Source organism: Rhinatrema bivittatum, chromosome 8, assembly GCF_901001135.1.
Source record: "Rhinatrema bivittatum chromosome 8, aRhiBiv1.1, whole genome shotgun sequence".
Lineage (NCBI taxonomy): Eukaryota > Metazoa > Chordata > Amphibia > Gymnophiona > Rhinatrematidae > Rhinatrema > Rhinatrema bivittatum.
Genome location: NC_042622.1, coordinates 226,061,940 through 226,133,779, shown reverse-complemented (window position 1 = coordinate 226,133,779; position 71,840 = coordinate 226,061,940). Strand labels below are relative to the sequence as shown.

General features: G+C 47.6%; 2 protein-coding genes across 2 annotated transcripts; one reads left to right on the top strand and one right to left on the bottom strand.

Annotated features, from left to right (window-relative positions):
- Positions 1–8,574: 8,574 nt before the first annotated feature.
- TSSK6 (testis specific serine kinase 6) lies at positions 8,575–9,476 on the bottom strand. Its single transcript, XM_029613811.1, has one exon. The coding sequence runs from the start codon at positions 9,400–9,402 to the stop codon at positions 8,590–8,592; it is 813 nt and encodes a 270-aa protein (XP_029469671.1). The 5' UTR covers positions 9,403–9,476; the 3' UTR covers positions 8,575–8,589.
- A 1,706-nt stretch (positions 9,477–11,182) lies between these two features.
- On the top strand, positions 11,183–52,564 carry NDUFA13 (NADH:ubiquinone oxidoreductase subunit A13). The gene is made up of 5 exons (XM_029613813.1): positions 11,183–11,340; positions 34,807–34,885; positions 34,975–35,046; positions 42,847–42,916; positions 52,342–52,564. The coding sequence occupies exons 1-5, from the start codon at positions 11,247–11,249 to the stop codon at positions 52,459–52,461; spliced, it is 435 nt and encodes a 144-aa protein (XP_029469673.1). The 5' UTR covers positions 11,183–11,246; the 3' UTR covers positions 52,462–52,564.
- Positions 52,565–71,840: the final 19,276 nt, after the last annotated feature.

Here is a 71,840-nt window from a genome sequence, read left to right as displayed (position 1 = left end):
CCTAAAATCCACTACCCCCACCCCCACACACACAAAATGAGGTCCTGAGATCAGTATTCCAGAAACATGCAGTGACTTGATTCCTCTTAGCCAAACTTGGTCATTTCAGGTCCTACTGTGGCTCCCAGCTCAATTTTCTTTCATAGCCAGCAAGGAAGCTAAATTGGCTTTGGTTCTCCATGCAGGAAAGATGGTGCCAGTCACCTTGCTGCCCATTCAAGGTTGCCAACCTCTCCTTTCATGCAGTATGTGCTGCTTTAGGCCCTGCTAGTTTGCTGCAGCTTATGACATCATAAGGACAGTAAGCTGAGAGGCCTCTGTGTGGTTGCCCCAAATTATGTCATCCTGATGTCATAGTGTGGCTGGGCCTCAAGCTCTGCGGGTGACTTTCTTTCACAGGATTTGAGACACACATCCCCAATGGCAAAGTGAGACATGACATCTATGAAGCCATCTCTATGCTGGTAAGTCTGAATTCCCTCTTTTATTTTGCTTTTACAAGTGATTTATGATGTCACTATCATTCATAATATTAATTGCACTATGTTTATACATGAAAACCATGGAATGATGCATAGTCAAGTAGTGGACTAGCCTGGCTGAACCTTCCATGCCAGATAAGCCATTCCGAGTTCAAACGCATGGGCCTGATCCGGAATCCTATTGAGAAATCGACACTAGAGCGTTGTCATGACATGGAAATTGACACCAGAGGCCTGACTCCTACCTCCATGGCCTGGGCCATCCTGTTGTCCCCACCAGTTATTGCTGTTCAGGGCTGAAGCGGTACGAGTTCCGCATCAAATGGAACCCAGCCTAGCAGCTACTCCCTCCAGAAAGCTGCCCGCATTCCCCCAGCAATCACTGCCTCCAGCACCCGCGACTGTGGGCAGAGTCTGTAATGAAGGCAGCTCACACTGGCCGACCATCTCTGTCCTCTCCTGTAGGAGTCAGCAGCCCACGCAGGCTGGCCCTCTCTCTCTCTCCACCTCACTGGCTGTTTCTGGAAGAGAGTGGTTTACCTGTGGGAAGCAGAGCTGAGTTCAGCCAATCAAGGCATGAGCCTCCGGACTGGCAGGGTGCAGAAGTGGACAGGGCATTCTGAAAGCGGGCCCTGCTGATTAGGTGCGGCTGAAGAAAACAAAAGAGGGAAAATATCTTGAGATTAATAGGTAGTTGCCCTGAAGCTGTCAGTGTGATACTCTAGGGGACTGCTTCCCGTCTCTGCCTCCTGCAGCACCACCCCTACCTTCTTTCTGTAGACCAGAACTGCTGCTATTCCGGTGAGGGACACTTTGATTTAGCTGGGTCACACCATCCTACCAGTGTCCCATGTTGCAGATTAGCTCTGAAAACATAAACAGCATCACACACCCAGCACCTGTGCCACCACTCCCAGTTTAAAGCATGTTGAATTAGAATTTTACAATGAAATATTCCATGCATGCAGGAGGGATTCAAACTAAGTACCTGCCACATGGACTTTGGAAATTTTGCATAGAGGCCTGGTGGCAGCTATTGAACTGTTGTTTAACATTCACATTTTCTTTGTTTTCAAGTAGAAAAAAAACTGACTTGGTAGCAGCAACTACAACAATAGGAGTTGGAGGCAAAAATAAAATCCTTAAAAAAAAAAAAAACAGAACGGATAGCGCACAATATGACAACATTGTCCTCGGTACCAAAAGGAAACTCTGAAGAAGCTGTCCAGTTTCACTACTCAGCAGCCTGTGATGCAATATTATCACAGTTGATGACATCATAGCTTGATGTTTGTACGGGGCTGGTGTGTGTACTCTCAGACCAATACATTTCAAAATGAAAATCTGGTACGCACGGGAAAAGTAGATAGAAATATGTTTGGTGAAGACAGTGGTTGTTCGCTTTCAGTGATTAAGAATACCTTAGTTGCTGGGGAAAGAATATAATTTGCCTGTGAATTTAGACCATGCAGAACTCCAATAACTAATTGCTCCTGGGATGTAGTTGAGGTTGTTACTATCCTTGTGTCAAGTTATACTCAAAAGATCTTTCCTTGCCTAACCTAAATCCAGGTTCGCTCCTTGTTCATTCAATTGAATAAATATAATAAAGACTCCTCCATTATCAAATGTACTGTGCCCTATCCTAATCCCCAGGTGCCATCCCTGGACGGTGGTGGAAGGCTCTCTGCTTACTAGTTCTGCTTGGGTACTTTGTGGACAGATCCTGTAAACAGTATTAGACAAGATTCAACTTTATTTTCGGATTATATTAAAATAATTAAGCCCCACCCCTTCAAAAAGTGACTCCATCTTTGCTCTTTATATGTTGATCTCCCAGACAGTACACTAATGACCCCCTATAAAGGCTTTGGAAGCAGGTACCCTTCTAAAAACATGGCGGAGGAGGGCGCAGAGGGAGGCGACAGCAAAACACTGCAGACAAGCTGGAAGGCTTCTGGAATTGACAAGAACTGCAGGTCATTAAACTGTAGGTGAAATTGTTTTCATTGGACTAACTGGATAGTTTCTGACTTGCTTTCCAGAGCTCTGCTTCCTCCACAAAATAAAAGCAAATTCAGCCCTACTTAGGGAAGAAAAGAGACTCTCCAAAGTGAGTAAAATTGTCATTCAGTTAGTCCGATAAAAGGTCTGATCTACAGCTACTTTGCTGGCCACATGTCTACATAACATAAAAACTGCAATACTGGGTCAGAACCGGAGGCCATCAAGCCCAGTATCCTGTTTCCAACAGTGGTCAATCCAGGTCACAAATACCTAGCAGGATCCCAAGGGGTAGAGAGATTCCATGCTGCTGCTCCCAGGGATAAGCAGTGGTGTTCCCCAATTCTGCCTGGTTACGCGCACAAATCTTTTTTAAACCCAGCTACACTAACTGCCTTTCCGATAGCCTCTAACAATCAATTCCAGAGCTTAATTGTGCTTTGAATAATATTCTGATTTGTTTTAAATGTGCTACTTATTAACTTGATGGAGTGTCCTCAAATCTTTGTATTTTTTTTAGAGCACTTACCTGTTCTATTCCACTCTTGATTTTATAGACCTCTATAATATCCCCCCTCAGCCATCGCTTCTCCAAGCTGAAGACCACTAAGCTCTTTAATTTCAAATCTTTTTTTTAATTTTTAACTTACAACTGACCAACACTAGCTGATACTGGTGTTTCCTTCTCAGTGTCTAACCTCTTTAGCCTTTCCTCATAGAGGAGTTCCATTCCCTTTATCATTTTGGTCACCCTTCTCTGTATCTCTTCCAGTTCAGCTAAATATTTTTTGAGATGTGACCAGAACTGTATACAGTACTCTAGGTGCAGTCTCACCATGGAGTAATACGGAGATATTACAACATTCTCCATTTTTCTCCATCCCTTTCCCAATTCCTAACATTTTGTTTGCTTTTTTTTGACCATCACCGCACAATCACACACAGGAGACAGGGATTTAAAAGTACTGTCTAAGATCCTTTTCCTAAGAACATAAGACTTGCCATACTGGGTCAGACCAAGGGTTCATCAAGCCCAGTTTCCTTTTTCCAACAGTGGCCAAGCTAGGTCACAAGTACCTGGCAGGATCCCCAAGGGGCAGACAGATTCCAAGCTGCTTATCCCAAAAATAAGCACAGGATTTCTGCAACTCCATCTTAATAATGGTTAATGGACTTTTCTTCCAGGAGCTTGTCCAAACCTTTTTTAAACGCAGCTATACTAATAGCTTTCACCACATCCTATGGCAACGAATTCCAGAGCTTAATTATGCGTTGAGTAAAAAAAAAAAAAAAAATTCTCTTATTAGTTTTAAATGTATTACCCAGTAACTTCATTGTGTGTCCCCTGGTCTTTGTACTTTTCAAAAGAGTAAACAACTGATTTTTTCAGTATTTTATAGACCTCTATCATATCTCCCCTTTGTCGTAGAGTCCTAACCTCTTTAGCCTTTCTTCATAGGGGAACTGTTCCATTCCCTTTATCATCTTAGTCGCCCCTCTCTATCTTTTCTAATTCTGCTCTATCTTTTTTGAGATGTGGTGACCAGAACTGCACATAATGCTCAAGATGAGGTCACACCATGGAGAGATACAGAGGCATTATGATTTTCGCTGTTTTATTCTCCGTTCCTTTCCTAATAATTCCTAGCATTCTATTTGCTTCCATGGCTGCTGCTGCACACTGAGCAGAAGATTTCAACGTTATTTTCAATGATGACACCTAGATCCTTTTCCTGAGTGGTGACTCTTAATGTGGAACCTTGCATTTTGTAGCTCTAATTTGGGTTACTCTTCCCTAAGTGCATCACTTTGCACTTGTCTACATTAAATTTAATTTGCCATTTGCATGCCCAGTTTTGCAATGTCCTCTTGCAATTTCTCACAATCCTCTTGTGATTTGACAACTTTGAGTAATTTTGTGTCATTGGCAAATTTGATCACCTCACTTGTTCCCATTTCCAGGTCATTTATAAATATACAAGCCGTAAAGCCCGTTAAAACGGGCTACATCCCTCTGTCTCTCACCTCCCCCTCATTCTCTCTCCCCTCACTCTTCACCACCCCCCTCCCCCACCCACTCCTCTCCACCCTCCCTCTCCTCTCACTCAGTCCCCCCTCTCCCTCACTCCCTCCTCTCCCTCACTCCCTCCCACTCAGTCCCCCCTCTCCCTCCCACTCACTCAGTCCCTCCCTTCACCCACCTCCATTTCCTCCCGGCGCCGTAAGCGCGACTTCCCGCAACCCTCACCCGGCTCCATTAACTCCTCCCGCTCCTGCCGGCAGATCTCGGGGGGGGTGTCACTCCCGCGCGCGCGGCAGTGACCCCCCCGAGATCTGCCGGCAGGAGCGGGAGGAGAAGTAGCGGCACCGCGCGCGCGCGGCGCCGCTGCTTCTCCTCCCGCTCCTGCCGGCAGATCTCGGGGGGGGCGCGGGAGTGACACCCTCCCCCCCACCGAGATCTGCCGGCAGATCTGGGGAGGAGAAGCAGCGGCACCGCGCGCGCGCGCGGCACCGCTGCTTGTCCTCCCGCTCCTGCGGCCCCACCGCCATTTTTTTTTTCTGACCGACGTCCTTGCCCGCACATGCGCAGTAGAGCTGCGCTCTACTGCGCATTTGCGGGCCGTCGGTCACAGGCCATTTATAAGGTAGATTAAAAAGCATCGGTCCCAGAACAGATCCCTGGGGCACTCCACTATTCACCTTTCTCCATTGGGAAAATTTACCCTTTAGCCCTACTCTCTGTTTTCTCTCTTTTAACCAGGTCCCAAGTCCACAATAGGACACTGCCACCTATCCCATGACTTTCTAATTTCCTAGGAAGTCTCTCATTAGGGACTTTGTCAAATGCTTTTTCGAAATCCAGATACACTATATTAACTGGCTCACCTTTATCCATGTTTATTTATGCCTTCAAAAAAATATAGCAAGTTTGTAAGGCAAGACTTCATTTGGCTAAATCCATGTTGGCTTTGTCCCATTAAACTATGCTTATCAATATGTTCAGCAATTTTGTTCTTCATGAAAGTTTCTACCATTTTGCCTGGCCCCGACATCAGACTCACTAGTCTGTAACCCCTGGATCACCCCTTGATCCCTTCTTAAATATTGGTGTTACATTGGCAACCTTCCATTCTTCAAGTACCATAGATATTGTATATATTGTATATTGTATATATTGATAGTTTACAAATTTCCAATAATAGGTCTGCAATTTCATATCTCAGTTCTTTCAGCACTCTAGGATGTATACCATCTGGTCCAGGTGATTTCCTACTTTTTAGTTTGTCAGTTTGCCCTAGTACATCTTCCAGGTTCACTGAGATTTGTTTCAGTTCCTCTGAATCATCACCTTTGAATATAATTTCTGGCATGGGTGTATCGCTTACATTTTCCTCAGTGAATACTGAAGTAAAGAATTCACTTAGTCTCTCTGCTATGGCTTTGTCATCCCTAAGTGCCCCTTTTACCCTTGATCATTTAATAGTCCAGCTGACTCTCTCGCAGGTGTTTTACCTCTAATGTACTTGAAAACGTTTTTATTATGAGTTTTTGCTTCCAAGCCATACTTCTTTTCAAATTCTCTCTTTGCCTTCCTTATCAATGTTTTGCATCTGACTTGCTAGTGCTTATGCTGTTTCCTGTTTTCTTTATTTGGATCCATTTTCTATTTCTTGAAAGATATTCTTTTAGATATTATAGCCTCTCACCTCACCTTTCCACCATGCTAGTAGGCGTTTATCCTTATCACCTTTTCTAGTGCATGGAATACATCTTTTCTGGGCTTCCACTGGGCCAGTGGATTGAGCTAAACTCTGTTGCTCTTTTCAGTTTTTCCTTACCCTTTTACTTCATTTTATCATAGTCACATTTTTTGAAAGTTAAATGCTGTTATAGTAATTTACTGTTTGCACTTCCTCCAGTTAGTAAGTCAAATTTGAATATGTGTGATCACTATTGCCAAGTGGCTCCAACACTGTTACCTCTCACACCAAAGCCTGTGTTCTAGTAAGGATTATGTCTAAAACAGTTTTCCCTCTTGTTGGTTCTTGTACCATCTGCTCCATGAAGCAGTCATTTATTTCATCTAGGAACTTTACCTCTCTAGAATGTCCTGATGTAACATTCACCCAGTCAATAGTGGGGTAGTTGAAATCACCCATTATTACTGTGCTGCTGATTTTGTTAGCTTCCCTAATGTATTTTAGCATTTCATTGTCTGTTAGTTCATTCTGGCCCAGTGGATGGTAATACACCCCCCATTACTATTTTATTCCCTTTTTTTATCTGGAATTTCTATCCCTAAAGATTCAATAGTGCATTTTGTTTCCTGCAGAACTTTTATCCTGTTTAACTCAATGCTCTCTTTAACATATAGTGCCACCCCTCCACAAATTTAATCCATCCTATTGTTTCGATATAATTTGTACCCTGGTATCACAGTGTCCCACTGCTTATCCTCTTTCCATCTGGTCTCCGAGAAGCCAATTATATCTACCTCTTCATTCAGTGCTATACACTCAAACTCTCCCATCCTATTTTTTTAGACTTCTAGCATTTGTATATAGACATTTCAAAGTATGTTTCTTGTTTGTATTAATAACCTGCTCATCAGTGCCTGAGTGATGACTCCTAACAATGGAACCTAACATCCTGTAACTACAGTTTGGGTTACTTTTCCCTATGTGCATCACTTTACACTCCTCCATATTAAATTTCATTTGCCATTTGGATGCTCAGTCTTCCACATCTTCCTGAAATTTCTCAGCTCTGGCGCTCATATGGATTTACGAATAGGTAGAGGCACCTTCCCTTGCAGCTTGGGCATTGAGGGCAGGACAGGAATGTAACCTTTCCCATTTTGGCTATTAAATTACAACTTGGAATTCTGGGTATTAAAATGTATGAGAGAGAACCCAAATTACACTGCCCTACCTATTGACAGTAGAACAACAACTAGCAGAAAAAATGGAAGAGACAGAAACTTGCTCTGTACTGGCTAAACCTCTGTGCTGCTGTATCTATGTTTTGAAATGAATATAGTGTTACATCATGGTTCTATACCATTTATACCTGAGACATTTATTCCTATGCCCTGGAAGAATGATAAGGCCCAACACTACCACAGCGTTCTTTATAGGAGGATGATCCAACCCTCATATCTTGTAAAAAGGGAAGACATAATCCCTGTGACTGATTAAGGCTCCGATCTGCCAGCACTGGTGAAAAGGTGCAATTCAAACCCTGTAGAATGATTTTTAAGGATCGTGGTTTATTAACAAGCCAATGCTGTATTTCTAGGTTGTTTCATTAAACACAAACATACTGACATTCAACAAACTAGAAACCCCTTTCCATGTATCTATCCCAGAAAGCTCAAACAGAACGCTGTGCTAGGAAGGTTTGGTCTGCAATGTTTCCAACTTTGTATCAGGTTCACGCATAGAATTGGGAAGGAGGAACACGTTTACAACTCCACTATAGGACGTGAAGACGCCTTCGAAGTTTTCGAGAACAGTTTTGCTAACCTGATGCAGTTTTTTGGTTTTGGTTTTTTTTTTTTTTTTACAAGCTGCAGATTAAAACCTTTACAGAATGTGCCTGCTTTCAGAATTAGGATAAAATAGAATCATGGTTTTTCCACATCCTTCAATTACATCTTTTTCGAATCATTCAGATTCTTTTTAAATGAAATCAAACTCTCTCCCAGCCCCAAGTTCTTTTAGTTTCCTTCCAGCCGTTTAAACAAAGACAAGGCTCATTCGTCCCTCTGCACTTTTGTAGTTCTGTGGGAAGAATTACATTTATCTCCCTGACCACCTACATCTAGAAATCACCCGTTTCCATTTTTCCCAGTGAGTGACTCAGTGATGGAACTGACGAAAGGGGCGCTGATAGCATAACACCCACTGAGAGCCCTTGCAAGGAAAAAGTAGCAGGAAGCGAAAAGACAGAATGAAACGACATAAGTTTCACCGAATCTGAAGGGGGTTTATTGCTTTTTGGCTTTCTTTGGATTTTCTCTCTTTTTTTTTGCTTTGCAGCGGATTAATGCCCCCTTCCCTTCCCCTCCGCCCCCTCCCCTCCCCTCCTCCCGTCCCCTCGCCTAGCTCTCTCGCATCCACACGTGCTTGGCCACCAGGGCCACGTCGGGGCGAGCGGGCGGGCTGAACTGCAGCAGCTGGCCCACCAGGGCCTGGCACCTCTCCTCCACCGGCGTGCTGTCCGGGTACACCACCCCCTTCTGCTGGATTTTGGGCATCTTGCTGACGTTGGAGTCATCGAAGGGCATGCAGCCGGTCACCATCACGTACAGGATGACGCCCAGGCTCCATATGTCGTACTTCTTGGGGTCGTAGGGGATGCCTAGCAGCACTTCGGGGGGCGCGTAGGCGGCCGAGCCGCAGTAGGTGCTGCACAGCTCGGGGTAGCCTTGCGACTTGCGCCCGAAACCGAAGTCGGTGAGCTTGACCTGCAGCTGCTCGCTCAGCAGCACGTTCTCGCACTTGAGGTCACGGTGCACCACGTGGTGCTCGTGCAGGTAGCGCACGGCGCTGAGCAGCTGCGCGAACATCTGGCGCGCCTGCGCCGGCGCGATGTGGCCGCTCTTCTGCACCAGCTGCAGCAGGTCGGTGCTGGCCAGCTCCATGACGATGTAGTGCTTGCCGTTGTTCACCTCGATGAACTCGAAGACTTGCACCACGTGCGGATGGCGGATGGCCCGCAGGATGGCCAGCTCGCGCGGCAGGAACTTGGTCACGAAGTCTGGGGGGGCCTTGCGCCGGTCCAGCACCTTGATCGCCACGTTGCCCTTGTACTTCTTGGACGTGGCCACCTTCACCTTGGAGTAGGAGCCCTCACCGATCGTCTTCCCCACTTTGTAACCCAGGTCCATTAAAAGTGTGTCGGTTGAAGACATGATGGCTTAAGCCATAGCGCTAGCAAAGACATAATCTCACCCTCCGGGCACCCCATCATCCTCTGGGGGGGAGGTCACGCAGCGCCCGGGGCTGCCTTTATACAACTCGGTAATAATTTGGGCGCTTGTGAAGTTGTAAGGGGCGTCATGGGGAGTAGGGGCACCTCCCCTGCAGCATATCGCTCCCCTCCAACATATCGCTCTAGATTTATAGTATAGAGCCCATTTCCCATGAAAATGTTTTACAGGGAAAAATAAGATTTTGGAAGGCAATTGCTTATACGTTTTTTGAAGGTTTCTGCTCACTTTTGTTTTGGAATCTACTGATTTTGGTGTTAGATGGTAGACCTCACTCGTATAAGATACTGCATCCGCTTACAGTAATAACGGAAATGGAGAACCAGAAAAGATAATAACTCCTTCCAAGCGGTGAGATACAGTTTTTAATTTCCTCACTTATTAATTTACCTTCTCTCCCCCCCCCTTTCCTCCCGCAAGAATGATTTAGCAAGGAAATTAATCTAAAATGTGATGCACACTTATTTTTACAGACATCTGGAAATAGATTTATTTATTTTACAGTATTTATATCCCACTACTTCCTAGATTGGATAATGGCTAATCTGTATTTGCTTTTTATAGTTTGTTATATCCAACCAAATAAAAAAAAAACTGTGTTGATTTTGGTGAAATATCAATCTGAAATAAGTTAATTAATCATTGCCTCTCTAGGAGCAATAGCAGAAAATAGGTGCTTCCGTATGTGGTATCTAGCAGGTGCACTTTGTTTCGGATGTCTTTGACCAGAATTTAATTACCAAATGTGTCTTTTCATTAGAAACGAGAAATTTAGCTTTGAGTTTTACGGAAACAAAGACTTTTCAGACTTCAAGTTTCTGTGCTGCTGAACGCCTGTATCGGTACTGGAGAATTTATTTCAGCAAACAGTTAAGACAATTATGCCTTTGTTTATAATCAAACTCACAAACGGATATCGTATAGAACTTTTTCCTACCTAACCTGTTCTTTTTCATTGTAAGGCAGGTGTTGTTGGGGATCTGCGGCAATCCTTTGGGCGCAGTGCCGTCTAGTGGAGATCAGCGGCAAGGATGAAACCAGCCGAACAGGAAAATCCCCGAGACTGTTCTAGCACCTAAAGGACCATGGGTGCAAAGAGTTTTTTGATATTTGTAGAATTGATTGTGCCACAGCACCACGAGAGCATTTATTTGGTTAGAAGTAAAGATTAGTAGAGCTCCATTTACCATGCAACTGGCAGCAAAAGCAGAACTCGCCGTGTAAGGACAGAGAATTTTAATTCAAAATGTTATTCCCATCAGCTTTTCGAGGATCCTCCCGGCTCTTGGCTTGTTGGGCAAAAGTGTCAGCGCTGACATCACAGCCTCTGTGATATATGATTTCAGAGTGTGGGTCACCGATGATACTCCCTGGCAGCCTTCAAGGGCGTGAGAATTAGAAAGCACTCTGATGAACTTAAACTTAAATAATAACGCGAGAATAAAGACAACTCAGGTTTATTTAGCTCGACTTTGTCCTGTTTCCAGCATGATTAACTGTTTGCATATACCTGCCAACTCATCCCAGGTCACCGATGAGAGATTTTTCTGCGTGTGTTCAAATAATTATTAATTCCACTTAAGGGTATCATAGGAATTGTAGTCCAATTTTCTAGGGAACGCTACAGACTGGCCCCATAGTGCCACTCTCCCAACCTGTAGCCATTCTTAACATGGCGAACGCACGGCACCAGGTTACGTCCTGATTTACGTCACACGCCAGGCAACGTCCTGCCGGCCGGGGAGGAAAGCAGAGGGGGAGGCAAGATGGCGGCGACCAAGGTGATACAGGACATGCCGCCGGCTGGGGGCTACGGACCCATCGACTACAAACGGAACCTGCCCCGACGAGGACTGTCCGGTGAGAGTTTTAGTGTGTGTGTATAACGCGGAATGTGTCACCTCCTCCATATTACACGGGAGGGGTGTGTGTAACACGGTGTGGCCCTTGATATTACACAGGAGGGGGTATGTGACCCAGTGTGTCCCCTGATATTGAACGCTCTGTAATGTAGTGTGGCCCTTGAAATTACACGGGAGGTAGGGTGTAATGCGTCGTATTCCCTGCTATTGGACAGGAGAGGCTGTGTAACGTAATATGTTCTCGTACAGTAAAACATTGAGTGTAAATGATAACCACAAAAAAATCAATACAAAATTCATAGAATGGTGTTATCGATACAAATAAGGACTTATTAAAACAAAAAACAAACAGTTTATCGTGTCTATGAGATCTCATATAAATGCTCAGTGCGCCCCAATCACTGGAACCTATCTGGGGACCAGTCCATAGTGCACAGGACCCAGGAACCAAGAAGGCCATATTGTTCCATTTTATAACTTGTAGTGTTTCCCTCACCACAAACACTTTTATAGTACAAACGCAGTATGTACGAGCTGCTGGATTGGTAGCCTGGCCCTCAGTAGGGAGAGCTGATTGGTCTGGGACTGCTTGAGTCTGTTGATATTTTGTGTTTTATTGATATGTCATGCATTTTATTCATATATTATTTGTATTTTATTGAGGTATTTGATTATAATTTATTAAGTTGTATTTGATTACTGTATTATTTTTAGGGCCCTTTGCTTTCAGTTTAAACTGATGTTCACAGATACATTCCTGGATTTTTGCAAAGGTCAAAATCGGTTAAAAAAACAACATTGCTGTAGGCTTGCAATGCTTTCCAGCATTTCCTTCCTCAAGGCTGATAGTGGGGCATGCACAGGAACTGGGCCTAGATTGTACCTGCAAGAAAAAAAAATGTGGGAGCACACCTCAGGATGAAGTTGCTAGAGGAGGTTGAGTTCGGACCTACATGCCAGAGTCGCCACTGGAGCTGCTGCCCCTACAGCTGTTGTGGAGGAAGACTGGAGTAACCACTGGAGCTGTGCTGGAGGGAGTCCCAGAGTTGCTGTTGAGAAGGAAGGCCAAAGCTGCCATTGGAGCTGCCACTGAGAAAAGAGGGACAGGTAACTAACTGTCTTTCAGGGAGAAGGGCACACTGGAAGGGATGATGGAAAAATGGAGATGCTGGGGAAAAGAATGAAGGAAGAGGTAAGACGGTGAGGGGGGGGGGGGAGGAAGGGGAAAGCTGGAAAAAGATGCTGGAAAAAGGGAAAGAGAGGAGATTTTGGAAGATGAGGAGAGAAAAGAGGCTGGGAGAAGAGGCCATTAAAATTTTCATTTAGGGTAGTATTGATGGAGGAACCAAGATGGTGTTTTAAGAGCAGTTCACGGCTGGAGCTTTAACATGGGAGATTTTGTTTTCCTTAATCCTGATATGGTTAAACAGAAAGATAGGCCTAGGGTCTTCCCTGAAGATCCACAAACCCCTCCTTCCTCTGTTCCTATGGTCTCCTTTGTGAAGCTTGCATGGACTCTTGTGCAATTGTTAGAAGGAACATCTGTGAAAAGTTAGCTGGCGTACCCCCAATCTAAATGTCTCTCAGTATAGATTCCTTAGTTAATGAAAAAAAGAAGCAAGATGACAATAGTAGCCAAAAAAATTGACACACAAGTGTTAAAAGTATCAGAAATTATACACTTAAATATATCTAACTAATCAGTTAATTACGGACTTGGTATCAGCTTTAAGCAATGCTCAAAATATAATCTGTAATCTTTTACCCGCAATGGGCCCCAAACTGTTGTCATGTAGAGCAGGTCTTCCCAAACCTGACCTGGGAACCCCACAGCCAATTGGGTTTTCAGGATATCCATAGTAAATAGGCATGCGATAAATTTGCATATACAGAGTCTCCACACTGATATTTTAGATATATTTAAGTGTAAATTCTTGATACCTTTGACTCCTTTAGGTTTACATTTTTTTTTGGCTTAGCATAAAGTCATGGATACCTATGGGGCTGTCGACCATGGGAGGATCACTCGGAAGGTTTAAGGGCCTGGTGCTATCTGATGTTTTTTGGGGCAGTGCCAGTAGAGGTGAGGAAGGCCAAAGAAGCGGTAGTGTCTCTTTGAGAGGCAGCGTCACCGCCCCAGGAGCCAGAGGATCAGGTTGAGGAGCAGAGCAGTGACCTTGGAAGGAGGAAGGCGGCAAGATCAGGGTCAAGGGCTTTCTTCTTTTCAGCCAACTCTGGTAAGAACAGCAAGTTTTAAACTGGAAAGCATTTGGGAAGCTATTGCTGGTCTTGAAAAGTTTTTCTTTCACAAGAAAATAACCAAACTGCAAGAATATTCTGGGAAAACCAAAACTCTTGAAATAAATCTTTCTAAAGATCATCTGGATGTTTATTTAAAATCTGATATTAAGCATACTCAGTGATGTGATCAAATCATTCTTAAGAAAATTTATAAATTACAGTGTCTAACCCCTCACAATTTTTTCCAAATTTCTCAGCATCTAGTTAGATGAATCCAGAACCAGTGGATTATGTACCTCTACCAGCAGATGGAGACAGAGCAAAGGTGACATCACAGTATATACTCCTGCAGTAACATCAGCTTCCTAATTTTCTCCGTCTCCAGCAGATGGTAGACGTGCATCCCCCTACTGGGGATTACTTCAAGTTTTGGAAGGAGAAAGAAATAAGGAAATTTAATTTGCCCCGCTCTCCGGTGATTCCAAATGCCCTTCTCCCAGTTCAGAATTCCTGAGATGATTTCCATGGTCCCTCAAGTGCCTTGGTCCGGCAGTTGGCCTTTGAGCTGGCATGGACTTGGCTGTAAAACAAAAACCAGCTGAAAGGCAAGCGGCGGTGATGGTATTTACTCTCTTCCTCCACAGCGGGGTGCGTGCTTGTACTCAGCCAGGATGGACTGGGCTCAGGTAAAGATTTGTAAAATTGTTTGAGAAGAGAAGGAGAGCTGATTAGGGATTCTTCTCCTCCTCCTGTTTCTGGTCTTCTTGCGTGGTGTGTGGGGGCAGCCTGGCGGGTTGAGCAGCCCTTGAGGCTTGGCCCCGCTCTAAGGCTCGGCTAGTTCACCGCATGGTAGGCCGCAGTGGTGCCTTCTCATGCTTTTTGTGTGCCATATACTGCCTCCTTTAGTTCCGTCAGATCATAACTTGTGTGCCCGACTGTGTGGCCTGTTGTGTGTTTTGGTTGTGCACCTAGTTAAGACCGTAGGAGCGCCTACTAGGGCGCCCAATTTGTGCCCGCATGCACTTTTTTTACGCTCATTCACACATGTGATTGTTTTTTATACGCATTCCCTGAGTGTCCTATCAGAGCTCAAGTTGTGCACTTATTTCAGCACAGTGTTGTGAGCCTTATCTGATGGTGCCTGTAGCGAAGAAACTTGAGCTTTCTCAGCTCTGCCACCACCATCATAACCTTGGAAAAAGTTCTTGGTGTGGTGGCCAGACCTAAAAGATAGCGCCTGAAACTGATAATGGCGTCCCAAAACCGCAAAGCGCAGAAAACGTTGATGTGGTTCTCATAATTTGTGAACTGGGTATGCACTGAAACTGTTGATTTCTTTTATGATTTTTTTCTTGTATATTCTTTTTCCTCTGTTTCTCTGCTGTTTTCTGTACAAGATTGATTTCTTGGGTTCTTGTGGAAAAATTTATACTTTGAAACAGAAATTCTTTTGGACCTGTCTGATTTATTGTGTAGCCCTGTTCACAAAAAGTTTGGGAAACCCTGCTCTAGGATCCTAATCTGTTTTATATCTATTTGTTCTGGCTTCTGTACATCAAAATCAACTCCAGTATTTCCCCGGAACAATGTATCTTTTTTTTTCCACACTGATTTCCTCCTGGTTTTGTTCTTGTTGTAGTAAACATTGATAAATTCCCAGGGGTGGGAAATAAAATAAAAAATGAAGATCCCTAATTATTTGCGCCGCTTTGGGTTGAACGTTTGTTCAAGGAAGGTGATCTGCAAGTCTAGAATAGCATCATCTATTCTCCATAAATACTTCATCTGTGCCTTTCCTTCTAAATCCACATCCAGCCATGCCAGAGGTCTCAGGATGCGCAGATCCTTACGTTCATCCCCAAGATGAGCCGTGTTTCTCCATAATTGAGCTGGAGTTTTGGTAGTCTGGTTCTAGCTTCATCGGAAAACTTTAGTGGTGATGATAAGTTATAAAAGGAAAACGTACGGGTCCTTGGTGTCAGATTTTTGGACCTTGACTCTTGTACACTACCGATTGGTTCCCTGATGGATCCCAGTGATGTGAAGCACCGAGCATTTCTAAGAAGCATCTCACAGGCAGGTTCAAATGTTTTGTTTTTTTTAATTTCTATTCATAGCGTTCCCACAGCATGAAGTGTGTAATGTGCTGTGTAACATAGTGTTCCTCCCCCAGTATCACATGGGAAGTAGGTAACATGGTGTGTTCTCCAGTGTTATGCAGAAGGGTGCACACTATGGAAGAATGTATAGAATAACCATCCTACAGTGCTGTCGGGATTACCTAACTGTTATAACTGATATATGACAGGATGCAGGGATTCTAAACTTCGCTCCCCTGGAGCAAATGCATTTTCTTTGCTGGCAGGCAGAGAGAAGCAGGCGTTGTCATCTTCAGCGCAGGAGGAAGAAGCATCTTCATCTTCACCCCAATCAGAGCTTGGAAGGAAGAAGTGGCCACCCCCATCTTCGGCACTGATCAGAGCAGGAGGCAGTGGCTTTTGGCCCCAGTTGGGGTCCTGGAAGCGTGTGCATGTGTGGTGATGGTGTGTGTGTGTGTGGGGGGGGGGGTGATATGAGTCCCTTTCCAGGCTTGGGAGGAGAGTGAGACAGCGGAAGAGGGCTAGAGAGTTGAGAGAGAGGGCAGAGAAGATGAGGCTGCTGGGATGACTGGAGGAGGAAACTAAGTGCATGAGCGAGGGGGGAGGTAGTCTTTTTCAGCCCCCTTCAGATCTGGGAGGGAGGGAGAGTTTGGGGCTGAGGGGAGAAGGAGAGAGTGAAAGGTTTGCAGATGAGAAGAGAGCACTATAGCTGAATGGGGTGAAGCAAGGGCTGCACTAGGGTAGATTGGGAGGGTGTGCACTTACCAGGGAAGAAATATACTCACCATGTACTCCTATCAGCCTCCCTCCCCTACACAAATAACTGGATGGGGAAAAGGATGTTGTGGAGGCAGAAGTATATGATGTGTAAGTCCTGAGGATTTTTAGAATATACACACACACAAAAAAGGCTTCTAAATTCTATCTCTGTACCTCTGTTCACCAGCACCACTGCAGCAGCCGCCAGGGGTCCCTTCCCTTCTCCGGCCTCCTGCACTCACTCTCGTGCCTCGTAACTGTAGTAGCATCGCTGCCAGCACTGAAGCCATCGTGAAGCCCACTGGACTGGCAGCTGTGGACCAGCCAGTTCTTTTCCCAATATTTGTAGACTGTCATAACCTTTTGAAAAATAGATTTCCTAGCGTGTAGCAGATGGACTCAGGACCAATGGGTATAGTGTATTCCTGATAGCAGTTGGGAGACAGAGTCAGATTTCAATCTGACGTCAGCCTACATATACCCATGCAGGAAGCTTAGCTCTCCAGTATTTCTCCGTCTCCTAAGCAGTTAGGGACACTACACACACTTGCACAGTGTTAGAAAGTCCAAACCAAAGAAGAAAGAAAACCTTACCTCTACAAGACGAGCTCCGCTTCTCCTGCGGTGATACCTAAGGGTCCCTCCACTTGTCGAGAATTCCTGAGGTGATTTCCGTGATCCCTCGGAGGTAAGCCTCGGTCTGGTAGCCGGTTCCCAGCATGGACTTAGCCCCTGAGTGGCTAAGAGGCAACCGGTGCGATCCTGAGTGCGGCGGTGAAGTTATTTTCCCTCTCCCCCCCCTCCCCCCCCCCCCCCCCCCCGCAGCCGGAGACCGCCCGGTACGAGACCGGGAAGCGCCGAGACGAGGTAGAAAATTTTCTTAAAGTCTCCGAGGCACAGATCGTCCTTCCGGCGTCTGTTAAATCTGGTTGAGCAGCCCCGTCTGGGCTAGACCCGATCCGGTGCGAGGGTCCTCACACGTGCAGGCCCTCCGGGGGGGGGGGGGGGGTTCGCCATCTTGCTCGCATAGTCGTTGGCACCATCCCCCCCTTGATCGCCGCATTGCCCGCTCAATTGAGCCTTGCACAGAGCGGCGAGCCGGGCGCACAAACGACTTGTGCACACAGTGGTGCACGCATCTGTGCTGGGCGCACTGCGGCACGCGCAATGGTGCTGGGCGCACGCATTCCCGCTAAGCGCACAAATAGCAGCCTGCACGCACATCTTCCGGCATCCACGTACCTCAGCGGAGCACACAACCAAGTCTCCCGGTGCGCGCACCTATGTACACAGATGAGTTTTGAGCCTCTCCATGTGCACAAATCATGGCACCACCAGCCAAGAAAGCCAAGGGACAAGCCCGCTGCGCAACCCGAAGTGGCCCCAGCCCTATGGCTGCAGTGCGAAGAGACTCTAGGGGAACCGAAGCAAGGCTCCCCTCAGCCAGTAGAGGAATCCAGCTCCACCAATGATAGTACCCCGGACCTCTGTATCTCCAGCTCGGACCCTCCACAGATGGGTACCTCGGGGGAACTCCACTGCATTCAATATGGACCCAGGGACCTTTTCCTGGGTGGAATTCTTCAAAGGGCTGCAAACCTTTGTCCAGGCGCAATTGGCACCGCCTGCGACACAGCCACAGTCTCCACCAGAAGGGTAAGACCTTCCAAGCCCCTCTCGCCCCCCCATCCCCCCGAGAAGTGCCTCAGCCAGGCAAAAGTCTCCCCCTAGGCAACACAGACATCTCGGGGGAAGAGCCTGACTCCCTGGAGGAAGGGGAAATCCCTCCAGGGATAGAACCATATCAAACCATAATGCAATTCTCCAAAGACGAGTTACCAGATCTCGTGTCTCTGAGCCTGAAGACGCTGGCCATTCCTGGCACAAGTACCACGGCGGAGCCAAAGACGAACCCAGTTTTGTCTGTCTCTGTCAGGCCTCATGCTATTTTCCAATGCTGCAGGCCTATACCCCCTGGAACCCACAGCCAAAGGACTCCTAGGGTTCCCATGGTCTGTGCTATCTCTAAGCACACTACCATCCCAGTCAAAGGAGGAGCTGCACTCAAGGATGCCCAGGACAGATGTCAGGAATCCATCCTCTAAACAATCATTTGATGTCGCAGTAATGACCCTGCAGATCACTTCCTGCTGGCTGTTGTGACACGTGCCTGCTTGCTCCTCTCCAGGGATGCAACCACTTCCGCCGAAACATTAGAACCGGCAATATCTTTCCTCATGGATGCGACCTCTGATCTGCTGCACACCTCAGCCAGGGGCGTCTCATCCATAGTGGCAGCCAGAAGGCAACTATGGCTCTGAAATTGGTCAGCCGACGCGACTTCCAAGACGAAGCTCACGAGAATGCCTTTTAAAGGGTCCCTCCTGTTCGGAAGCGAACTGTAGAAGTTAACCAACAAATGGGGCGAATCCCCAGTACCCCATTTACCGGAGGACAGGAACAAAAGAACCCAGTGCTCCTCTCCCCGAAGAACCAAGGGCAGAGGAGCCCAGCGTTTTAGACCGTACAAAAACACATACCAAGCACCTCGCCCTGCAGGCAGGGCCCAGTCCTTTCGGAGCAGACACAAGAGGGGAGCCGACTCAGTTACAGGCCCTGGCCACACCCCACAATGAGAATCAAGAGACCCATCCACAGGAAGAAGCCATAGGGGCCAGATTTACCCTCTTCTACCAAAGATGGGTCGAAATAATGTTGGATAAGTGGGTCCTAGCCATCATTCGAGAGGGATACTATATGGACTTCCACAGCATCGCTCCAGACAAATTTGTGAGATCACCGTGCCACGCCCTCTCCAAGAGGACAGCAGTGGAAACCACACTGACAAAACTACTCAGCCTAAAGGCGATAACCTCGGTGCCCATGCACCAGCAAAATACTGGTCACTATTCCATCTATTATCGTCCCCAAGAAGGAGGGAATGTTCCGGCCCATCCTGGACCTCAAGACCGTCAATCGCTACCTGAGGGTACCGCACTTCCGCATGGAAACCCTACGCTCAGTAATAAGGGTGGTACAACCGGGAGAGTTCCTGACTTCACTGGATCTATCCGAAGCCTATCTCCACATCCCGGTCCACCACGACCATCAGCACTTCCTACGCTTCACGATACTGGACCATCATTACCAGTTCTGGGCACTTCCCTTCGGACTAGCTTCTGCTCCTCGGACGTTCACCAAAATCATGGTGGTAGTGGCGGCGACGCTGAGGAAAGAAGGAATCCTTGTACATCCGTATCTGGACGATTGACTGATGGGGGCAAAATCTCCAGAGGAAAGTCACCAGGCGACCACCAGAGTCAAGAATCTATTGCAGAATCTCGGGTGGGTCATCAACACAGCCAAGAGCTGCCTGCAGCTCTCCCAATCGCTAGAGTACCTGGGAGTCCAGTTCGACACCAAACAAGCCAGGGTTGTTCTTCCCCCTACAAGGAGAAGGAAACTGATGGCACAATTGCGAAAACTGTTGGACTATGCTTGCCCCAAGGTATGGGACTACCTCCAAGTTCTCAGTCTCGTGACATCAACCCTAGAAGTCGTTCCATGGGCAAGGGCCACATGCGCCCACTACAACATTCCCTACTGTCACGATGGAACCCAATGTCCCAGAACTACTCCATTCGCTTCCGGCTACCGGCAGAGGTTCGGACCCAGCTCCAATGGTGGCTACAGGAAGACCATCTGAGCAAGGGAGTAAGACTATCGCCACCGACCAGGATCTTGCTCACCATGGATGTGAACCTGCAAAGGTGGGGAGCCCACTGCCAGGAACTGACAGCCCAGGTGCAATGGGACAAGGAAGAGTCAGGATGGAACATAAACCGACTGGAAGCCCGAGCAGTCAGACTAGCCTGCCTACAATTCAGTCACAGACCCTGGGGCGAATCTGTCAGTCATGTCGGACAATGCCACAACAGTTGCCTACATCAACTGCCAGGGAGGAACCAGAAGCCAATAGGTGTCCCTGGAAATAGATCCCCTATTGGTATGGGCGGAAGCAAACCTGCAAGGGATTGTCAGGAAAAGACAACATCACTACGGACTACCTCAGCAGAGAGAGAGTCTAGACCCAGGAGAATGGATGCTGTCGACCACAGCCTTCCAGTTGATAGTAAACCGCTGGAGAACTCTAGCCATGGATCTTCTGGCAACCCAGTCTAACGCCCAAGTTCTTCAGCCGCAGACGAGAACTGCAATCCCAGGGAATCGACGCCCTCGTCCAGACCTGGCAATACCTTTCCCCCATGGCCACTACTGGGCGGGATCATCTGCAAGATAGAACACCACAGGGGGCTAGTACTTCTAGTGGCATCGTACTGGCCAAGAAGGCCATGGTACGCAGACATGCGAAGACTTCTTGCGGGGAACCCTCTGTGCCTACCTCCACACAGGGACCTTCTCCGGCAAGGACCGATCCTCCACGAAGACCCAACTCGATTCTCTCTTACCGTCTGGCCATTGAGAGGACTCGCCTGAAGAAGAGCGGATATTCTGAGGCTGTGATTGACACCTTGCTCCGAGCATGCAATTTCTCCACGTCTCTAACTTACATACGAATATGGAGAATATTCGAAGCCTGGTATGAGGATCACGACATCCTTCCGCGAACAGTCAAAATCCCCATGATCCTGGAATTTCTGCAGGACGGCTTTAAGAGAAGGGGTTGTCTCTCAACTCCCTCAAGGTTCAGGTGACCGCGCTGGCCTGCTTCAGAGCCAAAGTGGACGGCATCAGTCTATCATCACATCCTGACGTTTCCCATTTCCTGAGAGGGGTCATGCAAATCCGACCACCACTAAAGTGGCCGGTGCCCCTATGGAATCTCAACCTAGTATTAGACTTCCTAGCGGGAACTTCCTTCAGACCTACACGCGGTCTATCACTACGGCTCCTAATCTTGAAGACTGCATTCCTAGTGGCAATATGTTCAGCCCATCGCATCTCCGAGCTTCAAGCACTATCCTGTCGGGAACCGTTCCTCAGATTCACACCGGGATCCATACAGCTTCGCACTGTCCCCTCCTTCCTACCGAAGATGGTTTCTCATTTACATCTAAACCAGGCCATCTCGCTGCCATCTCCAGATGAACATAAGACTCTGCAGACTCACACCTTCTTCGCCATCTTAACGTTAGCAGACTCCTAGTCCGATACCTGGAAAGATCGGAATCCATACGAAAGACTGACTACCTATTCGTCCTTCAAAGCGGGCAGAAACAAGGGGAAGCGGCCTTGTGGGCAACCATAGCCCGCTGGATCAAAGAAGTAATCAAGGCGGCCTACGTAGAGGCAGGGAAGCCTCCGCCTCTACAAGTCAAGGCCCATTCCACAAGGGCGCAGGCAGTGTCCTGGGCAGAAACCAAGATGCTGTCACCCGCCGAGATCTGTCGGGCGGTGACGTGGTACTCCGTTCACACCTTCTCGAGGTTCTACTGCCTGGATGTCCAGGCCCGGGAGAACACATCATTTGCAAGGGCAGTACTAAGTGGGCCACGGGCAGCCTCCCACCCGCTAGGAAATGGAGAAATTACTTACCTGATAATTTCGTTTTCTTTAGTGTAGACAGACAGACTCAGCATCCCGCCCACGGCCTCTCCAAAATCCGGAAACCTCGGGTGACAATCCCCAAGAGCAAGACAAGCATGGGTAAGCCAGGTATTACCCCTAGTTCAGGATACTCATAGTTGCCGGGTGTCTGCGTTTTTCAGTTGAGTGCTCTGGCAGTCTCCAATTGGAAATCAGTTTAGCCAGTCCAAGTTAGCCAAGTTAATCAAGTTATTTAAAATACACATATATCCACAATTGCTTTTCAAGGAGAATACTGAAGAGCTAAGCTTCCTGCACGGGTATATGTAGGCTGACGTCTCCCAACTGCTATCAGGAGTACACTATACTGATTGGTCCTGAGTCCATCTGTCTACACACACTAGGAAAACGAAATTATCAGGTAAGTGACTTCTCCATTTTTTCAGGCTGGCTGTGTTCTGCACTTTAGTAAGATATTTCAGCTATGTGTCTAAGGCAGGCAGGAGGGAGTGCCTTAACATTGCGTCCATACAGAACATATCCACCATGAGTTATGTAGATATGTGAATTACTTGTTATATTACATCTTAAGCTATAGTATGTTACATAAATGATGTTTTTGTATTATAGAGGAGATCGTTTATACTTTCTCTGCTAAAGCAAGTATTGCTTTATACAGAGAGGATTAAGTCATATCCTGATTATCACAGGGAGGTAGATAAAGGTGTTCCATGCCAACAGTGTATCTTGATCTGTTATAGCCAACTTCTCTGTACGTATCCGGATCAGTCCAGACTGCTGGGTTTTGCCTCCCTTCCAGCAGATGGAGACAGAGAAAAATCTCGAGAGCACCCTCTTTTAACCTGGTGAGACACCTCATTATTTCTCTGTCTCCAGCAGTTGGAGGTGGTGCAAACCTGCGGTTCTGATCCAAGCAAGAAAAAAAAAAGTTTGGTGATTGGTCGCAGGCATATTTCGGACGAGCAGGGGTTGGGAGCCCCGAACTTTGTTTCCACTGCGGCCGGTGCGGTGATAGCTGGGGTCCAGTTCCCTCCCCCTCACTTCGCTCCCCTACTGCCATACCAGACTCTTCAAGTAAAGTAAAGTTTAGTTAAAAAAAAAAAAAAAAAAAAAAGCTTTATTCATAGGAAGAGTGACACTGGGAGTTCCTGTTTGGGGTTTCCCCTTGGTGGCAGATAGGCATTTCTATTCTTTTCAGCCGAGAGCCGAAGTTGAATTAATTTTTTTTTTTTTTTTTTGTGGAATGATTCCCCGGGCTAGCCAGCACGTGTCGCGGTGGTTTTTTCTTTTTGATCTGGCCATTCCGTGTACGGGCTGCTGCACCCGATGCAGTGAACGGCTCCCCAGTTGAGCCGCATCCAATATTTGCAGCCGGTGCCTCTCTGGAGGAGAGGACAGCGCCGGAAGTGCAGCGACGGGGGAATCGCAGCAGCATAGCGCCGGAAGGCTGCTCGCTGATTGGTAGGCCCCGGGGGACTCGTTCCCGCTCAGCATGGGAACGGCGGCCATTTTGAACACTTCGCGCCGCTGAACTCCGAGCGCTGGGGAGAGGGGATCTCCCTCCGGTCCTCTCTCCAGCAGATTCAAGGCCCAGGGAGCGAGTGGGGGCTTTCCTGATGATTTTTCTGTCCCTTTGGAGGGTAGCTCGATGGGGCCTGTGCTGCATCAGGCCTTTCTGGCCAGTGGGGATGACAAGAGGGGCCTTTTTCCCCCTCGGTGGCCCGCCAGTCCTCCGCCCAAGGTTCCCCGAAGGGAAGACACCCGTAGCGATGCATATTCGCCGGGTTCAGGCCTCGGCCCCGAAGGATGTGGACCTGAAGCCTTCTTCGAATGCCTCGGACCAGGGGGCAGGGCCAATGGCCCCTCTCCATCCCTCGGTTGACCAAGATGTCAGCGCCATGGCGGATCAGGTCCCTCCGGTGGAGGGTGATGACCCTAAGGTGGTCCACCTGTTTCAGAAGGATGAACTGGCGCTGTTAATTCCTTATGTTTTGGCCGAACTGGGTATCGCGGACCATCCTGCCGATCCCAGTCCGGGCACAGTGGCCGGGTTACGGGGTCCGGCACATACTTTCCTCTACACGAGATGTTGCGGCAGATGATACTACGGGAGTGGGAATTCCCCAGAAATGGGTCTTAAGGTTAGCCGGGCCATGGACAAGCTGTACCCCTTGCCTGAGGACGTGTTGGAGTTACTATGGACTCCAAAAGTGGACGCTTCAGTTTCCACGATTACCAAGCGAACCATGATTCCTGAAGCGGGTGCGGCGGCCCTAAAGGATCTACAGGTTCGCAAGCTTGAATGCTACCTGGGCATTCGAGCTGCGGTTTGCAGCAACTACATACTTCGAGCAGGCTGCACTGGGTGCAGCAGTTGCAGAGTGCCAAAGATCTTGAGCCAACGGAAGCAAAGCAAGCAGAGCACTTGAAAGTGGTGGTCGCCTATGGGTCGGATGCCCTCTCTGACCACCTTCGCACGTCCTCACAAACAATGGTTTCTGCAGCGTCAGCCTGGAGACTTCTTTGGCTGAGGAATTGGTCGGCGGATGTCTCTTCCAAGTCTCAATTGGGGGGCTCTTCCCTTTAAGGGGAGGCTTCTTTTTGGGAATGATTTAGAGCAGCTGATCAAGAATTTAGGCGAAAATAAGCTACACAAGCTGCCGGAGGACAAGCCACGAGGGCAGAAAATGTTCTCTTCTTCCCGCTACCATTTTCGTGGACAACAGCATTTTCGTCAGAGCAGGGCTCAGAATGCGGCAACAGGCAGACCTCACCGAGGTTTCAGTCCTGGTCGTCAGCTTACCGTGGGCGGTGCACTCCCCGGGGCGGGTCAAGGTGCCGCAGGAAACGGCCTCACAATGAAGTGAGGCCAGCCCACTCCATGGATCCTGTAATAGGGGGGCGGCTGTCTCTCTTTTTCTCCAGGAGTGGGGCCATATCACCTCGGACCAGTGGGTTCTCAGTGTGATAGAACACAGCTGCGCGTTAGAATTTCCTATCTGGTCCACAGTCTGTTTCTAATGTCCCCGTGCGGCTCCCCAGCAAAGGAGTTGGCTGTTCGCCAGACCTTAGAGCGACTCCAAAGTCTGGGGACTATTGTACCTGTCCCTCTGGCGGAGCAGAGTAAGGGTTATTACTCCATTTATTTCGTCGTCCCCAAGAAAGAGGGAATCTTTCGCCCTATCCTGGATTTGAAGAAGGTCAACGTAGCCCTCAAGATACCTCGTTTCCGCATGGAGATGCTTTGCTCGTCATCGCAGCAGTGCGAAAGGGCGAGTTCCTGGCGTGCCTCGACCTGACAGAGGTCTATCTTCACATCGGCATCTGTCGGGACCACCAGAAGTTCCTCAGGTTTATGATCCTGGGTCAACACTTCCAGGCCTTGCCACAGCACCATGGACATTCATCAAGGTAATGGTGGTGGCGGCGTTCCTGAGGAAGGAGGGAGTTCTGGTGCATCCTTATCTGGACGACAGGCTCATTCAGGCAAAATCGGCAACCCTATGTGCACAAGCGGTGGAGATGGTCTTAGCCCGGCTCCATTCTTTGGGTTGGGTGGTCAACCTCGCCAAGAACCATCTGGTTCCCTCCCAGGTTCTGGAGTTTTTGGGAGCCCGGTTTGACACGAAAGTCGGCAAGGTTTTTCTTTCAGGGGACAGAACCATCAAATTGCATGGTCAAGTACAGTCCCTAATGTGTGCTTCCATGCCCAGAGTCTACGATTACTTGCAGGTCCTTGGCTCCATGGTTTCGACTTTGGAGTTGGTCCCATGGACTTTCGCACCTATGAGTCCTCTGCAAGCAGCCTTGTTGTCCCTTCCTTTATCGGAAGAGTTCTTCCTTTATCGGAAGAGTTCTTCCTCCCGTTACCGCTCACAGATGTGGCCCGGTCCAGTCTCTCATGGTGACTAGTGCAGCAGCATTTGGAGCGGGGTGTGGACCTGGAAATACCTTGCTGGATGGTGGTCACAACCGATTCCAGCCTCTCCGGTTAGGGTGCAGTGTGTCAGGACCGGGCAGTGCAGGGCCAGTGGTCGCCGGAAGAGGCGTCATGGTCAATCAATCGTCTCGAGACACAGGCTGTTCACTTGGCTCTGGAGAGTGTTCTTCCCATTCTGCGTCATCAGTTCTGTCGGACAATGCAACAATAGTAGCCTATATCAACTGGCAAGGCGGAACAAGAAGTCATCCGGTGGCCCTCAAAGCGAATCTCTTGATGACCTGGGCAGAACAACATCTTCAAATGTTGGCGGCCTCACACATTGCGGGGGCGTCCAACATACAGGTGGACTTCCTCAGTCACCACCAGCTAGACCTGGGAGAATAGGAGCTGTCAGACGAAGCCATGCAGCTGATATCCCGCCGGTGGGGAGAGCCTTACGTGGATCTCATGGCGACCCACGCGAATACCAAGGCACCTCACTTCTTCAGTTGCAGAAGGGATTACGGCACAGAAGGGGGTCGATGCTCTGGTGGTTCCCTGGCCGCACAACGTGCTCCTGTGTGTGTTCCCTCCGTGGCCTCTGGTGGGAAAAGTATTAAGAAGGATCGAGATTCATCCGGGCCGAGTCATTCTCGTGGCTCTGGAGTGGCCACGTCGTCCTTAGTTCGCGGATCTTGTGAATCTGTCGGTGGAGGAACCCCTGAGGTTGGGTCATCTATCGAATCGTCTCCGACAAGGTCCAATATTTTTCGATCAGGCAGCTCGCTTTTGTCTTGCGGCCTGGCTTTTGAAAGACATAGACTGCTAAAGAAAGGATATTGGGAGGAGGTAATCTCCACTCTACTGCAGGCTCAGAAGACTTCTACCTCCCTGGCCTATGTCAGTGTATGGAAGGTTTTTGAGGTCTTGGTGTGAGTCACGGAGGGTGGCTCCTCGGAATGCTTCGGTTTCTTTCATCCTTTCTTTTCTACAAGATGGTCTTCAGTCTTCAATTCCCTCAAAGCCCAGATTTCCGCGTTAGGCTGTCCATGGGGCCGGATCCAGGGATCTTCTCTGGCAGCTTATCCGGATGTCACGTGTTTTTTCTTCGCGGAATAAAGCATCTGCAGCCGCCGACCCGGCAGATATGTCCTTCCTGGAATTTGAACTTGGTTCTCCGGGTTTTGTGTGAAGCACCCCTTGAGTCTATTGGAAAAGCTACCTTGAAAGACCTTACGCTTAAGGTGGCTTTTTGGTGGCGATCTGTTTGGCCAGGAGGGTGTCGGAACTTCAGGCTCTGTCCTGTAGGGAACCTTTTCTATGTATCTCGGAGTCAGGTATTTCGCTGCGAGCGATCCCATCCTTTTTGCCAAAAGTGGTCTCCGCTTTTCACTTGAATCAGTCAGTGGAGCTTCCAGCATTTACGGATGTGGATTTGTCTGATCCTCATTCTAGGGAGTTGAAGCGTCTAGATGTTAGACGTGCTTTGCTACACTATTTAGAGGCTACCAATGGTTTCCAGGTGTCGGATCATCTTTTTGTCTTATGGCATGACCCTAAGAAAGGTCAGATGGCATCTAAGGCCACTATTGCTCGTTGGTTACAGGAAGCGATTGCATCAGCATATATATCAACACTCCTCCAGACTCCCCAGCATCCAGCAATCATCCAGTCTCTCCAGCAATCATCCAGTCTCTCCAGCAATCATCCAGTCTCTCCAGCAATCATCCAGACTCTCCAGCAATCATCCAGTCTCTCCAGCAATCATCCAGACTCTCCAGCATACAGCATCCAGCAATCATCCAGTCTCTCCAGCAATCATCCAGACTCTCCAGCATACAGCATCCAGCAATCATCCAGTCTCTCCAGCAATCACCCAGTCTCTCCAGCATACAGCATCCAGCAATCATCCAGTCTCTCCAGCAATCATCCAGTCTCTCCAGCAATCACCCAGTCTCTCCAGCATACAGCATCCAGCAATCACCCAGACTCTCCAGCAATCATCCAGTCTCTCCAGCAATCATCCAGACTCTCCAGCATACAGCATCCAGCAATCATCCAGTCTCTCCAGCAATCATCCAGACTCTACAGCATCCAGCAATCATCCAGACTCTCCAGCATCCAGCAATCATCCAGACTCTCCAGCATACAGCATCCAGCAATCATCCAGTCTCTCCAGCAATCACCCAGTCTCTCCAGCATACAGCATCCAGCAATCATCCAGTCTCTCCAGCAATCATCCAGACTCTCCAGCAATCATCCAGACTCTCCAGCATACAGCATCCAGCAATCACCCAGTCTCTCCAGCAATCATCCAGACTCTCCAGCATACAGCATCCAGCAATCACCCAGTCTCTCCAGCAATCACCCAGTCTCTCCAGCAATCACCCAGACTCTCCAGCATACAGCATCCAGCAATCATCCAGTCTCTCCAGCAATCATCCAGTCTCTCCAGCAATCATCCAGTCTCTCCAGCAATCATCCAGTCTCTCCAGCATACAGTATCCAGCAATCATCCAGTCTCTCCAGCAATCATCCAGTCTCTCCAGCAATCACCTAGTCTCTCCAGCAATCATCCAGACTCTCCAGCAATCATCCAGACTCTCCAGCAATCACCCAGTCTCTCCAGCATACAGCATCCAGCAATCATCCAGTCTCTCCAGCAATCATCCAGTCTCTCCAGCAATCACCTAGTCTCTCCAGCAATCATCCAGACTCTCCAGCAATCATCCAGACTCTCCAGCATACAGCAATCATCCAGTCTCTCCAGCATTCATCAAGTCTCCCCTATACCTATTGCAGTATCTCCAATACTGCAACATTTTCACAACCAATTAAGCCACAATAATGCACCTCTACACCATACCCAAAATTTGGCACAAACTCAGAAAGCACACAAAACCTACAATACATCACATTGCACGACAACAAAGGATTATACCAATAATGATATCTCCAATTACGCAATTCCTAGGACTCTCTCTGTTTACCTTAACCCTATTCAACGCACAGTCTCTTACCAAAAAAATGGACATCCTCAGTGACTATCTCATAGAAGTTAACCCAGATATCTGTGCTATCACAGAGACATGGCTAAAACACACAGATACTGTACTCATAAATCAGCTTCCCATGCAATCTTATGACCTATTCTCTGTCCCCAGGCCCAAAAAAAGAGGTGGAGGACTCCTCCTTGCAGCAAAAAAAGGTCTAAATATAACTTTACAACTTACGAACACCTCCACCAAAATAGAATTCTCCCTCTTTAAATCAGAACAAATCCAACTAGCATTAGTTTACGCCCCACCAGGAACCTTAGAATTGGATCCCTCACCGCTGATCGAACTTATAGCCAAACATATAATCACTGACAAACCTGCAATAATCCTCGGAGACTTTAATTTACATGTAGATGCTACTACACAATCCATCAACTGCCAAACAGTCCTCTCCTCACTCAACCATTTGGGCTTTACGCAAATCATCAACAGTCCTACCCACAAGGCAGGCCATACTTTGGACCTTATTTCATTAACGAACCCTTTACCATTCACACCAACCCCACTTGTTCTCCAGTTCCATGGTCTGACCACAGAGTCATCCACACAACCCTTAAGATCAACAACCCACCACCTCAAGTCGCTACCAAATCCACCATCCACTTCAGGAAACCATGCTCTCCAGACACACTCAGCGAAAAGATGTCCGAAGCACTAAACCAACTAGACCTTACAGACGCAATAACTGCATCCACCTCATGGATCACTATCAACAATAAAATCGCAGATCAAATCTGCCCAACTTCAACCAAAACCATACAACCCACATTAGACAATAGAAAACCCTGGTTTACCCCAGAACTTAAATCACTAAAGCAATCGCTAAGAAAAAATGAACAAAGCTGGAGAAAAAACCCAACCACTTCGACACATGCCATCTACAAAGCCCTCCTCAACACTTACAGGAATACTATCTTTAAAACAAAGAGAGAATTCTACGCAAAAAAAATCCACAACTTCATTTTCGACTCAAAGGCTCTTTTCTCATACGTCTCCTCTCTAATCAAACCATCTCCTCCCACCATCCCAGACAACCAAGCTCTCAACAAAGCAAACTAACTCGCCGACTACTTTAAGACAAAAATCACCAACCTTACACATTCAATCACAACCAACAGCTCCACCCAAATATACCAACTAACAGCCCTGCCACAACAAAACACATGCCTGGATTCATTCGAGCTCACTTCTTCACTGGAGATAGAAAATACACTCAAGAAACTCAAACCATCCTCCCACCCATCAGACCCATTACCAACAAATCTCCTCAAAGCCATACCAAACACCATCTCAAAACCAATTGCAGAAATTATTAACTCATCCCTTTCTCAAGGTCTAGTTCCCAACCAGTTAAAATTGGCAATCCTCAAACCACTACTAAAAAAACCAAACGCCTCTCCATCGGACCCAGCTAACTTTCGACCTATCGCTAACTTACCACTCATTGCCAAACTGATGGAGAAAATTGTCAACAAGCAACTGTCAGAATATCTGGAAGATCATAATATTCTATCCCCGGCTCAATATGGTTTCCGAAAACGCCTAAACACCGAATCTCTATTACTATCTCTCACTGACACCATCCTCGTTAACCTGGAGAAAAAACAATCGTACCTGCTTGTTCTTCTTGATCTTTCTGCTGCGTTTGACACGGTAAAACACACGATACTTATAGACCAACTTGCCAATATAGGGATCAAAGGCACAGCTCTAAGATGGTTCCAGTCCTTCTTAAGCAACAGATTCTACAAAGTTAGAATAAACAACAAAGAATCGCATCCAGTCCTCACAGATCTAGGAGTCCCACAAGGTTCCTCACTTTCACCCACCCTCTTCAATATCTACCTCCTCCCTCTCTGCCACCTACTCTCAAACCTCAAGCTTACACACTTCCTCTATGCAGATGACATACAAATCCTTCTCCCGATTTCAGAATCCCTTCAAAAAACCATCACATACTGGAACGAATGCCTACAGCCGATTAAAAACATTCTCTCAAACCTCAACCTAATATTGAATGACAATAAAACCGAAATGCTCATTGTCTCCCAGGATCCCCTTACAATCTCATCAAACCTCTCTCCTCCGAACTCAAATAGCAAGTTCTCACCCGACGTCAGAGACCTTGGAGCCTGGCTAGACAACCATCTAAACCTAAAAAAGTTCGTAAACACTACCACTAAGGACTGCTTTTACAAACTGCAAGTCCTCAAAAAACTTAAACCCCTCCTCTACTTCTCGGACTTCAGGCTCGTACTGCAATCCATCATACTATCAAAGCTCGACTATTGCAACTCCCTTCTGCTAGGTCTACCCTTCAACACCATCAAACCATTACAGATGGTACAGAATTCCGCTGCTAGAATCCTCACAAGTTCTAACAAAAAAGACCATATCACCCCAATCCTTCGTAACTTACATTGGCTTCCCATCAAACATAGGATACTCTATAAGATACTCACAATAGTACACAAAGCAATATACAATCTGGCTCCTATCATGCTAAGCACTCAACTTCAACCGCATACATCTTCTAGACCAATTAGAAGCGCATACAAAGGAACACTGCATGTCCCACAAGTAAAATCAGCATTGAGCAAACGAGCATTATCTTCAGCTGGACCCCACCAGTGGAACGCTCTCCCCCCAGATCTAAGACTAGAACCCAGTCATCAAGAGTTCAAAAAAAGACTGAAGACCTGGCTTTTCCAACAAGCCTTCCCAGATTCTCAATGATACTTAGTCAGGAGGACTTCCTAAATACTTGGTATCCCTAAATTATCGACACCTCACCGATTCCTACTATCAGGACTCCACAACTGCTCAATCAATTTTTGAATCCATAAGTTCACTATATTATTCTTATTGTATCTATATGGTAGATTTGACAGGTCATCTCTACTACGTTAAATAGTTAAATTGTATATACATATTATATTAGATTTATTATTACTATGTTAAATTGACATCCGGTTTTATTTTTCCTTATGTTCTACAGTTCTATGTAAAGCCCCCATCCGCTGTTGGGCAGTTCATCGTTTTATGTAAACCGGAGTGATTTGTAATTCCCACAAGAACTTCGGTATATAAAAATTAAAAATAATAATAATAATAATCTGTCGGGGTCGCTAGGTTCCAGAAGGACTGAAAGCTCATTCCACTCGAGCACAGGCGGCTTCCTGGGTGAAATGCCAATTGGTCTCCCCACAGGAAATCTGCAGGGCAGCTACCTGGAAGTCGTCTTGTACACTTTTGCTCGACACTACAGGTTAGATGTACAGCAAGCGGAGGCTTTCCATTTTGGAGTCAGTGTTGTTCGAGCTGGACTCTCGCAGTCCCACCCTGTTTAGAAGAAGCTTGGCTACATCCCAGCAGTCTGGACTGATCCGGGTACGTACAGGGAAAGAAAAATTGGTTCTTACCTGCTAATTTTCGTTCCTGTAGTACCACGAATCAGTCCAGACACCCGCCCAATAATGGGTTGAAGGGTGTAGAAGAAGTATCCGCTCGAAATGATCTATGTTATTATATATTTTTTTTTTTTTTTTAAATTTATATTTATTAATGCTTTTAAACAAACTTAAACAGCAATGTCCGCTTGTCATAGATTAGGTATTAGTGAAAATATTACAGGTAATAACATAGTTTTATAATTCGTATAATACGGCAATAATTCTTGCAAGAAAGAAAAAAATAAGAGGAAAATATTATACATTATACATTCCGTATCATATTGTCCTTATACAACCAAATTAAAGAGGCAAAACCCCCGTTATAAGGAAATTGGGGATCCAAGACAGAAATAAAATGAGCAAATTTGGTAGAAAACATTAAGCAAGAAAACTCAGTAGGTTACATAGTGCTTTCTAAATCCCTAGATAAGGTTTCAGTGATAGGTAATTTTGCATCAATAAATTTTCGTAATTCAAGCGGTTCTAAAAACACAAACCTATCATTTTGATACTTGATTACACATTTACATGGATAATATAGCATAATCTGTGCCCCGAGGTTTTTTGCCTCTTGGCTCAGTTGAAGAAATTTCTTCCTACGTGATTGTGTATACTTCGTTATGTCGGGATATGTCCATATTTTTTGACCGAGAAATAGCTTACTCCTATTTCTGAGGGACAATTTCAAAATCTTGTCCCTGTCTGTAGCATTTACAAACTTTACACACAGAGTCCCATGATGTTCAATTTGTTCAGTCATGCTTTGTTCTAAAAAAGCTGTAATATCATTTAATTCCTGTTGTTGCTGTGCACTACTTTTGTTTTGAACTTCACTTTCTGATTTCCCTTGAACAACAAGGAAAATCTTTGCAATTGCTGGTATCTCCTCAAGGGTTAGCATCAACACTTCCATCAAATATTTTTTATATAGTTCATATGATGATATTAACTTCACACTTGGGAAGTTAAGAACTCTCAAATTATTATATCTAGCTTGATTTTCCAGTACTTCGATTCTTCGTGCATTTGCTGTTTCTCCGTGTATCAAGCTAACTTGAACTTTTTCTATTTGTGTTACCCGATTTTCCAAACATTGCAATTTTTCTTTCTGCTCAGTAACAACAGGGTCAATTTGGGAAATTCGATTCTGTGTCTCTAATATTGTGGTGTTTAAGTTCTCAACTGATCCTTTAACTTCCAATAGGACAGCCCAAATATTCTCCAGTGTTACAGGCCTGTGCATATCGCTTGAAATATTTTGACTCACTGTTTCCTTCAGGCGACGTTCCTGCCTCTCACTCGAGGCCGCGGCCCGGTCCTTAGACTCCTCCGGTGTAGAAGTCTGGGGGGTTTCCCCTTCCCCGAACTTCTTATCCGCTTCCATTTCTCTCGGATTCCCCCCGATGGGGTCGCGAGGCGCCGACATCTTTGGTCGCGCTCCAAGATCCGAAACCGGAGTATGAGCGAATGAAGGAGGTAAGGGCTTCGAGGGAGCCCCGGGGCTTAGGGAGATGTTAAGGCCCTGCAGCGTCAGATTTTGCTCTGCACTGACGCCGACATCGGGCACTTCTCCCGGGGAACTCACATTAGTCGGCGAGAAGAAATTCCCGATCAATGGTTGTGAGGGTGCAAGGGCCGGGGCTGTCGGGGTCTCTACCCTGACCCTGCCCTTCCTCTTTGTGTGCGGCATTCTTCAGGAAATTCAAAAAAAATATCGGGAGCTCGTTCTCGCACCACCTACTGCTCCGACGCCATCTTGGATCCCCGATCTATGTTATTATAATATTTTTCCTGAAGAGAGGTATAGATCTGTCCTATTCGTTTACGGCCTGTTTTTTTTGGTCGTTTCTTTTTCAAAGTTCTCTGTTTTCACCCTCTGCTCGTTTGGGGGGATAGAGATTAGGTTAATTCATGAGTATTTTATCTATAAAGTGATTTATGCTTTGGTATGAACAAATACTGAGGAGCAGCAGGTGGCTCACCAGGTTAAGAGAGGGCACTCTCGAAGTTTTTCTCTGTCTCCATCTACTGGAAGGGAGGCAAAACCCAGCAGTCTGGACTGATCCGTGGTACTATAGGAATGAAAATTAGCAGGTAAGAACCAATTTTTCTATATATCGTATTAGATTGTAAAGGGAAGTTATTTCTAGGATGCTTTATACTCTGTTGTCCGGATCAGTAATATAGAATAGTCATGTGTATATAGGAAGATTTGATGTGAATGCTCTATCTCCAGTATGTTCCTGCTTGAGTTATGGGATGCTCTGGGGTGACGTTTAGGTTCGGGCTTGGTGGAGTTGGTGTATCCTGAACTCTCACTTGTTTTGGTTTTTTGTTTTTTTTTTCTCTCTCTCCCCTTTGCAGGTTACAGCATGTTTGCAATTGGTATTGGCGTGTCATTCTTTGGATACTGGAGAATATTTGCATGGAATAGGGAGCGGAGGTGTGTCATTTGAAGCTTGCAGAGTTGCCCCCACATTCCTCAGTACAAGCTCTCATTCTGACACAGCCTTTGTTCTGCTTTGCTCATAGGCGCCTCCAAATTGAGGACCTGGAGACCCGTGTTGCCCTCTTCCCTCTCTTGCAGGCGGAAAAGGATCGAAGGCAGGCTTTTCTTTTTTATAAGATATCTATAATCTGTTAAAAATTATGCAGAATGGATTACCCGGCTGCAGTGATGATAAGTCTTCCATAGTGTATTTCTGAGAGCAACATTTTAGGTCCTGCGATCCTCTTCCTTCTTATGTTTGAGGCTGTCCTCTGAGGCTGCAGTACCGCTAACCAATCACCAGAGGGCAGAGTTTGCCTACTCTGGTCTAATTAGTACCCAGACTTTTTTTCACAGGAGTTAGTGTAGCTGTGATTTCTCCCTGACTTCTCAGAATCCCAAGCCCTTACTGCACTTTAGAAAATCACATTGCTATGATTCTTAGAGTCCTGCATTAAAAATATCCCAAGGATAGTCCTAAAACTAATACAGATTTTCCTAGCGTGTAGCCAGATGGACTCAGGACCAATGGGTATTGTGCTCTCCTGATAGCAGATGGGAGACTGAGTCAGATTTCAAAGCTGACGTCAGCCTACATATACCTGTGCAACGTGCTTAACGGTCCCTCCCCCCAGTCGAGACTTTCCTGAGGTGATTCTCGATATCCCTCAGAGGTGAGCCTTGGTCCGACGGCTGAATCCCGGAGTGGACTTAGCCCCCAGGGTGGCTGAAAGGCAAGGGGTGCAGATTCGAGCGCAGCAGTGAAGGTATTTCCCTCTTCCCCCACCCCACCCCCACAGCTGGAGACTGCCTGGCACGCGACCGGTAAGCGCCGAGACCAGGTAAAGTAGAAACCTTTGCTTCTAAATCTCCGGTCTCCAAGGCTCGAATAGCCGTACCGTCCTTCTTCCGACGAGGCTTTAAAATCGGGTTGAGCAGCCCTCCTTGGGCAGACCCCGATTCGGTACGAGGATCCACACACATGGAGACCCTCCGGGGGGGGGGGGGGGGGGGTGTCGCGATCTTGCCTTTGGGGTTGTCTGCACCATTTCCCCCCCCCCTCAACCAGCGGCACACATGGGGCAGGCCGGAGGCCCGAAGCACCTAACTTAAACACTTACCTACGGGGTGTGCGCACAGTGACGCACACAGCAGCGCGCATAACTGTGCTGTGCACACAAACTCCGTTGCCCGCGCGCACAACTTGTGTGCACTTCGCGTGCATAACTTCTGCGCATCCGCTCACAACCTCCACGCACGGGCGGGTTTTAAGCCCTACACATGCACAAACAATGGCACTGCCATCCAACAAAGCCAAGGGCCCCTTCCTTTGCCCAGCCTGCCACTTAAGAGCCGCACAGCCTGGATTGAAATCCCTCCTGTGCCAACAGTGCAAACAGAATCAAGAAGAACCAAATCAAGATCCTCTACAGCCAGGAGAGGGATCCAAAACCACTGATGATGGCATCCCGGACCGAAGTATTTCCAACTCTGCGCCCCCACAGGAAAATTCCTCCGGGGCTACCACTACAACTCCTCCTGGGATCAACATGGACTCAGGAACCTTCTCCTGGGTGGAATTTTTCAAAGGGCTGCAAACCTTTGTCCAGGCACAACCAACCCCTGCTGCCCACCTGACTCAAACCCTGCCGGAAGCACAAGCCCTTCCCGGCACCTCCCAGGCTTCTCAAGACATGCCTCTCCTAACCAAGAGCCTCTCTGATGGGGATCCAGATACCTCAGAAGACGAAAAAAGACTCCCTGGAAGAAGGATAAATTCCCCTAGGGATGGAGCCATACCAGACCATGCTCAGATTCTTCCACAAGGACGAATTACCAACCCTAGTGTCCCAGACTTTGAAGACACTGGGTCTTCCAGGCACGGAGCCCACAGCGGAACCAAAGAAGAATCCCATGTTGGTCTACCTCCGTAAGGCCTCATGTTATTTTCCTATGTTGGAGCCCATTAAGGAACTGATTGACCTGGAATGGAATGCTCCAGAGGCCACTTTCAAAGGGGGGGCGGGCACTAGAAGCCCTATACCCGCTGGAACCCACGGCTAAGGAACTTCTATGTTTCCCCAAAGTGGATGCTATGATCTGTGCAGTCTCAAAACACACTACGTTCCCAGTGGAGGGAGGCGCGGCACTGAAGGACGCCCAGGATAGAAGGCTGGAAGCCATCCTTAAGCAATCCTTTGATGTATCAGCAATGACGCTACAAATTGCTTCCTGCTGCGCATTAGTGGCACGTTCCTGTTTGATCCTCGCCAGAGATGTAACCACGCCCAGAGAAGCGATAGAGCCTGCGGTCTCCTTCCTCACTGATACTACCTCGGACCTTGTGCGCACCTCATCCAGGGTTGTCGCCGCCTCAGTGGTGGCAAGAAGACAATTATGGCTCCGAAATTGGTCGGCTGACGCGACTTCCAAACCGAACACCACAAAAATGCCTTTTAAAGGATCCCTCCTGTTCGGGAGCAAACTGGAGAAATTAGCCAACAAATGGGGTGAATCTCCAGTACCCAGATTACCTGAAGACAGGAACAAAAGAACATAGCGCTCCTCCCCCAGAAGAACCAAGAGTAGAGGATTGCAGCTCTTTAAACCTTACAAGAATACACAGTCCCAAGCACGTCGTCCTTCAGGAAGGTGTCAGTCCTTTCGGAACAGGCACAGTAAGAGAGGAGCAAGCTCAGGGGCAGGCCCTGGCCTTACCCCACAATGAGAAGATGCAGACCCATCCACAGGAAGAAGACATAGGGGGCAGACTTGCCCTCTTCTACCAAAGATGGGTCGAGATAACTTCGGACAAGTGGTTCCTAACTATCATTCGAGAGGGGTACTCTCTGGAATTCCAAATCAACCCCCCAGACAAATTTGTGAGATCACCTTGCCACTCCCACTCCAAGAGGCTGGCAGTAGAAACCACACTAGCAAGACTACTCAGCCTGAAGGCAATAGCTACGGTGCCCACGTCTCAACAAAATACTGGCCGCTATTCCATCTATTTTATTGTTCGCAGGAAAGAAGAAACATTCCTGCCCATCCTGGACCTCAAGGCCATCGACCGTTACCGGAAGGTATCACATTTCCACAAGGAACTCCTACACTCCGTCACAATGGCGATACAATCAGGAGAATTCCTATCCTCCCTGGACCTATCCGAAGCCTACCTTCACATCCCAGTCCATCAGCATCACCAGCGCTTCCTGCGATTTGCGATACTGGGCCATCATTATCAATTCAGGGTGCTACCCTTCGGACTAGCCACCGCTCCCAGAACCTTCACCAAAATTATGATGGTAGTGGCGGCAGCACTGAGGAAAGGAGGAGTCCTGGTACATCCTTATTTGGACGATTGGCTGATCTGGGCATAGTCTCCAGAGGAGAGTCGCCATGCGACCACCAGAGTCAAGAATCTGCTAGAAGAGCTCAGGTGGGTCATGAACACAGCCAAGCGCTGTCTACAGCCCTCCCAGTCACTAGAATACCTGGGAGTCTGGTTCAATACCAAACAGAATAAGGCATACCTTCCCCCACCATGGAGAAGGAAGCTGATGGGTCAATTACAAAAACTGTGGACCTCGGTCCACCCCAAGGGTATGGGACTACCTTCAAGTCCTTGGCCTCATGACATCAACTGTGGAAGTTGTTCCGTGGGCAAGGGCCCATATGCAGCCGCTACGACGTTCCCTACTGTCACGATGGAACCCAGTGTCTCAGAGCTACTCAATTGCCTCCACCAACGAGAGAGGTTCGGGAGCAGCTTCAATGGTGGCTACAGGAAGAACACCTAGGCAGAGGCGTAAACCTATCTGCACCGAAGTGGATCTTGCTCGCCACGGACGCAAGCCTGCGAGGGTGGGGAGCCCACTGTCAGGAACTGACGGCCCAAGGACAATGGAACAAGGAAGAAGCGGGATGGAACATAAACTGCCTGGAAGCTCAAGCGGTCAGACTAGCCTGCCTACGATTCATCCACAGACTCCGAGACAAATCCGTCAGTCATGTCTGACAACGCAACGACCGTTGCCTACATCAACCACCAGGGAGGAACCAAGAGCCAGCAGGTGTCTCTGGAAATAGACCCCCTCATTGAGTGGGCAGAAATAAATCTACAAGGGATTTCGGCCTCCCACATCGCAGGAAAAGACAACATTTCTGCGGACTACTTCAGCAGAGAAAGTCTAGACCCTGGGAAATGGTCGCTGGCAGACAGCCTTCCAGCTGATAGTAAATCGATGGGGTCTCCCAGCCATGTACCTACTAGCAACATGTCACAATGCCCGGGTCCCCAGATTCTTCAGCCGCAGACGAGAACCACAATCTCAGGGAATCAATGCTGTCGTCCAGAACTGGTCAGAGGAAAGCCTCCTGTATGCCTTCCCACCCTGGCCACTACTGGGCAAGGTCATCCACAAGATAGAGCACCACAGGGGACTAGTCCTACTAGTCGCCCTGGATTGGCCAAGAAGACCATGGTATGCGGACATGTGAAGACTATTGACGGGGAATCCTCTACCGCCATATAAGGACCTTCTTCAGCAGGGACCGATCTCCCACGAAGACCCAGCTCGATTCTCTTATGGTATGGCCCTTGAGAGGACTAGCCTAAAGAAGCACAGCTACTCAAAAGCCGTGATTGATTGCCCTGCTTCGGGCACGCAAGTTCTCCACATCTGTCTTACATACGGATCTGGAGAGTATTCGAAGCTTGTTGTGAAGACCGCGGTCTCCTCCCGAGGGCAGCCAAGATTCCGATGATCTTAGAATTCCTACAGGATGGCATGGAGAAGGGGTTGTCCCTCAACTCTCTCAAGGTCCAAGTCGCAGCACTGGCCTGTTTCAGGTCCGAAATGGACAGTATCAGACTATCAACTCATTCTGATGTGTCTCGCTTCCTGAAAGGAGTCCAACAACTCCGACCACCACTAAAGTGGCCAGTGCCTCTATGGAACCTCAACTTAGTACTAGACTTCCTAGCAGGGGAGTCCTTCAGACCAACAAGCGCCCTGTCTCTACGTCTCTTGACCCTAAAGACAGCGTTCTTGATCGCAATATGCTCAGACCAGTCCATCTCCGAACTTCAAGCATTATCCTGTCAGGAACCGTTCCTCAGGTTCACCCCAGGCACCATACAGCTGCATACAGTATCATCCTTCCTTCCGAAAGTGGTTTCCCAGTTCCACATAAGAACATAAGAAAATGCCATACTGGGTCAGACCAAGGGTCCATCAAGCCCAGCATCCTGTTTCCAACAGTGGCCAATCCAGGCCATAAGAACCTGGCAAGTACCCAAACACTAAGTCTATTCCATGTTACCATTGCTAATGTCAATGGCTATTCTCTAAGTGAACTTAATAGCAGGTAATGGACTTCTCCTCCAAGAACTTATCCAATCCTTTTTTAAACACAGCTATACTAACTGCACTGACCACATCCCCTGGTAACAAATTCCAGAGTTTAATTGTGCGTTGAGTAAAAAAGAACTTTCTCCGATTAGTTTTAAATGTGCCCCATGCTAACTTCATGGAGTGCCCCCTAGTCTTTCTACTATCCAAAAGAATAAGTAACAGATTCACATCTACCCGTTCTAGACCTCTCATGATTTTAAACACCTCTATCATATCCCCCCTCAGTCGTCTCTTCTCCAAGCTGAAAAGTCCTAACCTCTTTAGTCTTTCCTCGTAGGGAAGCTGTTCCATTCCCCTTATCATTTTGGTAGCCCTTCTCTGTACCTTCTCCATCCCAATTATATCTTTTTTGAGATGCGGCGACCAGAATTGTACACAGTATTCAAGGTGCGGTCTCACCATGGAGCGATACAGAGGCATTATGACATTTTCCGTTTTATTCACCATTCCCTTTCTAATAATTCCCAACATTCTGTTTGCTTTTTTGACTGCCGCAGCACACTGAACCGACGATTTCAATGTGTTATCCACTATGACACCTAGATCTCTTTCTTGGGTTGTAGCACCTAATATGGAACCCAACATTGTGTAATTATAGCATGGGTTATTTTTCCCTATATGCATTACCTTGCACTTATCAACATTAAATTTCATCTGCCATTTGGATGCCCAATTTTCCAGTCTCACAAGGTCTTCCTGCAATTTATCACAATCTGCTTGTGATTTAACTACTCTGAACAATTTTGTGTCATCTGCAAATTTGATTATCTCACTCGTATTTCTTTCCAGATCATTTATAAATATATTGAAAAGTAAGGGTCCCAATACAGATCCCTGAGGCACTCCACTGTCCACTCCCTTCCACTGAGAAAATTGTCCATTTAATCCTACTCTCTGTTTCCTGTCTTTTAGCCAGTTTGCAATCCACGAAAGGACATCGCCACCTATCCCATGACTTTTTACTTTTCCTAGAAGCCTCTCATGAACCAGACCATATCCTTACCATCACCAGATGAGCACAGGGATTCAGAAGACTCACGCCTCCTTCGCCACCTGAATGTCGGCAGAATCCTAGTCCGATACCTGAAGAGATCGGAATCCTTGCGCAAAACTGACCACCTGTTCGTTCTTCACAGCGGGAAGAAACAAGGGGAATCGGCATTGTGGGCCACCATAGCCTGCTGGATCAAAGAAGTAATTAATGCTGCCTACATAGAGGCAGGAAAACCATTATCTCTACAGGTCAAGGTGCATTTTACAAGGGCCCAGGCAGTCTCCTGGGCTGAAACCAGACTGCCTTCTCCAGCCGAGATCTGTCGGGCGGCAACATGGTCCTCCCTACACACCTCCAGGTTCTACCGCCTGGATGTTCAGGCCAGGGAGGATACAGCCTTCACAAGGGCAGCAGTAAGTGGGCCACGGGCAGCCTCCCACCCTATAGGGGAGTAGCTTTTGTACATCTCATTGGTCCTGCGTCCATCTGCTACACGCTAGGAAATGGAGAAATTACTTACCTGATAATTTTGTTTTCCTTAGTGTAGACAGATGGACTCAGCATCCCGCCCACGGCTGCTCCAGAAATAGAGAACCTCGGCTATCAAATCTCGAGACTGAACAAGAACGGGTAAGCCACGGCCTACCTCTAATCCAAGACACCCGCAGTTGCCCAGGTGTCGGCATTTATTTTTTCAGTGCACTGGCGGTCTCCAGTTCCAAAAGTTTTATATATATATATATATATATATATCAGTTGAACCAGTTCAAGGTTAATCAAGTATTAAGCAACATATATCCACACTGGCTTTTCGAAGACAATACTGAAGAGCTAAGCACACTGCACGGGTATATGTAGGCTGATGTCAGCTTTGAAATCTGATTCTGTCTCCCATCTGCTATCAGGAGAGCACAATACCCATTGGTCCTGAGTTCATCTGTGTACACTAAGGAAAACGAAATTATCAGGTAAGTAATTTCTCCAATATTCAGCGTGGTATGCCCTTATTCACACACAAATGTCACTCCACAGGTAATTAAAAAATTCCTGGGTGTCCTATGTTATAAGTAAAGATGTTTCCTACACCCATAACAGTCTTATGTACCATCACGTGGTTGTCTCCCTTAATGGTACTGACTCTTATGTAATGTGCCTCTTTGCTAGTAATATCACAAGGCCTGGGTGTATAGGGGAGCCCATGCAAGAATAGTGAGGAGATCCTGGAGCCTTTATGGGCTAAGAGATGAAAGACATTGTATTGTACCAAGTGAGGCTGCACAGGTCCCTTCTGTAGACAGAATCCTGGCATCTGTCCCAGACTGAAGTCACAGCAGAAGGAAAAAGGTGATCTGCATGTGTCCAGTAGCACTATAGAAATGGTTCATAGCAATCATGGTGCGCTGTGGAGCTTTTGAGTGTAGTCTCTCTTATTTGAGACATTTACTTGATGAAGGTTGGTAACTGCCATGTGAGCTGGACTGAGAGTTTCACTTCTTTCTGTGCAGACTCTTGCGTCAGCTGAGGGAGAATCTGGAAGAAGAAGCCATAATCATGAAAGATGTTCCTGGCTGGAAGGTTTGTGCTCCCTTTGCTCCCCTCTGTTTGTTGTATCTTCCCTTCTGTGCCACTGAAATCTGCAGGAACATGGATAAACAAGCTTGGAAAGGTGGGCTTTATGGAGTACCCACAGTTTCTTAGCATCCAGTCAGATGAATCCAGAACAAATGGGTTTGTGCTCCCCTACCAGCAGATGGAGACAGAGCAAACTGAAGTCACAGTATATACACCCCTGCAGTGACATCAGCCTGCCAGTATTCTCAGTCTCCAGCAGTTGGACGTGCATCTCCCTACTGGATATTGCTTCGATTTTAATTCTCCTTCTTAAGGAAGAAAATTACCGCTCCATTCTCCTGCAGTGATACCAAATGGTCCCTCCCCCAGTTGAGATTTCCTGAGGTGATTTCCATGGTCCCTCAGATGAGTGCCTTGGTCCGGTGGTTGGCTTTCAGCTGCTTGAGCAGCTGAAAGGCAGCAGGTGCAGGAGGCAAAACACAGCAGTGACGGTATATGTCCTCTTCCCCCGCAGCCAGAGACTGTCTCTGTACTCAGCCAGGTGAATCATCTACAGAAGGGTGTCTCCCTATCCCCACCAGACTGGCTGGTACTGACAACGGATGTGAGTCTCCTTGGTTGGGGTGCTCACTGTCAGGAGCTGACAGCGCAAGGCCTTTGGAATGCAGAGGAGTCTCTCTAGCACATCAATCGCCTGGAAGCCAGAGCACTCCGGTTAGTGTGTTTCCAGTTCAGCAACAGACTGCGGGGTCCTTCGGTCCACGTAATTTGGACAATGCTACAACGGTGGTTTACATCAATCGACAGGGCGGTACCAAGAGACAACAAGTGTCACAGGAAATAGATCAACTTATGGAATGGGCAGATGTGCATCACCAGATGAACCCGGCCTCTCACATCACAAACAAAGAACACGTAAGAGCAGACTTTCTCAGCAGGGAGAGTCTGGACCCAGGAGAGTGGGCATTGTCAGATAAGGTGTTTCGACTGATTGGGATCGTTGGGGACGTCCGTTCTTAGACTTGTTGGTGACCTTGTGCAATGCGAAGGTTCTGCACTTCAGTTGTAGAAGAGATCCAAAGTCCTTGGGGTCAATGCCCTAGTGCAGGAGAGGCCGGAAGATGAGTTGCTGTATGCCTTTCCTCCATGGCCTGTGTTAGGCAGATTGATTCGAAGGATTGAGCGCCTCAGAGGGATGGTGCTCTTGGTTGCTTGGCATTGGCCCAGGAGACCATGGTATGCAGATCTGCAGAGCTTCCTGGTGGCTTCGTCTCTTTGACTTCCAGTGCACAGGCACCTGTTGTGGTAAGGACCTGTTCTTCATGAAGATCCAAATCGATTTTGTCTTACAGTTTGGCCCTTTAAAGGGCTTACTTTCTGAAATTTGGCTGTTCTGCGGCAGTGATTTCCACTGTACTAAGAGCAAAAATGTTCTCCACTTCCTTGGCCTATATGCAAGTCTGGAGAGGTTTGAGGCCTGGCGTGAGGATCGAGGTACTCTTCCTTCCTTGGTCAGGATTCCGCTCATCTTGGAATTTTAGCAGGATGGCTTGCATAAAGGCTTGGCTCTCAATTCCTTGAAGGTACAGGTAGCTGTGCTCTCCTGTTTTAGGGGTCAGGTAAATGATGGCTCCTTGTCAGCTCATCCTGATGAGGTCTGTTTTCTGAGAGGCGTGAAACATCTTCGGCCTCCCTTGCAGTTTCCGGTGCCCTTGTGGAGTCTTAATTTGGTATTGGACTACTTGGCAGGCCCTACATTTATACCGCTGCGTACTCTCCCCTTGCAGTTGTTGACCTTGAAGACGGTAATTCTGGTGGCAATTTGTTTTACGCATAGGGTTTCTGAACTGCAGGTTCTGTCTTGCCGGGAACCATTTCTCTAGGTGACTCCAGGGGCAGTACAGCTGCATACTGTTCCCTCCTTTTTACTGAAGGTGGTCACTGAGTTTCACTTGAATCAGTCCATCTCCTTGCCATCCTTAGAGAGCAAGGTGTAGAGGAGTATTGTTTGTTGCGACCCTTGGATGACAGGAGGCATATTGTCAGATATCTCAACGTTACTGAACCCTTGCAGAAGTCTGATCGTCTGTGTGTCCTTCACGGCGGTATTAGGTAGGGAAAAGCCAGCCTTGCAAGCTACAATAGCTCGCTGGATTAAGGAGATAGTTGCGGCTGCATATGTGGATGCTGGGAAGCCGTTACCTAGTCAGGTTAGGGCTCATTTCACTGGGGTTCAGGCAGTGCCATGGGCAGAAGTTAGGTTGTTGTCTCCCGTTGACATTTGCCGAGTTGCAACGTGGTCCTCCTTACACACCTTTTCCAGGTATTATCGTCTGGATGAGCAGACCCGGGAGGATGCAGCCTTTGCACGTGCGGTTTTGACTGGACCGTGGTCAGCCACCCACCCTAATCGGGAGTAGCTTAGGTACATCCCACTTGTTCTGGATTCATCTGACTGGATGCTAAGAAATGAGAAATTATTACTGACCTGATAATTTCCTTTTCTTTAGGACAGTCAGATGAATCCAGCTTCCCTCCCTTAAGAACATAAGAAATTGCCATGCTGGGTCAGACCAAGGGTCCATCAAGCCCAGCATCCTGTTTCCAACAGAGGCCAAACCAGGCCACAAGAACCTGGCAATTACCCAAACACTTAGAAGATCCCATGCTACTGATGCAATTAATAGTGACACTTCCCTAAGTAAACTTGATTAATAGCAGTTAATGGCCTTCACCTCCTAGAACTTATCCAAACCTTTTTTGAACCCAGCTGCCAAATTATTGTATTATAGTCCTCCTGTGTGGTTAAAGTTAGTCCAGTCCCTAGATCAGCATTATTACATTCTTGTCTGAGTTCAGTGTTGCCTGTTGACTGAGTATTTGAAATGGTAATCTGTTTTTAATCAAGTTTTTTGCTAATCTGTCCACAGTTGCTTTTGAAGAGAATACTGGCATTCTGATGTCACTGCAGGGGTTATATACTGTGATATCAGTTTGCACTATTTACATCTGCTGGTAGAGGTGCATAACCCACTTGTTCTGGATTCATCTGACTGTCCTAAAGAAAAGGAAGTTATCAGGTAAGTAGTAATTTCTTATTTCCAAAAGCTGCCTATATATATATTTATTCACAACATATGTTTTGTTCAAAAACATATGATATAGTGTGCTGGGCTTAGTGAATCACTGGTCTGACCTAGCATGGCACTTATGTATTATCAAGGGTCAGTGGAACTAGCGTCTGTCAGTCTGAGTGACATCAGCCTGTAGTTGCTTGACTTAAAATGTTTCTCTCAGAGAACCTCTCCAACAGTAAAGTTATAAAATATCACAGGAAACTCCGTATACTTTTAAAACATAGTTTACAGTCTTAAGGACCTCAGTTACACCTTGTTTGTAATTCGGCATGTTATACATCTGGCTGGCTTCACTTCGCTTGCTCTCTTATTTCCTTACTCCCAAAGAAGTTTAGTTTCTTTACTTAATTGATCACTTTTCTAATAAATGAAATCGAAGTGATGTACAATACAAATCAGTACAAAAAGTTACCATCTAAAAACAAATACAATAAAATCAGCAAAATTGATAAAAAAAAAAAAAACCACATATAAAATATTATAGCTGTGCTATAATTTTAGCATATATAAAAGAATAAGATAGTTAGTTTTAGAAACTTGAACAAATAACCAGGATTTGGTCTGTTTCCTAAACTTGATGTAGTCCTCAGGAGTTCTACTAAAGTGGTGCATAGTAAGAGAATCTGGTTTCCTGAGTTCCCTCCAGTCCAAGCTCCCTAGGGGAGACCCCCCTGAAAAGTTCTTGTTGGGAAGACTGTAGTGAGCTGGAGGGTTGGTAACAAGCAGGTAGATACAGTAAGGAGCGGTAGAAAGAGCTGTGTTAGTGCCGGGCGCACCCGCGGTTGCCGCACGCACAGTCCGACTCACCTACCGCTCGATACTGTATGTAAATAGCTTGCAAATGCAAGCTGCGTCCAAGAAGCGTCCGTGAAGCGTTAGGCCCGCGCAACCCATTTTACTGTATAGAGCGCTATACAGTATCCTGGGTGCGCTGGCCTAACGCTTCACGGACACGCTGGTATCTGTCATTTCAAATGACATTTGAAATGACAGGTACCAGGAAGTGGATGGTTCTCCTACGCTCAGGATTGCCAGTCCTCTCACCCCTCCTCCCGAAGCAAGGCGCGTAAAGCAGCCTTGCTTGGGGAGGAGGGGAGAGAGGACTGGCAGTGTAAAGCAACGAAGCGACTTACTCTTCTTGCAGCCCCCCTCCGGAGACGGACCGCGGCTCCCCTGCCTCCAGTTGCCGGCGAAGACGGATGCCTGCACAGGCGAAAGCGGCCCCTGTGCGTGCAATTGGGCCGCTCAAGGCGGCCCAATTGCACGCACAGGGGCCGCTTTCAGCAGTGGATGTAGTTTAAAAAAAAAAAAAAAAAGCAAGAAGAATCTGGAGGCAATGGAATCATTATGCCAGCCACTCCGGGGGCCTTGATCACCTGGGGGGTTCCTGAGGTTCAGGTAAACAGGGGTGGAGGCTGTGTTTTTGGTACGCTGCTCGGGCATTGTGGCAGTGCCGCCATGCAGTCTGCCATTCGTATGCAGACTTGTGGTCACGCCTAAATTCAGATGGCTTGTATTCTGTGTGCATCCCTGCTGGGGAAGGCACTTGGGGAGCCCAGTGCTAGACCGGCTAAAAGAGCCTCATGACTGATGGGATCTAGCGCTGAGGCTTTCTTCATCAAAGCGGGAATGGCAGCCATTTTCGATTCCCTAGCAGTATCGGTGGTAGAGGCAGGGGAATCCTGTCTTCTGCTATCGCCCGCAGTTCCCTGTCTGGCAGAGGTGCAGAGAGGCACGTGCACCAAGGAGGAATCTCTGGTTCTGGTAGAGGTCTGCTAATTTTAATTTGCTTATGCACAAAGTTTGTTTAGCGGAACAGGCAGTAAGGGATGCTGATGCTCGACCTCAGGTTCCAGAGATTCTCAGCTGATCAAGAGGCCTTCGGTGATTTTCAGTGAACAGATCTGGGCCTAAATGTGCTGAAGGTGCAGGCAAGCTTTGCTTAGCTGCACAGTAGGCTGCGCCAGTGGTTCTTTCCCTGCACGCTTAGGCATATGTGTGTGTGTGCATTCTCACCATATGACAGGTGCATGCACAGGGACTTCTGCGCTTAATGCAGCAGCCTAGATTTTAGCATGTAGGTTTGCAATCTAGACTTGAGCGCGTATTTGCACAGGAACTTGAGCACCTGTGACCGTGGCCTAGACTGAAGCGCATATTTGCGTGGGTACTTGCACGCATGAGCCCGCAGTGTAAATTTGAGCGTGATTTGCGCACATACGCCACTGGTGTGTATGCAGGAGGCCATCTAGAGCCAAAGTTCAGGAGAGCTAAGGACCGGGGATGAACAGGTTCAAGCGCCTTGCTGTCTGTGAGGCTTGCCGTTGAGAGCAATTCAGTCCTTACTCTCTCTCCATTTGTGTCAGCATTGTTTAGATGCTCAAAGCGATTTGACTACTACAGCTTTTTTCCATGTTGGGACATCCCCTCGGCCTATGGTGTCTCTGGAGGGGGGAGTGGAGTGGGAGGTGAGGCAACGGTCAGTTCTCCTCCCTTGTTCCCGTTGGCAGAAGCTTCCCCTAGAGAGAGAGGTTGGAGAGAGCAAGGTTGGGCCTATGGACTCTGGTATAAATCCATTCTCCTTCTCGTAGGTAGAATGTTTCCAGGCCCTGCAGACCTTTCTGCAGGGCTGCCCAGCAAAAGTGATGCAATCTACTATATAGGGATCGTGTGCCCAGGCCTCCCATTTGTCAGTCATGGCGGTCAGATGCCACAGGGAAGCTGTCCCTGGTAATCTTCAAGGGGATGTGGATAATGAGACATCGGAGGATTCCGATGGAGATTTGGCTTTCTCACCTCTAGGAGAGGGAGAAATTGCATCTGATTGACAGCCGCTTCGGACTCTACTCAGATTTTTTTCTTTTTTCACAGAGATGTCTTGCTGAGTCTGTTGGCTCAGACTCTGAACACGCTCAGTGTGGCCAGAGGACAATTTAAGTTAAGCATCCTGTTTCTTTTTCCCCTGTATCCAATTCAGGAGCTATTTGGCCTTCAGTGGAATGCCCCAGAGGCAAATTTTTTAAAAGGGGGAGAACTGGTTTTCCTATATTCCAACTATTTTTGCTTCCAGGAAAAAAAAAAATTTTTTCGGAGGTTATTGGATTTAAAGAAGGTAAATGCAGCTCTCAAGGTTCCCCTTTTCCGCATGGAGACTCAGGTCCATCATAGCGGTGGTACGCAAGGAAGAGTTCTTGGCATTTCTCAACTTGACAGAGGCGTATCTGCACATAGACATCAGGCCAGAGCACCAAAGATTCCTGAGGTGATGGTGGTGATGTGGGCCGCATTGTTGATGCATCCGAGTCTGAATGACTGGCTCATTCGTGCAAAATTAGAGGACCTCTGTCGACAGTCAGTTCAAAATGTACCGATGCGTTTGAAGTCTCTAAGATGGGTGCTGAACCTAGCAAAGAGCAGTTTAGTCCACTCTCAAACTCTGGAGTATCTGGGACCTCAGATGTCCTTTCGTGGATTACAAACTGGCTAAAAGACAGGAAACAGAGTAGGATTAAATGGACAATTTTCTCAGTGAAAGGGAGTGGGCAGTGGAGTGCCTCAGGGATCTGTATTGGGACCCTTATTTTTCAATATATTTATAAATGATCTGGAAAGAAATACGACAAGTGAGGTAATCAAATTTGCAGATGATACAAAATTGTTCAGAGTAGTTAAATCACAAGTAGATTGTGATAAATTGCAGGAAGACCTTGTGAGACTGGAAAATTGGGCATCAAAATGGCAGATGAAATTTTAATGTGGATAAGTGCAAGGTGATGCATATAGGGAAAAATAACCCATGCCATAGTTTCACAATGTTAGGTTCAATATTAGGTGCTACTACACAAGAAAGAGATCTAGGCATCGTGGTGGATAACACATTGAAATAGTCTGTTCAGTGTGCTGCAGCAGTCAAAAAAGCAAACAATGTTGGGAATTATTAGAAAGGGAATGGTAAATAAAACGGAAAATGTCATAATGCCTCTGTATCGCTCCAAGGTGAGACCACGCCTTGAATACTGTGTACAATTCTGGTTGCCACATCTCAAAAAAGATATAGTTGCGATGGAGAAGGTACAGAGAAGGGCTACCAAAATGATAAGGGGAATGGAACAGTTCCCCTATGAGGAAAGACTAAAGAGGTTAGGACTTTTCAGCTTGGAGAAGAGACGGCTGAGGGGGATATGATAGAGGTGTTTAAAATCATGAGAGGTCTAGAACGGTTATATGTGAATCGGTTATTTACGCTTTCGGATAATAGACTAGGGGGCACTCCATGAAGTTAGCATGGGGCACATTTAAAACTAATCGGAGAAAGTTCTTTTTCACTCAACGCACAATTAAACTCTGGAATTTGTTGCCAGAGGATGTGGTTAGTGCAGTTAGTGTAGCTGTGTTTAAAAAAGGATTGGATAAGTTCTTGGAGGAGAAGTCCATTACCTGCTATTAATTAAGTTGACTTAGAAATTAGCCACTGCTATTACTAGCAAAGGTAACATGGAATAGACTTAGTTTTTGGGTACTTGCCAGGTTCTTATGGCCTGGATTGGCCACTGTTGGAAACAGGATGCTGGGCTTGATGGACCCTTGGTCTGACCCAGTATGGCATTTTCTTATGTTGGACACACTGGCGGAGAGAGTGTTTCTCGTGGAGAGAGATTGCTGAAATTTTAGAGTCAGATTCGTCATCTGCTAGAGCTTTCGGTGCCCAGGGTCTGGGACTATTTATAGGTCCTGGGTTCTGTGGCATCGACATTGGAATTAATGCTTTGGGCGTTCGTGCATATGCAGCCTCTGCAGGTGGCTCTTCTCTCCTGCTGGAATCCATTATTGGAAGAGTTTCATCTTCCTCTTCTGTTTAGAGGGGGAAGCCAGGGATGGTCTCTTGTGGTGGCTTACTCGCACCAATCTCGAGCATGGTACAGAATTGGAGGTTCCGAATTGGGTAATAATCACCCACTGATGCAAGCCTCTCCGGATGGAGGGACAGTGTGTCAAGATCAGTTGGTGCAGGGCCAGTGGTCGAAACAGGAGGTCTCCTGGTCTATCATTCGGTTGGAGACGAAAGTGGTGCATGTTGTATTACTTGCCTGTCTGCCATGGTTATGCGGCCATGCAGGACGGATCCTACCTGACAATATGACGACTGTGGCCTACATCAACCGCCAAGGCAGAACCAAGAATCAGGTGGTGGCTCAAGAGACCCAAGAGTTGATTCTTTGTGCAGAGCAGCAATTGGAGAGGCTGTGGTGGCGTCTCACATCTCACAAATGGACAATGTTCAAGTGGATTTTCTCAATCGGAGAAAGTTAGACCTTGGGGAATGGGAGTTGTCGGAGCCAGCAATGTGTCTCATTCAGGGAAGATAGGGGTATCCCCATATGTACTTAATGGCGACCAAAGAGCATACCAGTGTATCACTGTTTTACAGCTGCTGAAGAGAACACGATACAGAAGGATTCGATGCTCCGGTGCTGCCATGAACTCTTCTTTTTGTCTTCCCATCATGGCCTCTGGTCAACAAGGGATTACTGAGGATCGAGAAACATCTGGGCAACATAATCCTGCTAGCTCCAGAGTGGCAATGATGACCATGGTTCCCAGATCTGATTAACATGGCTACAGATGGGCCGCCGAGGTCATTGGAGGGGAGGGCGTTTGCTTAGAAGTTTATGGTTGTTGCTGTCATCTTGGCTTGGGAACAGGTCAATACTGAGGGACTGCAGGTAGCACACTGGGTTATGTACAGTGTCAGTGAAACTTTTTCTGTCTCCATCTGCTGGCAGGGAGGCAAAACCCAAGAGTGTGGACTGATCTGTGGGTACTACAGGAATGAAAATCAGCAGGTAAGAAATAATTTTTACACGCATACATTGAAAAAGATTTGGATGAAAACTCATTGATATTAGGTGTTCGCCAGCCTTTTCTGTAAAGTGTGTAGAAGTGTGTATAACAAATAATGATTTTACCAGAAAATGTACTGCCCTTTCTTCCCCTTCGTTTCCCAGAGAGGAAACAGTGCTCAAAGGAGGGGGGTCATAGTGCATTTGGACATTGCTGTGCTGCCCTTAGTGGATTAACATTTCTGTTTTTAAAGAAAAATAAGCCTAAACATTTGTTTTCTAAATCTGTCCTGAATAAGGCGAGAAATGCGATTGCGCCAGTTTGTTGCTTCCTGCTGTGTGAAGCCTTACCTTCTGAGAGATGAATGGGAATCCTCTCTAGCACGCCCTCCTGCAGAAGCTGTGGCTGTGCTGGTGGTAAGGACCCCTCTCTCTTTCTCTTCCGCTGCAGGTTGGCGAGTCCGTCTTCCACACTGAACGCTGGGTGAATCCCTCCTTGAATGAATTGTACAATCTCAAACCCTTGAAGGAGTTTGTGCACGAGCGCTCTGCCTTCCAGCGGTACGTGTAGCACTCACCAGTGGTCTGCCTGCCCAGCAGTACATGTCCAAACCCAAGTCTGTGTTGTAAAAGAGTCTGCTTAATAAAACAAATGCTTTCTACTTTTTGCTGGATTTCTGTGGGAATGTCTTTTAGCTTAGGCAATTTTGCTTTGCATATCATGAATAGGAAGAGTTTAAGAAGAAAAGCATCTATTGGGGCTTCCTAGTTGCAGGGGACCTGCTCTGGCTCATGTGGGTGCAGCTCTAGAGTTACACGGCATGCGGCCAGTTTTGCAGGTACTTAGGTGTCCCTTTAAGAGCTGCACTTGGCTCTCTCTCTCTCTCTCCCCTCTGCTGCTATGCATGCCAATCCTAGCCTTGCCTAGTCTAGTGTAGTGGCTCTCAACCTATCAGGACACACCTGAGAGAGGACGCTCACATGCGTGACACACTGAGCACATGACCATCATGGGACTAAATATAAACCTGTACTTTGCAACCACAGGAGTCTCCTGCTACAAACAACCAGTGCAGAGCAGAACTAAGACATTTCCCTGGATAAGTTCTTGAAGGAGAAGTCCATTGACTGCTATTAATCAAGTTGACATGGGGAATGGCCACTGCTATTAATTGCATCAGTAGCATGGGATCTTCTTGGTGTTTGGGTAATTGCCAGGTTCTTGTGGCCTGGTTTGGCCTCTGTTGGAAACAGGATACTGGGCTAAATGGCCCCTTGGTATGACCCAGCATGGCAATTTCTTATGTTCTTACAACTCACCATACAAAAAGATCTTCTGATTTTGGTGTCATCTCAGTAACAGCATTACAAACTCCCTATACCACCAGGTTCATTTTAAAATAATACAAAACCTGGAAAAAAATAAACAAACCCCACTCTGTACATGTTTATCAAACTTGCCATACTGAAGCAGCACTAACTCCAAGAAATGAAACCGCAATAGGCCCTACCCATGATAAGGCAGCAGTTCCTCACCAGTGCAATATCATATGGAGAAAATACAACAAATAAGACTGATACAAATCCCTATTTGCTAGTAAAGTACCTCATCTCAGTCACACACACACACAGAATACAGACCGACCTATCTTCACCTAATATAAGATACCACAAATTACAAATGCAGAAACAGAAACTGGAATGGAAACCCCAAGAACACTTTCTGCATGCAGTGCAGAACTGGAGAACTAGAAACAGAAATACATTGCCTCCTCTACTAAGCAAAGTTCAAAGATAGACGAAATGCATATACTCAGAACTGACACATTATGGCTTTTGTATCCCATCATGCCCCCATCACCCCTCATTTCTCCCACTACTCAATCATTCTTTCACACCCCCCCCCACCCACCCATGCATCCTCTCTCCCCTTCTCAACTCTCCCTGCCCTTCCCTACCCAGCATAACTCTGACCGCCCCAGCCCCTCCTTCCCCCAGCCCTTCCTACCCAGCAGACTTCTGATTCCCTATCTCCCAAGGCCTTCCTGCCCAGCACATTTCCCCCTCCTCCTGGCTCCCAGCCAGCATAAGCCTTGGGTCCATTCCAGAGTCTCCCTCCCACTTTACCAGCAGCAGATGAGAGGAAGAAGCATTGAGGAGAGGAAGAAGATGAGGCAGCGGCAGTGGATCTATAGAGCACGCACCTCTCTCCCTCATGCTCCTGCTTTCATGTCCAGGCCCCATGGGGTGAAGAGAGCATCAGCAGCCTCACTGCCAGGCCAGGCAGAGGAAGATAAAGTTGGTGTCCGGCCAGGCCCATATGAACAGAAGTCGGTGATTATCGTGATCTGATCTGGGTGAAGGAGGAGGGAATAACCTCCCTCTGGGCCAGGTAGAGGAGAAGGAAGCAAAAGCAACTTCCCCTCATACCCAATAAAGGAGAAATCTGCCAACTCTTGTCCAGACTGATGAGGAAAGAGCAGCCTTCTGCAGGGTCTGGGACACACTTCCATGACATCGCGACACGCTAGCGTGTCCCGACACATCTGTTGAGAGCCACTGGTCTAATGGGCTGGGATAGGAGTGAAGATTCCCCCCCCCCCCCCCCTGGAAAAAGCATCCTATTTTACAGTAGTGAAGAAGCTGACACCTTGAGCAGGAAGCCAGGGAAATAAATTCACCCAAAGATGGAACTAGAAAACGGCCAGAGCTTCTCAGACTTTGCAGGAAGAAAATCTGAGGTTCTCCTCATAACTACCTCCGCCTGCCCCTCTCCCTCTTAACCACAGCCCTGAATTCTAGACCCCCAGCAGCTAAAGAGAAGCAAAGCGGTTTCTGGTTGGACAGTGTGCATAACACCACTATACAAGAGAAGCGCACAGAACTGATGGGAAGGATGCAATGAATGGCTTCTGCCGACACCTCACGGTTTTTTAAAAACCGACTTTGTGTTTAGGGGTCGGAGCCTCTCCTTGGGGCGGGCAGTACTCCTTGCAGAGTGACCAGGTGCGGTAACATCACATGCTGAAGGATAGAGCCACGAGCAAGTCCGAGGTCTGGAGAGCCAGGTGGTTAGTGCCCCCAAGCATTCCCTGCCTTGGGACATTGGAAGGAGCTCTGCTGACAGCTTTGCAGCCCGGGTTTTGTATGCTCCTTCACCACTGCAGTAACTTAATGTCACCTAGATCTGGACGGTGTGGAACAGTCACAGGCACCCAGGAGCTCTCATTGTCACCTGCTCTTATTTTATTTATTGATATTTTTATAAATGATCTTTCACAGAGCTCTGCGAGGGCTCTGCCCCCGCCACGCACACCACTCTGGCTCATCTTTCCAGCTCAAAACCTTGGAATTTACAGACGCAGCCTTCAAATCCCAGGGTTGGTTGGGAGAGGGGCCCGCTCCAGGGCTTGGCATAGACTGGAGGGGGGGGGGGGATGCTCACGCTCCGCTGTGCTTTCCCACCTCCCTCCTCCATGTGTGCTTTGCTGCTGCAACGTTGCTAAGCAATGGAAGCTGCCAAAGCAGAAATGTACCCAATCTGTAACCCCCAGCGCTGGGGGGGGGAGCCATTGCCTGATGCTTCTCCCCCCCCCCCCCCTTCTGGATGCTCTGTGCACGATCAGTGAGCAGAATCTCTCACTTTTCCCATCACGGGCAGGATTTGGGTTACTACCCACACGCACGGTTGCCGCTGTGGCCTCCCATCACGTCCATTCCGGCTTCGCTGCACGTGTCTTCGGCTCGAGAGTTTTCTGCAGTGCCCGAGGCTGTGTTGGGCCTTCCTGCAGATGTTGGATTCACCTAAGGTACCATGGGGAGTTTTGCTGCGGGAGGAACTGGAACCCTGCGGAGAAGTTGGTGCAGGAGGGCAAAAGAGAAACGATTCATGACTTGAGAAGCAACCCGATTCCTGGAGGGAGAAATTGGCCTAGTGCAAGCTTTCCGACCACCCGCCCTGCTGCCTCCTAGGACCTGCAGTTGCTGCTTTCCCATGTAAGCGGCAGGGTCTGCCAGTACCACCCTGCACTGGGAATGATCTCGAAAACCAGGGCTGGTCCAAAGTCTTCCTCCAAGAACCGACCACTGGGTAGCATCCCAGCAAACATTTTCTGCACGCCCGCAGCCCTCTGCAGCAGTGAGGCAGACTGGGCACTTGGTGTAGAGAGCTCGGCTCTAGTATTGCTGCTGTTTGCCTTTCTGCGCACACCGGGACCCTCCCAAAGCGAAGCCTGCTTGCAAAGCGACCCTTCTTCAGCTATTGGACACCAGAAATTCCACCTTTTCCAAAATTACCTTTTTGGTTACAATCAGCACAGCAGCACCACCTCTGTGGGATTCACACAATCCCTATGGCCGGCTCGAACGCTTCAGATGTGGATTTTTATTTCAGCATTGAAGAAGAATCCAGAGAGAGATCGGATTGGGAATAGCTGTTGACCTTGATGCTCTTTGTGGACTTGAAATGCTGACAGAATCGTAGTAAAAGCCGGTAGCCTTGTTGATGAGGCACCAGGGTCAGTTGGTGTGAAGTTACCAAGGAACCTGGTTGCTAGTGGGAGCTGGGTGGCTTCTGGTTTTGTAACTTGCACCCCAAGGCACTGTGGATTTCACATCAGGACTAAAGGTGCTGGATTGCATGGGTAGGGGCTACAACCTAGGGCAGGTCCCAAGGTCTCCCACTATAAATCAGATCATATGGTTTGGTTTCTAGGCACTGTAAATGAAGGTCACATGCAGTGGGCCAAAAAGCACTGCCTAGTCTCCCTCCCCCCCATAGCTTGTGACCTGCTCAGACCCTATCCCTGGTCCACTGAGAGTTAATTCCCAGCTTTCAGCTGTTTAAGAAGGAATTTTTTTTCCAGCTCTCTATCTGTAAAGACTGTTCTGGGCCTGCCTCACCAATGGCAGTCCCTGCCTGGCTGCAGCAGCCCCTCCTCCTCCTCCTCCCTGGCTGCTGCTGTCGCCTGCCATGGTGCCTTGATGGAAAGAGAGAGAGAGAGCGCCAGCCCCTGCCTCGCTGCTCTCTCCCTGCTGCCTGGAAGGTGTGTGAATAGCCAGAGCCAGCACTGCCACCGTGCCCTCCTGGGAAAGGATGAGCTGCCCCTCCAGCTGGGGCAGTTACGGATATGACCCCATCAAACTTCTCAGGTAAGGGATATAGGGGGGGGGGGGGGGGGGGACTGAACTTGGGGAGAGTTGGAGCCGGGCTCCTGTTTGGGTCGGTTTCCAGGAAGCAGCCTCACCAGGGGTCATTGCGAGGTCTCGGCTGCTGAAAGCCCTGAGGGGGGAGAGGTCTGCAGGGCTAGGAAAAGGCAATGACATTACTTGCCCTGGCACTCTTTCCATTGGCTTTTTTTTTTTTTTCTTCCCTCTTGCGTTTCTCCTGCAGGGGAAGCCCGTGTAGTGTGAGGTTAGAAAAAAAAACAAAAAAAACCAACCCATACATAGATGGGAAATTTTGGAAGATTAATATTTTTACCAACCTGCTTTTGTTTTGTGTGGGAGGAGACGTGTAATGTAACTCGGAGATGCAGCCCAAGTCGGGATAAATCACAGAGTAGAGACGAAGTTTGACGATGCAAGGTCTTTTTGTGATGGAGACTTTGGAGTTGCTGCAAAGGGAGGCATTTATTTTCCAATACAAAAACTTTAGCAGTTTACAGCCCGGGCAAGGGACGCCACCGCCACGATCTGCTTTCCCCAAACATGCAAGGTTGTTTATCATTTGGTATTCGTGCAGTAAAGACCCTTTCTTTCATTTTAGACTTTATTAATTTTTTTAAGCCACTTTCTCTGTTGACCCAGGAGCTCTTGCTGGCTCCAGCATTTGCTCTGCTTTTTTTTTTATTTGGAGAATGAGCTGAGCCTGTAAATATAAGGGAAATGGGGGGGGGGACCCAGCTGGAGGTAGGAGGCTTTGCATTTGGCAGAGAGAGGAGCCTTTCTATGGCTTTTCTCTGTGTGTTATCAACAGTGACTCCTGCGGGAGAAAATGTCTGGGGGGTGGAGAAGTTGGGGTTTCATGGGCGGAGAGGCAGCAGAATGTGGCAGGGGATCCTGCTTGGTTTGCGGGTATCGGGGCTAAGTAAAAGGGTGGATTGAGAGAACAAAAGCAGAAGGGTCCTATCTGTAAAAACACTATAGATCTATAGGTGGGGGTGGGTGTAGGTTTTCATGTTTATGAGCTAAAGCAGAACAATAGGAAAATTACAGAAAAATCTAATGTCTTGGTGGCTGAGTATGGCCGGGTAGGCTCTGCTTTTCCTTTGAAGCTCCCGAGTGAGGGTGGGGGGAAGGGGTGCCTCGGGTAGTGAGGGCACCTTCTGCTGTATCGCAGGCGTGGGAGAGAGCGGCACCTTTAGCATGCGAGTTATTCACCAGTGGGGCTCCACGCTCACCGTAAGAACAATTTGTAGCCCCAAAATATTTCGGGGAAAAGCTCTCAAAACCCACTTATCTCAAAAGGCACACACTCCACCCGTGCCCTCCTGACATAGATGGATCCCCGAGTCCTTCAGGGCTCCTGATGCATCCGAGGTTGTTTTGTTTAATTTGATGTCAGCCTTGTTTGTTCTGATTTGGTTTTATTATGTATGTTTTCTGTGCCCCACCCGGAACGGAGGAAAGGCAGGTAACAAATATTTTAAAATAAAAAATAAATCAGCAGGGCTGGAGATTTTGTAGGAATGTTCAGCTTTTTGAAGGTTTGGCAAAGGAAGGCCTGTGTGCTAGAAGTTGGATTTCCCTTACTGTGGTCTGTCTGGCCTGTCCCTCTTACTGAGAAAGAGACCTGTCTGCTCAGTCCTTCGCAGGACCAGTAAACCCATTTTGCAGAGACAATAAGGTGGTCCGTGCAATGCTAAAGGTTGAGTTCTGGAGACCATATATCGAAAAGATCACTTACTACTGTAAGAAAATTGCTGGGCAGACCGGATGGACCATTTGGTCTTTTTCTGCCATCGTTACTATGAGTTTGAGGTATTTTACTTCACAGCCACTGAGGTACAAAATGTGGCAGAGTTTACTGAGCTCGCTAGGACCGTCTCTTCATCCCTTCAGTCACACTTACTGAGGCCATAAAAGGTCCTTGTGTGGGGTCTTTTCTCTGGTAAGCAGTCTGGCCAAGAATGGGGACTCCTTGGATGCTCGCTGGTGGGGCACATTTAAAACTAATCGGAGAAAGTTCTTTTTTACTCAACGCACAATTAAACTCTGGAATTTGTTGCCAGAGGATGTGGTTAGTGCAGTTAGTGTAGCTGTGTTTAAAAAAGGATTGGATAAGTTCTTGGATGAGAAGTCCATTACCTGCTATTAAGTTCACTTAGAGAATAACCACTGCCATTAGCAATGGTTACATGGAATAGACTTAGTTTTTGGGTACTTGCCAGGTTCTTATGGCCTGGATTGGCCACTGTTGGAAACAGGATGCTGGGCTTGATGGACCCTTGGTCTGACCCAGTATGGCATGTTCTTATGTTCTTGCAGAAAAGGGAGAAGGCTCCTGTGTGTGTACGAATATATTTGGTAGGCACCGGTGCCCTTTATCTGTTCACGCTGCGGGAAGCTGAGTACCATAAGAGTGCTGTAGAGGCCAAGTGGCTGCTTCAGGGCTGGTGCAAGACTATTAGGTGCCCTAGGTGAGCCATATATTCTGCCCTTCCCACAAACAATTTAAAATTATGCATTTATAACAATAGATTTTACATGAAAAAGGGCGTTCTGGGAAAAAACTATTACAACATCTATATTGTATTTGTAATCTGATATAATATAGATGTTGTAGTCCCAGCCAGAAAACCCTGCAAAAAGGCACTTGGAATCCATATGGTATTAGGCCTTTTGAAACACGTGTTGGGTCTGAGCTTGGCCTTTAGAAAGCTGTGACTAAATTGAATTAAAATTACAATATAGTAAACCTTCCATGCCAAAAAACTATACTCAAGGAACCATACCAATGAAAAGGGGAAACTACAAATAGTACGCCAGGCCCTAAAACGCCAATACACTTCCTATAAGGAAAACAGAACAAGCTAGGCTGCTATAGATCCCTAGCAGAATACCTTCGGTCACACATGCAGAACATAGACAAACCTTCACCAAATACAGAATAAAAAGACAATAAAGTATAAATAGAAATGTGCAGACAAAACCTGAACTGGAAACCGCAATATATCAGACCATGTATGCAGTGCAACTATGGAAAAAAATACCATTCCTCAGAAAACATAAAGCAGTAAAATCAAGAAATATAAAATATCAATCATAATAGTAAAGCCATACTAGTAAAAAAATTTCAAAACAGCTGAATACAATAGCATCTGATATTTAAAAATATTTGCAAATTTGTTCCCAAACACCAATTAAATATTTCATAACAGCCGATACATCAAATAACACCCAATAATTACACCTGGTAAGGATTTAAAAAAAAACAAAAACAACCTCTCCGTACTTTTTATTTCCAGTCACTCTCAGGCCGGTGCAATATCTCGAGCAGCAAAATGGGTGCTCGCATTGAGCGCCCGTTTTCCTAATGTGCGCAGGTATCCATCTCGTCTGCCCGCCCTGATGCTATGTTTAAATGAGCAGCGGCACTAAAAAGGACGCGCTGGGTAGAAATTGGGCGTACCAGAGCTCAAAAGCATCGGGCGCCCAGGAGCCGTGGAAGGGTGCAGGTCAGGAAAACAGGAACGCAATATGAGTGACTCTTTTCTCGCCCCTCTCAGTTCATTTCCCTGCACAATATACACACACAATAGCATCACCCTGGAGTGTGTAAACTATGTGTGTGTGTGTACATTGTGTGCCTGGAAATGTTTTTTGTCATCAGCCCATTACATTTTCCTTTAATGTTCAAACCATAAGCAGCAGATCTTGGTATTGAAACAAGACTAAGTAGGAAGAACCAAAGAGAGCAGTATTTTTGTTTTGGTTTTTTTTTTTTTTTCATGCACCCGTGCCTGGCGGAATGACTTAATGCCAGCTCTGTTGCTAGGTGTTAAATTTGACACGATAAAAAGGGTGCGATGGATGACCAGCGTCTTTCTGCATCGGGGGGGGGGGGGGGGGGGGAAATAATAGCAAATAGCCTCATCTGCATGGCATTTACATGTGATGAGTGCTATTAGCTATGCATTTAGACGCGCTAATCCCCTTTTTGCATCAGGTGTTAGTCTAGTATATCCAAAATGCGCATCCAATTGCGCATTAACCTGTGTGCTAGGCTGAGCACACTATTGCATCTGCCCCTCTGAGATTGTTGTGGATTAGTCAGAGAGGAGGGTTCACAAACTTTCTCCTCTGTCTCATATACACACACTCTCCAACACAAACATATATGCTAGTTGCATATACTTTTGTTTCTCAAATTGTTCTATGTATCATTGTTTCGTTCCAATGTAAACCGGGGTGAAGGCATGTGCTAAACCTCGGTATATAAAAGCTTCAAATAAATAAATAAATAAACACACTTACACATATACCCTCTCTCCCACATGCTCTCACACACACGCTCTCTCATATGCTGTCACTCTCACACGCATGCATGCGCTCTTCTCCCATGCTTTCTCTCACACACACACACACACATGCTCTCCCACACACATCTACACATACAGGGGTAGATTTTAATAAAGTACACCCGCGCGTACTTTTGTTCGTGCACCAGGTGCGAACAAGAGTACGCCGGATTTTAATAGATGCGCGTGTAGCCGCGCTTATCCTTTAAAATCTGGGGTCGGCGCGCGCAAGGCTGTGCAAAATCGGCAGCCTGCATGCACCGAGCCGCACAGCCTGCCTCCGTGCCCTCTGCGGCCGCTCCGAAATCAGAGCAGCCTCGACCACGCCCCCAAAATGCCCCCGGGCCGGAACCACGCCCGCGGCCCCGCCCCAGATGACGCGCCGCACGAAACGACCCCAACACACCCTCCAGGAAAGCCCTGGTACTTAAGCGCGTCGCGGTGCTTGTGCCCGCCGCCGAGCCTATTCAATATAGGCTCGGCACGCGCAGGGGGAACTTGGGGCAGGTTTTTTTTGGGGGGGGGGTATGTGCGTATCCCTTTGAAAATCTGCCCCACAGTATATGCTTTTGCACTGGCAGTCACAGCAAGGAGGCAGTTGCAGTTCAAGCCTCCAGCAGAAGTAAGGGTGCCATGGGAACCCCAGCCAAGCAGGATTTCAGCAGGGGGAGTATGTGCACAGTACAAGGAGGGAAGCTACTGCACTGTGTGCAAGAAGCCTGCCCTCTCACGCTTTCCATCTTGGTAGGTCATTGGCCTGCTGTGCTCCCCTGCCTGTTGTCCCCGAGTACATATGCAGCAGTTAGCATGAGGTTTTCTGCTATGACTGCACATGCTTCATGCCGGATGGAGGGTAGGGGAACGCAGAGTATGTGCTCAGTGGCTTATCAGCTGTTACCTCATCACTACCTGGGTGCCCCTCCATGTCTTAGGCGAGTTGCAGGGGCCAGCAAGGTGGTGGCCGGACCAACCTTTCTGCCAGTCCAGGCACTGTGGGGAGTGAGTGAGACTCCATCGCAATGTGTGAGCTCAGTTTTGGGGGGAGGGAGTGAGTGAGACTCCATCGCAATGTGTGAGCTCAGTTTTGGGGGGGAGTGAGTGAGACTCCATCGCAATGTGTGAGCTCAGTTTTGGGGGGGGGGGGGGGAGTGAGACTCCATCGCAATGTGTGAGCTCAGTTTTGGGGGGGGGGAGTGAGTGAGACTCCATCGCAATGTGTGAGCTCAGTTTTGGTGGGGGGGGGGACTGAGTGAGTGAGACTCCATCGCAATGTGTGAGCTCAGTTTTGGGGGGGGGGGAGTGAGTGAGACTCCATCGCAATGTGTGAGCTCAGTTTTGGGGGGGGGGGGGGGGGAGTGAGTGAGACTCCCTTGTGGTGTATAAGCTCTGTGATGGAGGAAATGAAAGGGAGTCTATCCAGTCCAATAAGTTGCACACAGCATCCGTTTTAAATGCCTTACAGTCCTACACCTTGGGGCACTCGGGAGTCAGTTTGGAAACACTTCATTCACTAATGAGGGCATTTTGTTTGTGATTTCATCAGTTGTCACGTCTGCTCAGCATGAGGAATTTCTCAGGGCCCTGTGAAACCCCATGAAATCTCCCTGCCCCTGTCCCAGAGGTGGAACAGCAGTGAGGTCAGGTGGTGCTGATATTTGATACCTGAGGGGGGAGTAGGTGTCCAGTCCAGTTCCCCTCTCCAGAAAAGCTGCATCCAGCAGATCAGCACTGGAACGGGAAAAGGAGGTCAGAATGGTAACAGATTTCGAAAAAGCATCGGGATAAACACAAGGGATCCCAACGTTCAAAAAGAGAAGGGATAGTGGAAGCATGACCTAGTGGCACCACAGACCACGACGGGGGGGGGGTAGCCAGTTGGGGTAACCTGCACAGGGTAGTGATTATGACCCTGACAGCAGTGGTTTTACTGTATCTGGCTTCTAAGAAGGCATTTAGGTAACCTGCATGGAGTGACCGTAGTTAAAACATACCTCCGTCAGCATGGGTGGAGGGCAGATGCTTTAGATAATGGCCTGGTTGTTTTCCTTGGATGTGTGGATTGTTGGAAAGCTCGATGGTAAACTGTAAGAGGGAGACCTGTGTATTGGATTAGGTATCGGTCTTGCAAGAGTCAAAGAGAGAGAGAGAAGCCACCTGAGGAAATGGGGGAGGGGCCAGTACATTAAGAGAAGCCGAGTATGCTTGGGCCTGATATGGAGGGTGGTGATAGGAAAAGAGTTAAAGGATCAGGTAAAAGACATTGACGAGAGGAGGGAGGGAATGCTGGGGTTGGGTTGTATGCTTATCTACTCAAAGTGGGAGAATCTCAGCAGGGCCGCATTTAAGAGTTTGGTGCCCTTGGGCAGGGCTGGAGGGTGGGGGGATGTCCGTCGTCCCCCCCCCCCCCCCCAAGTCTGGATGGGCATAGCAGTAGTGCCCCTTTGGACTGCTGGAGCAGGCTCCTCCTTGGCCTGGGTATTTGGCACCTTCCAAATCTGGTGCCCTGGGCAATTGCCTGTACCTAAAGCCAGGCCTGCTGGAGAGACCTGGATGGGCAATTTGGTCTTTCCACCATCATTTACTATGTTTTGATGTGAGTAATTCATGCTCTTCCAGGTGTAAGCACACATCTGTCTGTTGCCTTGTATGAGATTCCTTCCAGGTAAGAACACATCGCATTCAGTCTTCTCAGCTATTCCTGACCACATGGCTAAGACTGCCAGCCACAGAAGCTTGGCTGCTTGAAGGATATCGCTCCTTATTGTTGTCTTCTTTTTTAATCCTCTACTGTTTGGAGTAGATGAGCATACAGGTTCCCAGGGTTTAGCCCAGCCTGTCGCAGATGACACTCTATTGCCTCTTATAACCAGGAAGCATTTTGGCATAGGGTAGCATCACTGCCATGAAATGAGCGAAAATCCGGTGTGCAAAGAAAGGTCAGCCTGCAACGTCATGAATCTCTTCTTTGAACGAGTGAGTAATACGTTGAAATAATAAATACATGAGCTCAGCTGGTTTTATTACCAGGCTGCTCTTTAACTGGAAGCTTTGCTCTCTGTGATACAAACTTTACTCATTTAAACAGCACATGCGTCCAGTTTTAATCTGCTCTAATCTGTCACCGTTACATAAACCTCGGTAAATAATTTATCTCCCAGCCTGTCGGATGCTGGGTTGGTTCCGTCTGCTACAGCCCCCTTCTTTGCGAGGACTGTGGTACAGGGTGGGGGTGGAGGTGCTACTTCTAGACCTTTGCTGAAGATTTGGCTACACTGAAAGGGGCTCTCAAGAGGCAAAAACCTCCTGCCCAAATATATAGACTGCAGCTAGCTGAGTACGCCAGGTCCAGGAAGAGGGTGAAACCCCTTGTGATAAGGAGTAAGGTGAGGAAAGATCATGCACATGCATGTGTATGCTTGCACTCACTCTCTCTCTCTCCCCCCCCCCCCCCCCCCCACTCACTAAACTCTATCTTTCTGTAACCTGCAGCTGTGCAGACAATGTCCTGGCTCCCTTTCCTAGCTTTCTACATGCTTTCCAAATTGTAAACGCTATGAGTTTTCCTAGAAGGAGCTCCTTTGGGTGGAGGCTAGTGAGTTGGCGCAACGAGCCAGGAGCAAATAATAGTAGGAGTTGTGAGGGTCCTGCCATCAAAGATGGATTAACCAATGAAAGGAGAAAGGACAGCAAAGGTTCCACAATGCCCATCAAGTTCAGAAAAGTTTTATTGTACTTTGGCAAGCAAATTAGGTTCAGAGCGTCAGCATCAAACCAAACTGTTTATATCAACAATATATATATATATATATATATATATATATATATATATATATCAATGAGCCAGGAGACATCCAGGGATTCCCGAGGTCAAAACCCCTGTCGTTGACTTTATTTAAAAAGAAATAACTTAGGAGCAAAGGTTGCAATCTCAAAAAAAGACAACATGTGAGATTCCTGGGAGAAAGCACGGCTTCACTGATTCCGCATCTCTCACTGGCCCGGAGTATTATTTAGTACATTGCTCTACCTTTGGAGGAGCAAAATCTCCGACCTAAGAGAGCTTTCTCGCTGCTGTGTATCTGCAGGTCCATTCTCCCTCCCCATGTACTCTCAAATCTATTTTTAGTGAAGAAGGGCTAGTGAGGCAGCTGGGTTCCCTCCCTGCATGTTCCAGGCTCCCATTCTTCAGCTGAAAGCTGTAAACAATGCAGAAGCCCTGGCTTCCAGGCAAGAGCATTCCCCAGTATAGAAAAAAAAAAAAAAGGATCGCATACCCCAGGGGACTCATAATGATTAGAATTAATAGCTTAGGTCAAGCAACACACAATGCTGCGGTCCGCTGGGACTGGCATCTTCCCTGAGAAGATGAGAGATGCTGGGAATGCGCCATCCTCCCTGCCACATCTCCCACAGAGACCTGCACTCAGCGCCCCCACCCTGCCCGATCAAGGAGTGTGCCAGCGCCTTCCTTAACACCCCTGAGCCATCAGCCCCATGTCCCCCCCTGAGGGTTCTGCAAAGTGCCCACACAGCTGGCCAAGGCCTGCCAGTGGCAGAACAAAAGGGCAACTCACCTTTGCTTTCAGACAGTGCAACTGGTGTCTTGTATTGTGGGGGGCTGGATAACCTGTCCCCAATACAAAAGTGCACCCCAGAGGGAGGTAGAAATGTATGCAAGTTATAGGGACCTCCAATGGTGTCCTTCTGGGTCTTGGTTAGGGTAAACTTAAGAAATGGTACCCAACCAAAGGCAGCTTTCTGATTGAGCTTTTGGCTCTCTCCATGGTGCATCTTGGAGGTGAAAAGAGGTTGGCTCACTACATCCTTTTCTCGTGGGTCTGTGCTTATGGAAATTTCCAGAGCTGGCAGGGTTGGACAGTGACTGAGGTTCCCTCTGTGCTGCACAGCCATGTCGCTCGTACATTCCTGGCACCGGAGCTGGCCACACACACACACACAGCTGGAAGAAGTGAGTATGGGTCACAGCTTCTCTTTGACAGAAGGTAGGCAGCAGTTGATATCCCCCCCCCCCCCCCCCCCAATGTCTGACGTGAGTGAGCTCCTGGGGAAACAAAAAATCAGCCTGCGTTGTACATGCTGCAAACAGTTCCTGTGCCAGGGCCTACTGGAGGGGCAGCTCAAAGCCTCCAGCACCAGCCATGGCCCCTAATGAGGAAAGCATGGCATTAGTAACAGTCCAACTAACACTGCCCTAGATAGATTCCCTCAATCTGTCTAAACCCGTCGCTTCCCCCTAAGTCCTTTCCTGTGTGTTATATAAATGTAATTTTTACCTGGAAAATTGTAATCTTTCCAGTTTAAATGTGACATGAAAGTCAGGCATCGGCGTCTGATAGCTAATTGAGCGAGCTACTTAACTGCAATTACAGAAATCAAAATGTAATCAAGAATGACTGGGTGGATTGAGGAGTCATTCAGAACAGGCCATTTTTAGCTTTTGGAAGGGGTTGGGGGCCTTATGCATAGAACAAGGGAGGGGGGGGGGGAAGGCAGGTTCGGTTTCCCTCCATCTGTTGCATCGGTGGATCTTGATAGCTGAGAGGACGGAAATCTTTTCCAGGAACGCTTTTTGGGACAAGTGTGGACGGGTGGTTTATGGTCACATTAGGTGAATAGGAGGGCTGCCCAGTCTGTCTCGCCTGCCCGTGGTTTTCTCCTACCGCCACACCACAGCCCCTACTTGAAGCCTGGCTCTACCCTTCCTCCTCCCACCCCTAAGTTTGCAGAGACGTTCATGTCCTGTGTGTGCCTGTGTTGCGGCATCTGGCTCAATTCTGCTTGGTTTGGGGGGGTCAGATGGACAGGGCAGTTGGTCTGCAGCAATCAGGACCCGCCCCTTGGGCAGAGCCTCAGCAGGGTGGGGAGGGGACATGCACCCGGATTAAACCACCTCCAGATTCACAGGCTGAACAGTAGGTGGAGGGGTATCCGTTGGACAGGTGCCACAAGTAGCCGCGTGCCCCCCTTTTGAGGTTGCCAGCTGCGGGAGGCTACCGGAGCATCCCTGGGGGGGATCCCTTCTCCAGTCTCGGAAACTGTGGGTGTCGAAAGTCACAAACCCTTCACCTCCTTCAACGTCCAGGCCCCGCTTCCCAGCAGGAGAGAGAGGAGTTGCCTGGGGTCAGCTCCCTTTCTTTAAGGAGCAGCACTCCTGCCGGCATCCATCCTCCCCACCCTCGGAGCCCGCGCCCAGCATGGAGGCTGCAAAGGGCAGCGCTCGGCTGGATGCCCCGTTCACTTAGAGAAGATCAGCAGGGCAGGGGCAGCGGAACAATGACCACTGCATCCCTGGGAAAGGCCCTGAAGCAGAGAGAGGTTTAAAAATCGGTTTGAAACGAGTGTAAAAAAAAAAAGAAAAGGAACCAAAAGGGATTCAGACTTTCCCTCAAGTACCAGAGATTGTCTTGAGATCATTTCGGCCTAAAGGCAAGCTGAGAAGCTAGGCAGGCTGAGGAAGCTTTAAAGGCGAGTCTGCAGGAAGTTAATGACCCTTCCCTGTTTGCGTGGCTGCTGAGTTCGCAGCTTTGTGCAGCTGTTTAATCCAATAGCTTCTGGCTGGGCCATGCAGACAGATGAGAATTTTAAGATTTATTGACAGCGAGGAGGATACTTCAAAGCTGGCATATCTGGCAGGATCTTTGTAAGGAGGGACGTCCCCCAGAACTTACACCGGGTCCACCGGAACGTCTGCTTCTATTCTGTAAAACTCCTGAGCTGTGGAAGTGCTCCATTTTACCCAGAGAGAGATTTGCTTGGTTATTCCTGGAATCTGAACTTCCTTCCCTGGGGTGAAGCTGCCTGTGCAAATGCAAGCAGCAGATCTCCAAGCAGCAGGCTACGTTGTGGGTCACAAAGCCAGGACCTTGAAACTGGGTGATAACACATTCCTGCTTTCTGGTGGAAAAAAACCCCAACGTTATATATTTCTGTATAAACAAGTACTGAAGTATATACATTGCCAGCAGCTACTTCCTGCCCTCCTGTGAATAAGATCTCATCATGATCTTTCATTGTCAGTTACCTGGTGTTTTATTCTCCCTCCTGCCTCCATGTCTACCGCAGCTCCCTCACAGTTTCTTGGGAGCTGTAAGATCGGAGATGATCTCTGTGTGTATCCTGTTCTAAGGTCATCTGCAGCAAGGTATCTCCATCCACGTGTGAACGTTTGTGGATAAGGGGAAGAACGTTCTTCTGATCTTTCTGGACCTGTTCGCAGCCTTTGACACAGCAGATCATGAGTTATTGTCGCAGCACATACTGACTATAGGGATCAAGGGCACTCGCCTGAAGTGGTCTGGATCATTTCTTTTTGGAAGATCACAATAGCTGGGATAAGACTGTGTCATTGGCTTGGTGTTTGTCACTATGCCTGGCATTATTTAGAATCTACTTATTCCCTTTGATTGAACTACAGTGCCTATTGCCATGTTTATGCAGCTTGTATCCAGTTATATATCCCTGTGGGTGAAGATCAGAATCAGCAATTATCTTATTGAAACAGTGCCTGGAAGAGATAGCTAACTGGTTGTCATCTGATATGTTAAGTCTTAATCTGCAGAAGTCAGAGCTAAGTTGGGTGCCCAGGAGAGAGAGAGAGAGAGAGAGTTGTTAATCTTTCCTTCTGGCACGGGATAGAACTAAGACAAAAAGAGACCAGCTGTAGTTTTGGTATTACTATATTCTCTGTTAACAAGTAAGGGTAAATTAGCCATGACTGTTGGTGACGTCATCTGATGGCACCGCATGGACCCAACTCTCTAGCTTGGTAAAGTTTTACCAGCGTGTGCTGCCTCATGGGCCCACAGGGACATGCACCCTCTCTCTCTCTCTAGTGCTTTTATCTTTTTCAACTTTCGGAAGTTTTTTTCTTTAATACTAACTCACTTTATGAGTTGTCTTACTGCCTCAGCAGCCTTTCAACAATACTTTTTAGTGCTACAGAGATAAAAAAAAAACAAAAAACTGAATAACTCCGGTTCCAAAAAAGGCCACCTTCAGTGGTTTTGAGGGCTGAGTTTGTGGCTACAAGATGGCCAGCACCGACCGACATGATATCTCTTAAAGATGCCTGGGACCTGATCACAACTCAGCTACCTATTATGACTGTGATTGGATATCACCAAGATCTCAAAGGAACAGGGCCCGGAAGATGGAGGATCTTCGCAGGTCAGTGAAAAGTCAGAGTCATTGCTCCTCTCAGAGCAGGGCCTCTTTAGGTTTCCTCTATGTTGAGTTGAGCAGGAGCTCCTTGAGCAAAGCTCAGTCAACTATGGCTCCAGGCTCCGGTTCTGCCATAGTTCAGGAGCAAGACATTGAAGCATCAAACTCAGGAGCCAGAGAGTTCCTTGGTGCACCTGGCTGCTTCCCCCTCTTTCCGGGGCTCATTGGCACAGAAGAAGCTAGCAGTGCAGTTGGTGGTGCTGAAGCAGAAGTCAGCACCAAGGCATGCATTGTCTGCACTGGCCCTTGGTGCCATTGACATACTGGCTTTTGGCACCATTGACATACTGGCTTTTGGCACCATTGATGCACCAGCCATTGGTGCTATCAACACATCCGGCCTTAAAATCATTGATTCATCAGTCTTTGGAGCTATCAATGCACTGGACCCTGGACCCTGGCGCAATCGGTACACTTGAAAAACTCTATGCAGAAACAGGCATTGGAGGGACTCGAAGGAGACTCCTTGTAGTTACCTTCCTCCATGTTGGTGCACTTATCATCTCTGTCGCATCTCCTCAGTACAGATCCCAGATCTTCCAGAGCATCTTTTCTGTTATCTACCCATGGGCTTCGTTTAGAGACTCCAGATACAATATGCTCCACTCTGCCTCTGGTCTCTATATGGCCACCAGCACAATTAATTCAGGAGGGAGTCTCATTCTGGAGTCCACCTCATGCTTTTCAGGAGGATGACTCTATAATAGTTTCAGAGGAGGATATCTTGTCCCAAGATCAAAGGATACAACAGTCCAAAGACCAGGTTGTTGAATTGGTGAAGACATTTTTAAATCTTTAGCAGCCAGTGTCAAGGAGGGTACCCTTTAACTTCTCCTGTCTAGCTTGTCGAATTTGTTCTCCCAAGGGCAAGTCCCTCTTATACCTCCATACCCATCAGAGGTCCCACTATGGGAGCTAGCTCTCATCAATCGGGCATACCATCCCTCTCTGCAGCGGAATCTAGCCAGTCCAAGGACAGAGCTCAGAACACCACCATCTGGAGCATGCTCCAGAAGTATTCCCCTCCTGGACAACTGAGGACCCTGTCTCAATCATCATCATCTTCACTGGAGTCATGGGTTAGCGTCTTTCCCCCTCTTGGTTCAAAGGAAAGGACTACAGACCCCTTATCTGACCTGCTGAAGCATACATCTCTGCCAGAAGACCTCTCATACTCTAAAATCCTGGATACATTGGATAAGGTGGTCAGAGTCAATGTCCATAGAGACAAACATCCCCACGCTGAGGTCTTCAAGATTCTTCAGACTCTGGAAATCTCTTCCAAACTTGCAGTGACCCTGATCCATTCAATCCTGCAGGAAAGCAAATAAGAACGTGAGATAATCCAGCCTCCTGCCCCCTAATAGCCAGTGAATTAGACCTTAAATATAGAGTTCAACATTCTTCTGAGTTTGGGGTGGTTCAACTACCATACCAGTTTGTGACTGTCGACATTGAAATGGGCTACATTAAAAAAATATATATATTTTTTTTCCCCAACATCCCCCACCCCCACCACATGGGCAAGGACCTTAGGCTGTGGGACAACTTTGGAAAGAAAGTCTTCGAGAGCTCAATGCTCAAGCCTCACATTGCAGCTATACATGATCTAATACTTACATGACTGCATCAACAATCTGAAGCCTCTAATAGAGTCTCTTGACAGGATGGCTATCTGCAGGCCCTTCTGGATATAGAAGAGTACAAATGCCATCTCCTCCACAGCAAGATCTTCTGCAACAGCAATTGGAACATACTTTATAGCATAGTTGAGAGCCAGTAACTTGAGTGAGGACATTCATGACAAGTTGGTTGACATCCCATGTTCGGGTGACAATCTCTTCAGGGATAAGGTCAGATAAACCATCACCAAGATTAAAGAGTAACATGCAGTCATTTTATTTCTTATCAGTGGGAACTGAATGGCTTTCTTCCTAGACATCCTTATTTTGCTTCTAAGCACTCCTTCTTCCAGAAATGCCCCTTCCATCAATTCTAGTAGTGTTGTACCCCACCTGCACTATCGCAACAACAGCTTCTGGCAGACAGATGTCCACATGAGAGATTTCAATTGAAGACGTGTCATGGCTAATTCCCAGCCTATGACTGGACCTAGTTTTTGACAAGATAACCCTCAGGCTGCGACCTCTGCTGGTAGGAGGGAGGATGTATCTGTTCCTTGAAGAGT

Coding starts and splice junctions, on each gene's coding strand:
- TSSK6 (XM_029613811.1), bottom strand. CDS start 9,402: ATGTCTTCAACCGACACACTTTTAATGGACCTGGGTTACAAAGTGGGG.
- NDUFA13 (XM_029613813.1), top strand. CDS start 11,247: ATGGCGGCGACCAAGGTGATACAGGACATGCCGCCGGCTGGGGGCTAC. Junction 34,886..34,974: donor GCATGGAATAGGGAGCGGAG/GTGTGTCATTTG, acceptor CTTTGCTCATAG/GCGCCTCCAAATTGAGGACC. Junction 42,917..52,341: donor AAGATGTTCCTGGCTGGAAG/GTTTGTGCTCCC, acceptor CTTCCGCTGCAG/GTTGGCGAGTCCGTCTTCCA.